Genomic DNA, 66,295 nt, shown 5'->3' with positions numbered 1-66,295 from the left:
GATGGTAGGAGAGAGAGGAATACCTAAGTTTTAGCCTACAGACAAGCCAGAGGCGGACAACTCTGGTCTATTTTCAATCCACTGTTGCTAGGGGAAACTTCAGCCCTTCTAATTTCTATGGCAACCCACTCTCTTTGCAGAGTTTTAATGCATACATTACCCTTACCCATGATTACGCCTGCGAGGTCCACCCGTATAGGGATTTATCATTGGGAAAATTGATTATCGGCTATTGTAACAATTCTGCCTCATGAACATCGGAAAGCTTTCCATTTTTGCACAAAATTAGTTCCCTTCTATCACTTAACATTATTGTTTAAGTTGAAGTTTAAGTTGAACATTTTGGTTGAAATTAAATTCGACGTAATTATTTTACGATTAATTGCAAATATATTCATGTTGAGCTATAGATTGTGGATGAATACGCCCAGAAAGGTACACCGTGCCAACGTTCATGCTTTATTTGTTTTAAACGAGATGATTTAGAAATGGGTAATGGGGAAATACGTTGCAATTTCAAGCGAGGTGGACCGGCCGGAAACAGCTGACGTCACTACACCTCCCTATTGCAGGGAGCTTCTGTACACTGACTAACCCACGCCTCCTGAACCCTGACTGGGCCACGCCTCCTGAACCCTGACTGGGCCACGCCTCCTGCACCTCGTGACTCACAGAGAGCTTCTGTGATTGGACGGGCGTGCTTTGTCAATACGTCACTTCAGCTGCTGACGTCTGACTCTCACAAACATGTACTGTCAGAAAAAACTGTTGTTGTTGTTTCCTTTTGCTCGGGTGGTAAATTTGAACACCATGAAAACCAATGAAAAGCACAAGAACCAATATGTGTGTCTGTGTTTGTCTGTATGTCTGTATGTGTGTGTGTGTGTGTGTGTGTGTGTGTGTGTGTGTGTGTGTGTGTGTGTGTGTGTGTGTGTGTGTGTGTGTGTGTGGGTGTGTACCAGGCCATGTGAGCGGATCGGCGCGGGCGTGAAATCCGCTCTTCGCTCTAGACGGCTTGTTCCGCTCCGCTAATCGCTCATGTTGACCCCGCCCCCAAGTCGCTCTCCGCTCGCTCACCACTCACCTTGATTCGAGCGCTCCCCGCTCCCCGCTCCACATCGCTCGGCAGATTTTTTTTTTTTTTGAGCATGGTGTAAATTAGCTCAAACTACAACAGTCTACACCCCCTGGGCCCCTTAACAATTGTTTGTATTGAGCCGTATTGTAATTGTACCCATTCTGCAATGTTAAATAACGTTGTTTATCCATTCACTAGCTCTACTAAGCGATGATAGCTAGCCTAGCCACAATGCTATGGTCGCGGCCATTCACGTTAGCATGTAAGCTAACGACAACAACAATGGCGGCATATACTTTTGTCTAACAGGATGTGAATGACGGTTCACCCTTCTCATTGGTTGAAAATGGCCTTCATGTTTGTACATCGCCACCTGTTGCTTTGGCATTGTACTACATTACAAGTATATTACATCAGTGTTAACCACTGTGAGCGGCCCAGAGCGGATTGGAGTGGAGGAGAACTCTCGCTCCGGACGTTGCGCCGACCCATTTTAAAACCCACTCCGCCGCTCACGTCAAAACCACCCGCTCACATGCACTGGTGTGTACGTGTGTGTGTGTGTGTGTGCATGCGTGTGTGGTGTGTGTGTGTGTGTGTGTGTGTGTGTGTGTGTGTGTGTGTGTGTGTGTGTGTGTGTGTGTGTGTGTGTGTGTGTGTGTGTGTGTGTGTGTGTGTGCGTGTGTGTGTGTGCAGAAACGCATGAGTCGGGGAGAATGAATCTATACTTCTGTGCTTCGATAAAAATTCTAACTATGTACTTTGCAGAAGTGACGATTTTCTCTCTCCAAGCAACAGACTCATGTCTGGCTGCATAGCATTTATCCTTTGTGTCTGCTACCCTCATCTGAACAGGCTCGCCTGGGCGGAAAGCATTCACGCCACAATGAAATAATCTCACCTACCCACGACACCCACTTTGGGTCGCGACCCGTAGTTTGAGAACCGCTGCTCTACACTAACATGCACCTCCAAGCTTCAGTCTGCTTCAATAGCCTCTATCTTTCTTGATTACACACACCGTGGAATCAATAGTCTCTGCCTATTTGGGGAGTGGAACGTATTATAGGTTGCTCCTTCATCCCCTGGGGGACCCTGATGTAAACAAGACAAACGTCTTTCTCTGGTCTGCATCCCCTTAACAATTGTGTGTATTGAGCCGTACTGTATTGTATTGTATCCATTCTGCAATCTGTTGAATAAAGTTTTCATTCATTCATTCATCCCTTTAGGTGGTGTTTACTGAGATGCCACCAGTTTTTTGGTAGGGGGGGGCTGGGCTCAAGAGCTTTGACAACATACCCGTCGTTACAGCTGTGGAGCCAAAACTAGCAATTACTCAGCAGTCCTTTCTCTCCGCCGGCCGGCGGGCCTTGTCGTCACCAATTAGCACAGAGAGAGAGTGATAATCTAACACGCCGTTTGGATCAAACCGCGAAGGCCCTGAGCTGCAGAGGCAGCAGGGAAAAAAGGCAGGCGACAGAAAGTGTCTAATGAGAGACAAGCAGACGTTATTAATGCCTGTGATGTTAATCAGTGGAACCGGCTGGCTGTCCCTCGCTCTGCCCCAGGCAGGCATCCCCCTCAGGGGAAGGGCCCCCTCAGCTGGCGGTAAGAACACATTTGAGAGACACTAATGACGACTGGATGCTAGGGCTGGACGGTATGGTCTAAAATGTATATCACGGTATAATTTGAAGCATAGGTAACGGTATATATCACGGTATATTCATTTATCTTAAAATGTTTATATAAATGATTCTGAAGGGGTAAAACACTGGCATGGCAGCTATTACTGTACTCTTGTATTACTAGGACATATTTCACATAGTACAGAGGTATTTTAAGAAAATGTATTGTGCAAAACTGCAATAGAAAAATGCAAAAACCTTTTCTCAAGTTACTTCCATCTCTGAAAAACACTTTTTTCATGAAATACAATCAAATCAAGCGGCACAAAGTAAAAAGAAAAACTCAGTACAATTAAACACTGCAACGACCAGTGCAAACGTCGAGTGAATCGTCAAGTAACGTTAACGTCATTGCTACTGCTGTGACTAGCTGCTCTAGTCTACCGGTCACAAGGTATGAAGGTATAGTCAAAATCAGGCATGCGTTGTTCATGGGACGGGGTAGCACGGTGTGCCACCCCATGATAAGTACTCGCTATTTGCATATCAATAGCGCCGGTCGTCAGGTGTGTTAAATACGTTCTCAGACACATTCACACCTAACTTGTTGTGAAGACGTGTTACATTCCATTCGTAGAGGCAATTAGGCACTGTCTTTAGTCTGTGCCCTAGCGAGGGGACATTAAATGCGCATTCGCGGGAGTGCGCGCACGCGCCGGGAGCGCGCGTGCACGTGGTGCGTGTCACCCCAGATGATTTCAATAACGCACCACTGGTCAAAAATTAAAATCCATACCGTAGCGCAAATTCATACCATTTATACCGTCCACCCCTACTGGATTCCCTCACTTCTCATCTGCCCTGCGTTGCCTCTGAGCTCGAACGCGGCACAAGAGCCGTCCTTCCCGCCGCTGAGCCGGCCGCGAGCCTGGATGTGGACGTGTAACGGATGTTCTGTCCGTGTTCTCCTTTCCTGCGTTGTGTTCTTTGTGTGAGAGGCTTATGGATGAGTCGGCACACATGGACACTGTTCAATCATTTATTTGATGGTCTTCAATGGAGGCCACCTGTATGAAATGGGTGGTCGAAATACCACAAAAGGAATAGCGTCAACATGTGTTCACTCGTCAAGTCTCCCACGTTGAATGCTTGTTGCAACTGAATTACATTACACAATAAATCGACATCTTAAGGCACACATACCTGTATGAAATGGGTGGTCGAAATACCACAAAAGGAATAGCGTCAACATGTGTTCACTCGTCAAGTCTGTTGACAAAGAACAACCAATTGACTATATTGCACGGTTGCAAGGTGAACCTCCAATTGTGCATATAACCTAACCACACCATTCATTACAACACTATTGAGTCATTATCATTTGTTAACATTGAATTCTTATACAAAATATATATACAACAGAGTAATACATAAAAGTGCTGCGCGCTACAATAGTCAAACGTACCTCCCACGTTGAATGCTTGTTGCAACTGAACCCCCAAACCGGAAAAGGTTGCTTCTATCATCGCGCTAATAATTGACCCGGAAGGCGAAACTCTCGAATGTGAACTTTCTCAAGTTACGTTCAAATAAAAGTGCCTTTGGTATAAAGAAATAATAAATAATAATAACCACTTGGAGACATTTGTAAAAGGATTTGGTGACATTTCAATCCTTAATAAAATAATAAACAATGTCCAATTGACCTGGTTACATTCACCCCTCCTAAAATTTCACCAACATCCTGTGTCAGCAGAGCAAGGGGGACATACAAAGAGAAAAAAAATATATAGGTAGTCTATCACTGACCCAAACTGGCACAAGATACAAGGACCCAGTCCCCTAGTCGACTCAAAAGTCACCCCCAAAAGAGGTTCAGAGAATAAAAAAGATTGATCAAGTCTCAGAATTCCCTTAGACCAGCACGACGCCTGATACGCCACACCATTCTTGGCACTTATTAAAGAAATGACAGACACCTAAGAAAAAAAATTATCTGACCGGGTATCTAGTGCTCCAGGCTCTAGCTCCATCCCTCACACTCGTTCCTGAGCTATCACTCCTGCAACAGGAGGTATCTAGCATCTGAGTGTATAGAGAAAAAAACAGAAATCCCCACTAACACCCACTGGCTCCAAATAAAAATACATACTGGGTCTCTAGTGCTCCAGGCTCCAGCTCCATCCCTCACACTCGTACCTGAGCTATCACTCCTGCAACAGGAGGTATCTAGCATCTGAGTATCGAGAGGAAACAGAATCCCACACTAAGGTAGAAAAAAAAACTGGAATACTCAATACTGTAGTAGAAAAAAACTTGGATGAATGAAATAATTATATTGCAATAATGGATTGACCAAACAGATCAATAACATTCACATTATGTACAATGACGATAACTAAATTTCCTACACATTCAATCGTAACATTATTTACATGACTTTTTTCTTTCTTTTTCCACTATTCCAATTGTCCATGTCCATGTCAGCCCAATCAGTGAACTGCACACTAAACCGTTCATCAGCCCACTGGCTTACCTGGGCGCGGTCCATGGAACCACCTGAAATTTTTCTCCTTTCTTCAAAAAAAAAAAAAAAGTTTATCACCGGCCACTAGATGGCAGCGTCTCACCACTGATGAATTGATGAGGCTGTGTTGGTTGACTGGAGGCAGCTCCCCGGTGAACGATTTGATAACGTTCTCCTTTCTTTGATCTTTATCCGGGTCCCGGCATCAATGTAACGGATGTTCTGTCCGTGTTCTCCTTTCCTGCGTTGTGTTCTTTGTGTGAGAGGCTTATGGATGAGTCGGCACACATGGACACTGTTCAATCATTTATTTGATGGTCTTCAATGGAGGCCACCTGTATGAAATGGGTGGTCGAAATACCACAAAAGGAATAGCGTCAACATGGCGGCTAGGTGGTGTAGTGGACAAGGCACTCGCTACCAGTGTGGAGACGCTAGGATTCGCGTGTTCGAATCCAGCTCTCCACATTGTTTTTCAGTTTGGCTGGTCGTCCGCAGTAATACACATTGGCCGTATTACGGGGAGGGAAAACTGAAGGGTGGGGATCGAACGTTGTGAACAAGCGACTCCTACAAGTCGGTTGGTGCGCCTGCGCAGTAGAATCAGGAAGTGTCTGGGGCAGCGTGAGCCTCCCACGCGTTACTCCTAGACACTGAGAGGTCGAGCTGCGCAGGTGAAAAGATGCGACTGCTGTTACCTCAAGTACCGGAGGGGACTTGTGCTATGTATGACTTAGTCCACATTGCAGCCGGCTTGTGGGAGGCAAGAAACAGCGTTCGTGACAGGGGAGGGTTGAATTGGATGATACGAAATTGGGATGGGAGAAAATATGGAAAAATGGGAGAAAAAGTGGATCAAAAAAAAAAAAGGAATAGCGTCAACATGTGTTCACTCGTCAAGTCTCCCACGTTGAATGCTTGTTGCAACTGAATTACATTACACAATAAATCGACATCTTAAGGCACACATACCTGTATGAAATGGGTGGTCGAAATACCACAAAAGGAATAGCGTCAACATGTGTTCACTCGTCAAGTCTGTTGACAAAGAACAACCAATTGACTATATTGCACGGTGAAATACACCGTCTAAAACCTCCAATTGTGCATATAACCTAACCACACCATTCATTACAACACTATTGAGTCATTATCATTTGTTAACATTGAATTCTTATACAAAATATATATACAACAGAGTAATACATAAAAGTGCTGCGCGCTACAATAGTCAAACGTACCTCCCACGTTGAATGCTTGTTGCAACTGAACCCCCAAACCGGAAAAGGTTGCTTCTATCATCGCGCTAATAATTGACCCGGAAGGCGAAACTCTCGAATGTGAACTTTCTCAAGTTACGTTCAAATAAAAGTGCCTTTGGTATAAAGAAATAATAAATAATAATAACCACTTGGAGACATTTGTAAAAGGATTTGGTGACATTTCAATCCTTAATAAAATAATAAACAATGTCCAATTGACCTGGTTACAGACGCGGTTAGTCCGAAAGTCTTGACGCACAAGAGCGGCCACTAGCTTACCTCTCAAACCCCCCCCCCCCCCCCCAGAAGAAAACGTTTTCATTTTTCAACAAAGAAGTGTGCTCATACTGCAACTCTCCAGTAAATTAACTGAATGAGATCTTTGACTGAAAACTGCAACATTCATCACTGTCAAGACTCGAGACAAGCTGGCCTTGCTATCGCTTAAGACGGTCTGGAGCTCTGTTGACTGTGTTGACAGTGTTGGCAAAGGGAGAAGACGAGAAATTGCTGATGTAAACAGACAGACTTCTCCTCAGTAAACACTAACAGACTTCTCCTCAGTACACCAGCTTTCCTTTCTAATCCCCCCCCCCCCCCCCCGAGCAAATCCTCCAGAGAGCCAACGGGGCCATTTTGGACAGCACCCCGCATCGTTTACATTCATCAGATCTGCACACGCTGGGGGGGGGGGGGGGGGGGGGGCTGGGGACTGGCACTATCGGCACTATTATCAATCATTGAAATAATAACTGCAAATGTCACAGAGATGTCTGTTATTATTATTATTATTTAAAATTAAGGCTGAGACGATATGCCATTTGGAAGAATCGATAAATCGGGATAAAATTATCGATAAATATAGATTTTTTTATTATTATTATAAAGAAATATATATATTAAAAAAGTTTATAAAAAAATATATTATCACACACACACAAACTAACGTTAAATAATAGTTTTTTTCTTTTTTAAGAAAAAAGTATTTACATTTGAATTTTTTTACACATGCAAAAAAAACGATAAGTGACGCCACTTATCGACTTATCGATTTCATGCGATTATCGATAATTCGAGATCGAAGTGGTCTCAGCCTTATTTAAAATGTTGAGGCTCCTTATGGAAGCAAAACAATTCATCCTTCTTTGAAAGCACAGAGGGTAGAGGAATTAGGCCTACTAGAGTGGAAAAACATTTAGTTTTTATACATTATATATATTATTATTATATATTTATATTGACCGCATATATAACGGTTGTCAAATCATCACCTTAAACTTCGATGCCCCGGGGGAGTTTCGAACTCGTGGTCTACCCCACTGCGGGCAACAGCACAGACCACTATAACCAAGAAGTGAACTCACTGCTTTGTAACGTGTCTATGTGTCTTTTAAGGGTGAGAGTGAGTTTAACCCATAGCACCGCTACTCGCCCCAGTCACTTCACAACATCTGAAGTCCATCGTGACTGCGCTTTGCGGTACCATCCGTTACATATCTGTCTGAATATACCTGCATATAATCCTTCTAATCTATATACAATGGGGGAAATAAGTATTGAACACATCAGCATTTTGTCCCGTAAATATATTTCCAATGTGGCCATTCAAGTGAAATTTTCACCAGACTTTGGTATTAAGTTAACTCAGGGAATCCAGACAAAAAATCTAAACATTAAAGTCCATACATAAATAAAGTTATGTGTAATAAAGTGGAATGACATAGGAAATATTATTGAAGTATTGAACACACTAACTGAAATTAATTCAATACTTAGTGGCGTTCGCCTTTGTTTGTAATGACAGCTCCAAGGATGCTTTCTGTATGATGTAACTAATCACCCGCAGTATTCAGGTGTGATTTTGGCCCATTCCTCTACACAGATTGTCTTTCAATCTTGAGCATTGCGGAGGGGCCTCTTGTGAATCTGGATCTTCAGATGCTTCCACAAATGTTCAATTTGGTTTAAGTCGGTTGATTGACTGGGCCAGAAGCATTTTGTATAAAAGTATTCTGTACTTCTGTATGACAACTATTAAAGAAACTTGAAACTCCAACACGTTGATTTTCTTTCTCTGAAATCAACTGCAAGTTTCCTTTGCTGTATGCTTTGGATTGTTGTCATGGTGGAAGGTCCACCCACGTGTTATCCTCAGCATCCTGGTGGATGGCAGCAGGTTCATCTCAAGAATCTCTCTGTACATGGCTCCATTCATTGTTCCTTCAATGATATGAAGTCTGCCAGTTGAGTACCAGGAGAGGAGAAGCAGCCCCACACCATGATACTTCCACCTCCAAACTTCACTGTTGGTAGTGTTATTCGGGTAATGTGCACTGCCATTTCTCCTCCAAACATGGTGTTGTGTGACAGCCAGAAAGTAACATTTTGGTCTCATCTGACCAGAGTACATGCTCCCAGTAATTCACTGGCTTGTCCAAATGTTGTTAGGCAAACTTTAAACAAGCTTCAACGTGTCTTTTTTTCAGTAATGGAGTCTCGCGGGCTGAGCGCGCACAGAGGCCATGGCCAGGGGCGGACCTAGCCCATTTGGCGCCCTAGGCGAGATTCACCACTTTTCATAGTTCTCTAACGTTAGTCTTTCTTTCCTCAACGTTCAATTCTATAAACACTTGACCGATACCCATCAATGCACAGCGCTCTAGCATGTTCTGACTGTGAACACCTAAAGCTGAGGCTCAGACCGACCGACTGTTTTAGATTTTTGGCTCATTTTCCCTTATGTTAGAATTTTTTTAATGTAAAAATAATGGTTGCAGATATAGAGGGGGGCGCCAAAACTGCACAAAAAAAAAAAAAAAATAAATAAAAAAAATATATATATATATATTTTTTTGGCGCCCCCCTCTGGGTGGCGCTCTAGGCGACCGCCTATATCGCCTGTAGGAAGGTCCGCCCCTGGCCATGGCGGTGGAGTGCATTGCCTATGGTCCTTTCTGTCACAGTTGTACCTGCTGCCTCCAAGTCTTTCTGGAGCTCTTTCCTAGTGGTCCATGGTTCTCTGGCTACTCTTCTAAGTATCCTTCTGACTCCCTGATCAGAAATGTTGCGAGGAGCACCTGTGCATGGCCGGTTGATGATAGAGTGATGTTGCTTCCACTTATGGATAATGCCCCCAATGGTGCTTACTGGAAGATTCTGAAGTTGTGAAATACGTCTTTAGCCAATTCTATTTTCATGATTTGCAACAATCTGTTTGTGAAGGTCTTGAGAGCTCTTTGCTTTTACCCATCATTTGATGTTTCTTGTGTGGCACATTGGTAACAAAAAAAAACATTTTATAGCCCATCAATATATTCTAACCCAGTTGACATTATTAGCACAGATAGGAGGTAGAGTTGCCTCCTAATTAGTTTAGTTAGTTCCTTGCCTTTCCTTGCTGTGGTGTACTGCTTTTTCTTAGTGTGTCCAATACTTTTTTCCTGTTTCATTCCACTTTATTACACATAACTGTATTTACATATGGACTTTAATGTTTAGATTTCTTGTCTGGATTTCTTGAGTTAATACAAATGTCTGGTGCAAATTTCGCTTGAATCCGCTCATTGGAAATACATTTACTGAACAAAATGTTGATGTGTTCAATACTTATTTCCCCCATTGTACCTATACACCTGCTTTATAACCCATGCAACTTTTGAGGAAAGCATGTACAATAATACTGTATATATACCATATGTATATATTTATTCTTACCATATATATATATATATATATATATATATATATATATATATATATATATATATCCACATCTGTCTGTACATACCTGCATATAATCCTTTTTACATATCTGTAGTTACTATATGCATCCCCAGACTAGAATGCTAATGAGAAACATGTAGGCAGAATATTCATAGTTATGCCATTAATATTACTCTGAACCTGGAATGTGCAAAGAGAGAAGCGCTTTTGGGAACGATTAGGACCGTGACTGATATGATATCGTGTAATAAGGGAGCAATTAAAAAATGGTATGCAATTGAGCTACCTTTGCATCCAAATACTTCTACGGTCTTTGAAAAACCGATCAATGTTCATAAATAATAATAATAATAATAATAATAATAATAATAATAATAATAATAATAATAATAATAATAATAATAATAATAATAATAATAATAATAATAATAATAATAATAATAATAATTTTCAATAATTATATAATGTTTCATCACATCAGCTTTCATATTTTACTGGACCGTTGTGGAATGGGGGCATTTTAGGTTAGCGCACTTGTTGCAGGAAGAAAGGTGAGTTGACTAATATGGATTAACTTTGAAAAATAAAATCATATTGCATGAAGTCCTAGAACACAACTGATGTATCGTTTTAAATGGAGTTTGAAGACTGTATAATAGAGACACACTCGTCACTTTTCTTGACGGCATGATGATAGTTCCCTCTGGACTATAATGAACTGCTGCTAGCTGATTGATTGATTGATTGATTGATTGATTGATTGATTGATTGATTGATTGATTGATTGATTGATTGATTGATTGAAAATTGTATTAACAGATTGTTGAATGGGTACAATACAGTACAGCTCAATACACACAATTGTTAAGGGAATGCAGACCAGAGAAAGACTTTCATCTTGTTTACATCAGAGTCCCTCATTTTCAATTCAAATCTGATGCTAATTGCCCCCCCCCCCCCCTCTCTCTAGAAAGGCCTATTCCTTCTTTAGTTTGTTTTCGTTTTTTAGGGTAAAGGTGGATTTATTTAATAGCATTCAAATATATATTATATTCTGTTGAATAATGCACCGTCCATGGACTGAATAATAATAAAGTAGGGGGGTGCCGGTTAAAGATGTCTCTTCCAAAGTAATACAGTAACATGGTCCAATGTGAGCATAATTATAGGAATTAAAACTGTGATACGTTTAATTGTAAATAGATAGATAGATAGATATCTCTCTTCTCCTCTCCTCTTTTCTTATCTTTTCTTCTCCTCTTCTCTCTTCTCCTCTCCTCTTCTCTCTTCTCTTCTCCTCTTCTCTCTTCTCCTCTCCTCTTCTCTCTTCTCCTCTCCTCTTCTCTCTTATCTTCTCCTCTTCTCTCTTCTCCTCTCCTCTTCTCTCTTCTCCTCTCCTCTTCTCTCCTCTCTTCTCCTCTCCTCTTCTCTCTTCTCTTCTCCTCTTCTCTCTTCTCCTCTCCTCTTCTCTCTTCTCCTCTCCTCTTCTCTCTTATCTTCTCCTCTTCTCTCTTCTCTCCTCTTCTCTCTTCTCCTCTCCTCTTCTCTCCTCTTCTCTCTTCTCCTCTCCTCTTCTCTCTTCTCCTCCCCTCTCTTCTCCTCTTTTCTCCTCTCCTCCTCTTCTCTCCTCTTCTCTCATATACCCTCTCCTCTCCTCCCCTCTCCTCTATTCTCCCCTCTTCTCTCATATACCCTCTCCTCTCCTCCTCTCTTCTCTCCTCTTCTCTCTTCTCCTCTCCTCTTCTCTCTTCTCCTCTTCTCTCCTCTTCTCTCCTCTCCTCTTCTCTCTTCTCCCCTCTTCTCTCACATACCCTCTCCTCGAGGAAATAATGCAGAGTCGGAGAGAGTTTAGGGACAGAGAGAAAATCCTCCCCCGTGGAGAGGAGAGAGAGAGAGAAGGGGGGAGAGAAATAGAGAGGGCAGCGCTCATCGTGAATATATAATTTGATGGTTGTTTAGGATGTAGGCTTGGGAGCAGTTGTCCTATACAGTCTATAAGTATGTGTATATATATATATATGAACATGATCACATCATGCATACAGGATGCATTATGTTACCATAAACTCCAGGTTATGACTGAATATCCTCCAAATAAAATATTCAAGCAAAATCCTAGTAGAAATGCGATACCCTGCATGACTGTAACTCTATTAAAATAGCTAAATTAAACTTCAAAAATAAAAAATCATATTGCATAAAGTCCTAGAACACAACTGATCGTTTTAAATGGAGTTTGAAGACTGTATAATAGAGACACACTCGTCACTTTTCTTGACATGTAGTTCCCTCTGGACTATAATGAACTGCTGCTAGCTGATTGATTGATTGATTGATTGATTGATTGATTGATTGATTGATTGATTGATTGATTGATTGATTGATTGATTGATTGATTGATTGATTGATTGAAAATTGTATTAACAGATTGCAGAATGGGTACAATACAGTACAGCTCAATACACACAATTGTTAAGGGGATGCAGACCAGAGAAAGACTTTCGTCTTGTTTACATCAGGGTCCCCCATTTTCAATTCATCATAATCTGATGCTAATTGCCCCCCCCCCCCCCCCTCTAGAAAGGCCTATTCCTTCTTTAGTTTGTTTTAGTTTTTATAGGGTAAGGCACATTTATTTAATAGCGTTAAAAATTTTCAAATATATATTATATTCTGTTGAATAATGCACCGTCCATGGACTGAATAATAATAAAGTAGGGGGGTGCCGGTTAAAGATGTCTCTTCCAAAGTAATACAGTAACATGGTCCAATTTGAGCATAATTATAGGAATTAAAACTGTGATACGTTTAATTGTAAATAGATAGATAGATAGATAGATAGATAGATAGATAGATAGATAGATAGATAGATAGATAGATAGATTGATAGATTGATAGATAGATAGATAGATAGATAGATAGATAGATAGATAGATATAGATAGATACTAGATAGATATAGATATAGATAGATACTTATTAATCCCCTTGGGGAAATGCAGGTATCCAGTAGCAGCTCAGTCAGTTAGACAATACAAGCAATAAAAAAGGGACAACCAACAAACAATGAAGGTCAGCGCTGAAGTAAAAAGTTACAATGAATTAAATAAATAAATGGTGAGCACTATTGCACAGTGTTAAGTCAAATAAAATCAAATTGCTATATAAAATTACAGTATACAAATTTACGCTTTTCGTCTTACCTTAACCCTTTCACTGCCACACGACAGAAGGTTAGCCCTTTACTATCACACAACCGACGGTGATGCTCCATCATTAGCATCGGCGTCGGTTGTGTGATAGTAAAGGGCTAACCTTCTGTATTGTCACAGTGAAAGGGTTAACCGGCTGTCGTGTGCAGTGTTGCGTTCCTCATATCAACACTGGTTGCATGCACGCTAATGACGCCACGTGCACGCGCGCTACTACTACAGTACTACTACTACTACTACTACTCTTACCTTCAGCGCCTGGATGTCCAGGGTGGTGGTGGACGGCTCCATGTTTGTTTGTCTCTCCTACACCTTCTTCCCAAACTACGCGCCAAAACCCTGCCTGCGTGCGTCGCCACCAGCTGCACTTTCTCACGGTCCCATTTTCTTTAGTTGTTGAAGAGTACAATAGAGAGAGAATGCAAATGCAGCTTTTTCAAGCTCGACACAACAGAAAACAATCTATAACTAATACATTGGAAATATTATTTCTTGAAGGAATAGTCTTCTTAATAACTGGAATAAGTAGTAGGGTCGTCGCCGGTGGTGTGTCCGTCTCGCGCTGCACTTCTTCTTCACAGACGAGCGCGTGCTGCTGCTGCTGGTTTACATCACGATGCCGCGCGCTTTCCTCCAAGGAAGCTATAAAAGAAGGGAAGGGTCATCGCGTCGGAGTACCAGCGTTGAGCGTTGAATGAATGAATGAAAACTTGATTAACAGATTGCAGAATGGGTACAGTACAGTACAGCTCAATACATACAATTGTTAAGGGGATGCAGACCAGAGAAAGACTTTCGTCTTGTAAACATCAGGGTCCCCCATTTTCAATTCATCGTATATATGTCACATACATGACATACAGATAGACAGTACTGCTACATCTATACATTTATGACATACCAGATTTGCAAATACAGTACTGTTTGTGATACGAAAAGAGTCCAGAAAAAAAAGTATATACATTTGACGTAGAAACTGTACATTGGAGGTGGTTGGGTGGGTGGGGGGGGGTTGGATAGGAGTGGGGGGGGGGTTGGGTAGGAGGGGTGGGTGGGTGGGGGACACTGTACCACTGTACAAGCAAAACTGTACATTGGAATATTGACAAGACCATACTTGGTAATTTACTGTACATTGGAGGGGGTTGTGTTCGGACATTTACAGGGGCCAGTTTCGAATTGCAGTCTCCCGTAGGTGTTTAACCATTTCACTGCCGCGCTACCAAACGGTTAACCCTTTCACTGCGACAAACACAGAAGGTTAACCCTTTCACTGCGACAATACACAGAGGGTTAACCCGTTCACTGAGACGATACACAGAGGGTTATCATAACCCGGTTATCCCTTCACTATCACACAACCGACGGCCGCCGCTAATGTTCTGCTTGGTGTCAATTGTATTGACGCCTGTATTTAAAATTCAAACCAGCTATATCTGAGGAAATATACATCAACCGATATATATCGTTAGCTTGTTAATTAATTAACAAAGCAACAAATCGCCGACGATAATTATGAGGTAATAACCTGTTTAATTAAACGACGGCGGGTCATAATAAACGAGGAAACTGTTGATCCCATTCATGTTGTTGTTGGGCTGAACTGGAGGTTTCTACACTTGGCAGGTTCACACGCTACACACAGTGATGCGATGACCCTTCCTTCTGTTATAGTCTCCTTGACTTTCTACAGGACTGTCACTCAACACAGAAGCTGTTTCTTTGAAACGAAGAAGAAAAAAATCCCAGTTGGTCGTTGATATTTAAATGAATGTCACATCATCATGAGCAGCCAGGGTGGCAGGAGGAGAATATGCTTATAGCTCCTCTTCTCTCTTCACTTCTCTTATTATTCTCTCTTCTCCTTTCTTCTCCTCTCCTCTCTCTTCTCCTCTCCTCTCCTCTCCTCTCCTCTCCTCTCCTCTCCTCTCCTCTCCTCTCCTCTCCTCTCCTCTCCTCTCCTCTCCTCTCCCCTCCTCTTCTCTCTTCTCTTCTCCTCTCCTCTTCTCTCTTCTCCTCTCCTCTTCTCTCTTCATCAGCATGCGCAGCCAGGGTGGCAGGAGGAGAATAATGCTTATAGCTCCTCTTCTCTCTTCTCTTATTATTCTCTCTTCTCCTCTCCTCTCCTCTCCTCTCCTCTCCTCTCCTCTCCTCTCCTCTCCTCTCCTCTCCTCTCCTCTCCTTTCCTCTCCTCTCCTCTCCTCTCCTCTCCTCTTCTCTCTTCTCTTCTCCTCTCCTCTTCTCTCTTCTCCTCTCCTCTTCTCTCTTCATCATCGAGCAGCCAGGGTGGCAGGAGGAGAATATGCTTATAGCTCTTTTTCTCTCTTCTCTTCTCTTATTATTCTCTCTTCTCCTCTCCTCTTCTCTTATCTTCTCCTCTTCTCTCTTCTCCTCCTCTCCTCTCCTCTCTTCTCCTCTCCTCTTCTCCTATTCTCTCTTCTCCTCTCCTCTTTGTCATATACGGAAGTATATAAGAGATGCAGGGGTAGTTCTAAGGCTGCACATTGATCTGGAGTTATATATATTGTTACACGGAACGTGAAGGAGTCTGTCTGTTACTACATACTGAAGTTGTCAATAAACGAGCTTGCACCAAGTCATAGCCTCCAGACGATCATTCTACATGGTGTCAGAAGCAAAGTAGACAAAAGATGGCAAAATTTCAACCGCCGGCGAGTTTTCCTTTCGACAAACCAGGAGAATGGCCCGAATGGAAGCAGCGTTTTGTAAGATTCAGAACGGCTACCAAGTTGGATAAGGAAGAGGGTGCCGTGCAGGTTAGCAGTCTGATATACGCTATGGGAAACGAGTCGGAGAATATATTCTGTTCGTTTGAATTTGAAGAAGTAGCACATCAAAATGACTTTGGAAGAGTGCTAGTGAAGTTCGATGACTACTTTGTACCGCGACGGAACGTCATACACGAACGGGCATGTTTCCATCAACGGGTACAGAGAGCAGGTTAGGGCTTTGTATGAACTGGCTGTGCATTGTGATTTCGGCGCGAGCAAGGATGAGAACATCCGTGACAGAATCGTCGTTGGAGTCCTCGACAAAGAAGTCTCCCGTAAGTTGCAGATGACGAGAGATCTGACACTCGCGCTGACCATAGAGACTGTCAGGCAGTCTGAAGAGGTTGCCGCGCAGATCAGCATGCAAGGAGAGACAGCCGGAGGCGGGGCGATACACGAGGTGACTCACAACAAGCGCTACAAAGGAAATGGCCGCCAGGGTAAGCCACAAGGGGGCGACAGAGGACAATGTAGACAATGTGGGAGAGCGTGGCACAGTAGAGATGAGAACTGTCCAGCTAAAAAGTCCACATGTAATACCTGCGACAAAGTAGGGCACTGGAGTAAAGTGTGTAGAAATAGGAAAGCAGTACGTGAGGTCAGAGAACAAAAAGAAGTGCAGCAACAACAGCAGGACTCTGGGTCAGAAGATGGGTACTACATGGGGGAAGTGAGTAAAGCAGGTGGGTCGCCAAAGAGGTGGGCCGTCAAGGTGTTGATGGGCTCCACACCGGTCGAGTTTAAAATCGACACTGGGGCGGATGTGAGCATCATTCGCGAGGAGACCTACCACTCACTCATGCCAAACAGACCGCTGGAGCCTGCGGAAATACCACTGGACAGCCCAGGTGGCGAGCTGCATTGCATAGGACAGATCCAGAGCACTGTGACCTACAAGGGTAAGACACACCCACTCACAGCTTATGTCATCCGGGGGCCTACAGTAAACAACCTACTCAGCAGGCCAATGTCAGTGAAAATGAATTTAGTGAGAAGGGTGGAGGAAACGGTGAGCAGCAGTGGGAAAAATGAACATTTGCAGGCATACGGGGAGCATGGGACATTACAAACGGAACCAGTAAGAATACTGCTGAAAGATGGCGCCCAGCCGTACGCGGTATACACAGCGCGACGTGTACCTCTCCCTATGCTGCAGAAGGTCAAGGAGGAGCTCCAAAGGATGGAGAGGAATGGCATCATTGAGAAGGTGACACAGTCTACCGATTGGTGTGCACCCATGGTGCCGGTCCTGAAGAGCACAGGCAAAGCCCGCATCTGTGTGGATCTCAAGAGGCTGAACGAGGCTGTTAAAAGAGAACAGTACACCCTGCCCACTACCGACGAGATCACAGCAAAGCTAAGCGGGGCCACAGTCTTCACGTCACTCGATGCCGCCAGTGGATTCTTCCAAATCCCGTTGCACCCAGACAGCTGTAAGCTCACCACCTTCATCACGCCGTTTGGCAGGTTCAACTTCAAGCGACTGCCATTCGGGATCACAAGCGCGCCGGAAATCTTCCAGAGGAAGATGATGGAGACCCTGGACGGGTTAGAGGGCGTCGAGATCTTCATGGACGACATTCTCATCTATGGGGCCACAGAAAAAGAGCATGACAGTCGCCTGGAGAAGGTGATGCAGCGCATAGAGACGGCTGGCCTGAAGCTGAATAGAGAAAAGTGCTCCATCAGGCAAAGTCAGCTACGGTTTCTCGGGCACATCATCGACCAGTCTGGGATCCGGCCTGACCCAGCAAAAGTGGAGGCTATCCGGCAGCTGGCGCCGCCAACAGATGTGCAGGAGCTGAGGAGGGTGCTGGGAATGGTGAATTATCTCGGCAGGTACGTCCCAGACCTCTCAACAGTAGGACAACCGCTGTATGAGCTCCTGAAGCACAAGAATGCATGGACATGGAACCATGCCCAGCAAACAGCTTTTCAGAAGATCAAAGAGCTGTTGACCACAGCACCAGTACTCGCCTTCTACGACGTGAGCAAGCCCACCGCCGTGTCTGCCGACGCAAGCAGTTACGGGTTAGGGGGCGTGCTACTTCAACTTCATGGCGAGCAGTGGAAACCTGTGGCGTACTGCTCAAGACGCCTCACCGAAGCAGAAACGCGCTATGCCCAGATTGAAAAAGAAGGTCTGGCGGGCGTGTGGGCGTGCGAGAGGTTCGACCGGTACCTCAGTGGACTGGGCCAGTTCAAGCTAATAACTGACCACAAGCCCCTTGTACCTCTCATTAACACTCGCAGCCTGGACAATGTGCCTCTCCGATGCCAGCGACTCCTCATGAGGCTCATGAGGTTCAACGCGGTGGCAGAGTATGCTCCTGGAAAGACTCTGGTTGTCGCAGATACTCTGTCACCCAGCCCAATGGCCAACACAGATGCAGACTTGGACACACAGCGTGAGGTGGCATGCTATGTGGCTAGTGTAATGGAGGGGATCCCAGCGTCCACAAGCAAGATGGACGAGATCAGAGCGGCCACAGCAGATGACGCCGAACTGTTGTCAGTCGCCAGACTCATAAAAAAGGGATGGCCTGAACACCTGGCCGAGGTGCCTATCGAGGCAAGACCCTATGGCCCAGTGAAATCAGAGCTGTCAGAGCTAAATGGACTTGTCCTAAGAGGGAACAGGATTGTCATGCCGAGACAGATGAGAGTAGAGATCCTTCAGAGAATCCATGAAGGGCACCAGGGCCTAGTGAAATGTAGAGAGAGAGCGAGTTCCTCAGTATGGTGGCCTGGTCTCTCCACAGAGTTAAGCCAGCTCGTGGCGTCGTGCCAGGTGTGCTGTGAACTGAAAAGAACTCAACAAAAAGAGCCTCTCCTCTCCACGCCACTCCCAGAGCGACCCTGGAAGAGGATCGCCATGGACCTCTGTGAGTACAAGCACAACAACTACCTAGTAATATCAGATTATTACTCTAGGTTCATCGAGATACTCCACCTGTCTTCCACAACCAGTACACAAGTCATTCAGAGGCTGAAGGCCGTGTTCGCGAGATTCGGAATTCCTGAGGAAGCGGTGAGAGCGACAATGGACCCCAGTTTGCAAGTATGGAGTTCAAGGAGCTGGCTAGGCAACTGGACTTCAAACACTACATGTCCAGCCCTCATCACCCGCAAGGCAACGGGCACGCAGAGAGAGCCGTGCAGACGGCAAAGAAAATCCTCAAGCAAGATGACCCAGCTATGGCTCTACTGAGCTACAGGTCTACTCCGTGCTCCTCCACAGGCTACAGCCCAGCGGAGCTCTTGATGGGGAGGAAACTCAGAACCACCCTCCCCACTCTTGAGAAAAACCTCACCCCAAAATGGCCCAGCAAGGCAGCTGTGCGAGAGAAGGATCAGAAGGAAAAAGCTAAACAGGCCTTCTACTTCAACCGCCGTCATGGGGCCAGGGCCCTACCCGCCCTGCGACCAGGAGACGTTGTACTCTCCAAGCTGGACCATGACAAGAAGTGGTCCTTGCCAGCAGTGATCTCCAGCGAGAGCAGCACCCCGAGATCCTTCGTCATCCAGACACAGCAAGGAACAGAGCTGCGGCGTAACCGCCGCCACCTCCAACCAGTGCCTGCGATGCAGCCAACCCCAGCAGCGCCTGGTGAGTGCGCAGGGACAGACTCCCACTCTGACAGACACACCTTGTTAGAGACTGTTCCTGCCAGTCAGAGTGTGGCTACAGCTACACCTACAACCCTGTTGTCTGGTCAAACGGTGACCCGATCGGGACGACTGAGTAAGCCAGTCAAGAGACTTGACCTGTAGATTGGTCGGGTAAAATGGACTGTGCAGAGTTTTGGGTACAATGTTAAAAAAAAAAAAAAAAGGAATGTTGTATTGGATGTTGAAATGTTGGTTGGTGATTTAATAATAATAATAACAACACTTGAAAGCTTAAACAGTTCATTGTTTTAGACAGAGACCAGAATGTGTGATGATGTCTCAGATTTAAGTTAAAAAGGTATGTTCAGCCTATAGTACTTTTCATTTGGAATGTTCCTATGATGTTAGAGATAACATGCTGAAAAGGGGAGATGTCATATACGGAAGTATATAAGAGATGCAGGGGTAGTTCTAAGGCTGCGCATTGATCTGGAGTTATATATATTGTTACACGGAACGTGAAGGAGTCTGTCTGTTACTACATACTGAAGTTGTCAATAAACGAGCTTGCACCAAGTCATAGCCTCCAGACGATCATTCTACACTCTTCTCTCTATGCCATAAATGTCATGTATGTTGTGTATGTCATAAATGTTACTATGAATTGAAAATGGGGGACCCTGATGTAAACAAGACGAAAGTCTTTCTCTGGTCTGCATCCCCTTAACAATTGTGTGTGTATTGAGCCGTACTGTATTGTACCCATTCTGCAATCTGTTAAATAAAGTTTTCATTCATTCATTCATTCACTCTTCTCCTCTCCTCTTCTCTCTTCTCCTCTCTCTCCTCTTCTCTTCTCTCTTCTCCTCTCCTCTCTCCTCTCCTCTTCTCTCTTCTCCTCTCCTCTCCTCTTATATCTTCTCCTCTCCTCCCCTCTCCTCTCCTCTCCTCTCCTCTCCTCTCCTCTCCTCTCCTCTCCTCTCCTCTCCTCTCCTCTCCTCTCTTCTCCTCTCCTCTTCTCTTCTCTCTTCTCCTCTCTTCTCTTCTCCTCTCCTCTCTCGTCTCCTCTCCTCCCCTCTCCTCTTCTCCTCTCCTCTCCTCCCCTCTCCTCTCCTCTCCTCTCCTCTCTTCTCCTCTCCTCTCCTCTCCTCTCCTCTCCTCTCCTCTCCTCTCCTCTCCTCTTCTCTCTTCTCCTCTCCTCTTCTCTCTTCTCCTCCCCTCCCCTCCCCTCTCCTCCCCTCCCCTCTCCTCTCCTCTCCTCTCCTCTTCTCTCTTCTCCTCTCCTCTTCTCTCTTCTCCTCTCCTCTTCTCTCTTCTCCCTTCTTCTCTCATGTACCCTCTCCTCAAGGAAACGATGCAGAGCCAGAGAGAGTTTAGGGACAGTGAACAATTGGGAGAGGAGAGAGAGAGAAGGGGGAAGATAAATAGGGAGAGGGCAGCGCTCATCGTGAATATATTATTTGATGGTTGTTTAGGATGTAGGCTTGAGAGCAGTTGTCCTACAGTTTATAAGTATGTATGACTGAATATCCTCCAAATAAAATATTCAATCAAAATCAAAAAACTTTATTAACAGATTGCAGAATGGGTACAATACAGTACAGCTCATTATACAACGGCATGCAAATTTCTCTATTCTGATTGGCTGAAACAGTCCATTTACACGTATGTATCCTTCATAATCCACGCTCCTGGTCCCAGGACCCGCCCACCACCGAATCACATCACTCCGCCGGATCACTCCGTCGGAAAAAACAAGATGGCGGACAATAATCTTTAACAAATGGATATGTTGATAGCGTCATAACGACTAAATATAAAGCGATTCTGTCAAGGGGAACGTGTTAGTATTTTAAACAATGTTGGATGATGTAATTGATGGGTCTTGACTCAATCTAGAACAAAAGAAAAATCGCGGATTGATTGATAGATTAATTGATTGATTTAAATTTCTTCCTTCCTACTTTCTTGCAGCGTTCTCTCTCACACTGTCCGACGCTGGCGTACCCACAAACACACACACACACATACACACACACACACACACACACACACACACACACACACACATACACACACGCACACACACACTGTGACACACACACACACACACACACACACGCACACACACACACACACACTCCTGTCTGCAACAGCAGGGGAGTCAGACTGAGAGAGAAGCAGCGCTGTTTTAAGTGAGCATGGTCTATTGAATTGATTGATTGGTTGATTGCTAATTTTATTACTGTACCCCTGGTTTCCAACTGGTTAAGTTTAGGCTAAAAGAAATAAATAAAAAAATAGGGCGAAGAAAACGTTTTTTTCCTATAGGGCAAAGAAAACGTTTTAATAAATTTTCAATCAATCATTCCAATAATACACAGTTGGATGTGTTAGTTGGTTGGATGCACTTCAAGCTGCTTCCACATGAGGCAACTTCTCTCAATCATTCCAATAATACACAGTTGGATGTGTTAGTTTGGTTGGATGCACTTCAAGCTGCTTCCACATGGAGTTGTGGGAACTACTTTTTCTGGCGGATGGTTTTTTCAATAAATCTTCGATTAATGTGTGTTTATTGTATAGAAATAAGGTTGGATGAATCTGGCAGTTGTATAAAAGCTTTACACCACGTGCAGTCGTGATTTGTGACCAATAAACCATGCCTAGGGGGGTCTAACGACCCTCGGCTGCGCCTCGGGCCTAACAACCACCCCTAGGCATGGTTTATTGGTCACAAACCACTCCTGCGTGTGATGTAATGCTTAAATACACACAATTGTTAAGGAGATGAAGACCAGAGAAAGACTTTCATCTTGTTTACATCAGGGTCCCCCATTTTCAATTCATCATAACATTTATGACATACATGACATACAGACATATACTGTTACATCCAGACATTTATGACATACAACATATAATATACAAATATACAGTACTGTTTAAGAGACAGAGTTTCTAAGTCTCTCTCTCTCTCTCTCTCTCTCTCTCTCTCTCTCTCTCTCTCTCTCTCTCTCTCTCTCTCTCTCTCTCTCTCTCTCTCTCTCTCTATCTCTCTCTCTCTCTCTCTCTCTCTCTCTCTCTCTCCCCGCCCCCCAGTCATATAGACTGAATGATTCTTGTTTATTTTCTGTGGGCTGCCTGTTTCCATGTAGTGGTAAAGGTTGCACTCTGTAGGAGAAATGGGAGCACTGCAATACAGGAGACATGAAGTTGTAATGTCTACAAAGATTGACAATTGTATTAATTTGAGAATAGTAGCTAAATTGGCATTATCACCCGGAATTATCCATGCAAGTGACAGGTCTATACCCTACATGTAGGCTATTGCAGAATAATATTGTTGTTTAAATTAAGAATAATTGCCAAATATCCAACAATAATAGCCTATATAACTACTTAGTCATATTAATATAAAATAAGTATAATAATAAAAGGAGAATGCTGTTATTTTCTGCAATACACAACATGTCCAGTAGAGGGCAGCAGAGCGTCAACACGGTATTTCCAGACAAGAACAGTCAACCGTGAGCCATCGATCGTTAGCTTCTTCATCCCCACCAGGAATACTAATCAATTGCTAATAATAGATCAATCATTGTGAGAATGGCGGACGTCATCAAGCTAACGACGGTGCAGAAAAGGTAACATTTAACCTCCTCGCTTTATTAGCTAACGTTATGTTCTGACATCTATTTACAGCTATTTACATGTTAAGATTAAATCAAAAGCTAAACAAATAAATAAATCTGGTTTTAAACACTGCTGCATCACTGGTGATAGAAACACTAGACACACCTTGTTGTTACATATCTGTAGACTATATCTGTGTATATCCCTTACCTACTCTTACTAGTTACTATATCTATATGATCTGTACATATCTCTTACCTACTCTTACTAGTTACTATATCTATATCTGTACATATCCCTTACCTACTCTTACTAGTTACTATATCTATATCTGTACATATCCCTTACCTACTCTTACTAGTTACTATATCTATATCTGTACATATCCCTTACCTACTCTTACTAGTTACTATATCTATATCTACATATCCCTACTCCTACTAGTTACTATATCTATATCTGTACATATCCCTTACCTACTCTTACTAGTTACTATATCTATATCTACATATCCCTTACCTACTCTTACTAGTTACTATATCTATATCTGTACATATCCCTTACCTACTCTTACTAGTTACTATATCTATATCTGTACATATCCCTTACCTACTCTTACTAGTTACTATATCTATATCTATACATATCCCTGACCTACTCTTACTAGTTACTATATCTATATCTGTACATATCCCTTACCTACTCTTACTAGTTACTATATCTATATCTACATATCCCTTACCTACTCCTACTAGTTACTATATCTATATCTGTACATATCCCTTACTAGTTACTATATCTATATCTATACATATCCCTTACCTACTCTTACTAGTTACTATATCTATATCTGTACATATCTCTTACCTACTCTTACTAGTTACTATATCTATACATAATATATCCGGACCCTTACCCAGTACTAGTTACTATATCTATATCTGTACATATCTCTTACCTACTCTTACTAGTTACTATATCTATATCTGTACATATCCCTTTCTACTCTTACTAGTTACTATATCTGTGTATATCCCTTACCTACTCTTACTAGTTACTTTATCTATATATGTACATATCCCTTACCTACTCTTACTAGTTACTATATCTGTACATATCCCTTACCTACTCTTACTAGTTACTATATCTATATCTATACATATCCCTTACCTACTCTTACTAGTTACTATATCTATATCTATACATATCCCTTACCTACTCTTACTAGTTACTATATCTATATCTATACATATCTCTTACCTACTCTTACTAGTTACTATATCTATACATAATATATCCCTTACCTACTCTTACTAGTTATATCTATATCTGTACATACATATCCCTTTCTACTCTTACTAGTTACTATATCTATATCTGTACATATCCCTTACCTACTCTTACTAGTTACTATATCTATATCTGTACATATCCCAAGTTACCTACTCTTACTAGTTACTATATTTATATCTGTACATATCTCTTACCTACACTTACTAGTTACTATATCTATATCTGTACATATCTCTTACCTACACTTAATAGTTACTATATTTATATCTGTATATATCCCTTACCTACTCCTACTAGTTACTATATTTATATCTGTACATATCTCTTACCTACTTGTACTAGTTACACTGCTGGCCAGTATGACTTACTACCATAGTGTCTGTATACCTGTATCACTGTACGTATTACTACAACTCTGTAGATACATCTGATTAGCACTATTACTCAGTAGTACTAATTTATATATTTGATATGCAGTTTAATCACCTGTACATTGTATAATACTATTTCACTTTACTGTTACATTTGCACTCTGGTTGGATGCCAAACTTATTTGCATTGTACTGTACTTGTGCTGTATGATGACAATACATTTGAATCTAATGTAATCTAATCAGATTAGCTAGTTCTCACTGTTGACGTGGCTGTAGTGCATTATGTGCTCTGTGTTGTCTTGTCCTCGCAGTGCTAAAGTCGCAGCTGGAGCTGTTGTATGTGTTGAAAGTGAAATCAGAGGAGATGTGACCATTGGTAAGATGCTGCTTTTAGTTTGATCATTTACCCAATTTATAACACAAATGTGCCTATTCTATTTCTGTGTTATTATTTAGTTGCAGTGCCATGTTTAGTCACTAAGTGGCTAATGTTTAGTCACTAAGTGGTTAAATTTGATTTAACTCGAGCCAGTGACTCTTCACTTAATGTCCACCTGAATGAATGAATGAATGAAAACTTTATTTAACAGATTGCAGAATGGGTACAATACAGTACGGCTCAATACACACAATTGTTAACACTTTCAGTGCCCAGCAGGGGCCGCACATTTAGTGCTTGAATGCCCACCACCCACTTCAATGTTAGCATTAATATCGCCTAATCTATGTTTTAAATTATGGCTATGTGTCTAATCTGCCCGTCGCTTATCAATGACTCATTTTCCAGTCAACATTGTCGAAGCGGATTGTTTTTTTATCGGTTCATTTCCGTTTTATAGCATTTTGAAAAGCCCTCGTTTTCAAGGGGGAAACAAAGAATCCGTGATAAACGCCCTGTACTGTAATATTCTAGAACGTTGTCATTTTTCGGCCTATTTATGAATCGTTTTCAAATAAACGCTAGATTATCGATAGTATATGTGTACGTATGCACGCTGGTGCCACGAGCTGAAAATCGATTATCTTAGTTCCTGATTGCTCGCACAGTCAAACAGCCATATCACATATAGGGGAAAAGCTTATATCTCCGTGAAAACAGGTCTGATTATCCTAAGACTGGTAAAATAGATTCCTTACCTGAGATCAGATGGTATCCAAATGGATTATTCCAATTCCTGATCGCCATTCCAAAAATCAATCCTTTTATTGATCCAACGCGTATACTGTAAAACACATATTACACGCTGTGCTGAGGGTCCACAATGAATCTGATCGGCTCCGGTTACATGCGTGAGAAGTAAAATGTGGATTCCGGAGGTTTTTTTTCTCGTCCATTTTCATTGAGTCCAATCCAAAAGGGTGCATTACCATCTGGGAGACGATAGGGGGCACTTTTTTCACATCTGAGCGCCTGGTGGGGCTGCTGTACCAACGGTAGACTCGGTTGATGAAATATGAATTCAGATCGCTAATAAAAAAATAATCACGAGAATTCTCGTGATGGGCATTCAGGGGGCGGGCTGATAACCCGAGATATCTCGTGATGGGCATTCAAAGTGTTAAGGGGATGCAGACCAGAGAAAGACATTTGTCTTGTTTACATCAGGGTCCCCCATTTTCAATTCATAGTGACATTTATGACATACACAACATACATGACATCATGACATTTATGACATAGGGACATACATGACATACAGCCAGGTATATAGTACTGTTACATTTGTGACATACGATATGCAAATATACAGTACTGTTACCCAGATATCCTAACAGAAAATATATACATATGATGGGGAGGAGACTGTACATTAGGAGGGGGTGGGTGGGTGGGAGAAAATACGGTGGGGAGGAGACTGTCTATTAGGAGGGGTTGGGGGGGGGGTTGGACATTTACGGTGGCCAGTTTAGAATTGCAGTCTCCCGTAGGTGCTCATTAAGAGCGGTTTTGAATGTGGGTAGGGATTCAATTTTTTTTTACAGCTGTGGGTAGGGTGTTCCACATTGTTGTGGCATAGTTGCGAAACGTGTTTGTGCCGAATCTGGGTTGCACATGATGTTGTGGGCATGGTATTCACTGACCTTTGGGAAGTATTTCGACATGTACATGGGTACCTGAGTGGTGTAGTGTATTTTGTAGATCAGGCCCATTGCAAGTTGATGTACTCTGTCGTCGACTCTAAGCCATCCTAGGTAGTCAAAGTGGGCAGGGGTGAGGTGGGTTTTAGGAGTAAGGTCAAGTAGTAGTCTGACCAGTTTGTTTTGTGATGTTTGTAATCTTGATTTTAGCGCCTTTGAGGTGCTTTGGTACCATGAGGTGCAAGCATAGTCGTACCCTTGAATGAGTGCTCCTGCCAGAGTCTGCCGTCCAGTACAGCGTTAACTTGTCTAGTTCTCTTAGTAACGATTGATTGAATTGATTGATTGAAAACTTTAATAACATATTACAGAATGGGTACAACTACAATACAGTACGGCTCAATACACACAATTGTTAAGGGGATGCAGACCAGAGAAAGACTTTCGTCTTGTTTACATCAGGGTCCCCCATTTTCAATTCATAATGACATTTCTGACATACGCAACATACAGATTATATCATGACATTTCTGACATACATGACATACACAGATCCTAACAGAAACTATATACATACGAGGGGGAGGAAACTGTACATTAGGAGGTGGTGGGGGGGGGGGGGGGGAGTTTGGACATTTACGGGGGACATACAGATATATATCATGACATTTATGACAATACATGACATACAGGTATACAGTACTGTTACATTTGTGACATACAAGATATGCAAATACAGTACTGTTAAACAGAGATCCTAACAGATAATATATACATACGAGGGGGAGGAAACTGTACATTAGGAGGGGGTGGGAGGGGCGGTTTGTACATTTATGGGGGCCAGTTTAGAATTGCAGCCTCCCGTAGGTGCTCTTTAAGAGCGGTTTTGAAGGTGGGTAGTGAATGTGATTCATTATGATGAATCACTGTGGCATTATGATTAGGGATGCACAGGGAGCGAAATTAACTTTTTGACTCACCGGCCAGTGGCGGGTAGATGGGAAGAGTCTACCCGCCAAGCATATTTCTTACCTGCCAATATATATTTTATATATACAATTTTTTTTAAATAAAATATATATTATATAATCATATTTGTAGTTGTATTATCTGCGAGACATCACCACCACGCAATAAGTCAAAATGCTTGCTATCTGCAAACAGCTCCACTGTCTGTTTTGGCTGTGTTGCTCTTCTAGAAAAATAATCCTTTCCGGGTTGCCTATTGAAATACTGTACACTTTCCTACTGTACACTTTCCTGATTAATTGAAATGGGGGACCCTGATGTAAACAAGACGAAAGTCTTTCTCTGGTCTGCATCCCCTTAACAATTGTGTGTATTGAGCTGTACTGTATTGTACCCATTCTGCAATCTGTTAATAAAGTTTTCAATCAATCAATCAATCACACCTCCAGTACAGAAACATTGTTTGAGTTTGCGTGTCAGGTAGACCATTGATTGACAGTCGAGTCTGCCAATTACATCACATCGCTTGCACTCCGGTGCTGCAGCTGGACCCATTGCCCACCTCTGCCGTTGATAACGCTAGCCAAGTTATTATACACACAGATACACAGTGGGCCAGTGACTTTGGTGTAGGGGTGTAACAATGCATCGATCCTAAGGGGGAAATTCAACTGCATCGATTTGAAAATGTTAGAATAGATTATCGCAATTTTAATGTGTACACGTTATGTTATTGTCATGTCGGTTACAGCCAACACACCGACATACGCTACTGCATCAACGTTATGATTAACAAAGCAAGGCATTCGTTTTGTTGCATTAACGTTATATTACTATTGCTATCGATAAATCTAGGTGTTCTAAAATCTATTGCTATTGGTAAGAGAGACTATAATAAGTTGGTGTCTCGGAAAACGAGAGCCCTGATCGCGGAGTTTCAGGAAGTAAACAAGAAAAATGAGAGCTTCCGATTGGTCATTTGCTTTATTTCCCATGAAACCAGTCACTTCACTCTACTGTGATTGGACCGTTGGCTTGAGTGCAATGTGGGACTTGTAGTTTTTGAACGATCTCGCAGCGGAGGAAAAAAAAGACGAGAGAGGCTATAATCTGTATTCGCACAGCGTGCGCGTAATTGATTTTTACCGTTCGCATACAAATATTTTTAGGGGCCTGCTTATGAACTACACGTCTACACGCCACACGGCGGGCAGCCCTCTAAGTGTCATGCGCCAAAGGTAAAAACAGACCGCCCCTGGCGGGCGGCGGGCTTTAGTTTCGGTCCCTGGGGATGCACGATAATTATCAGGCCGATAATTATCGGGCCGATATCAGCAATTATGACGTCATCCCGATAAACCCGATAACGTTATTAATAGCTCCGATAATATAATATATTTTTTGGTAAAAAAAAATGCGGTGTGGTTGAATTGGAATGAAGTGCGTTTGTTTTGAGTTTTGACTGTAGGCTCCTCCCGTTGTGTCAGTACTGTGGTACGACTGACGGCGTGTGGTTTAGGAACAGGGCGTTTTACACAAATCCAGCGCTCCCTTTCTTGGCTGTGACGTAGCCACGCAAGTTTCTGGAAGCAGCGCGGACGTTTTAACAACAAAGATGGCCGCGTCGGTACTCGGATTTTCAGAGGAAAAAGTTTGCTTGCTATTTGTAATAAATGCAATGCAGAAGTTCCACAAGGAGGGAAAAGGGCAACAACTTGCAATACATCCAGCCCGACGGATCATCTGCGGCATCACCACCTCCACGACGGTGTGTTATTGTGTTAACTTAGAAGCCCACAACGACGCGAGGAGCCCTTTCGTGGCTGTGATGCAACCCTTGGTTGAATACGCAGTCACTTATTGCTCCGTAGTAGCCAGGTTAATTTGCACCACCAAGGACTGCTTAAAAGCTAGCGGCTTGAGCCCTTGGGTCATTTCTGTCAAACTTCTTTAATTTAGCAAACGACTCGTCAATAGGTACAAGCGTGCTCGCGCCGTCGTTGCGGGCCCCCAACACCGTGGCGGTGGTGATGCCGCAGGTGACCCGCTGTTGTGGTGGTGATGTGAGGTGGTGATGTGTCCACTCAAAGCCTCTTTTTCAAGGCTCCGCTTTGAAAAAAGAAGAACAAAAAGCTTCGAGCGTCTTAGGTTGGATGCACCACAAGCTGTTGACGGATTGTCTTGGCTTTTGTTTCTGTTGTCTGGTTAGGTCACATTTAAGTTGGTGTTAAGTTGTCCTGGGAAGTCTTTTTATGTATTATTATTGTATTGTGATATGTTTTGTTTCATGTTGAAAAAAAAATTGTAATACAATAAATATCGGTTATCGATATCGGTTATCGGCTTGAGGAGCATAAAGTTATCGGTATCTGTGTCAAAAAAGCAATATCGTGCATCCCTAATTATGATGTGGCTTAGTGTCTGTGAAACTAATATTTGATCTATGTACATTGAATTAATATAAAGCTGTATGACAAGTCATCGTATGGTCATAGGCATAACCTTGTATTATTTTTTTAATAATAAATGGGTATGTACCTACCAAATCCCAAAAGCGTCAATGTCTGATTAGTTACTTGCTAAGCTATCCTAGTGCAGTTATTTTCATGCTGACAAGTAAACGTCACACAGCCTGACATGTTACAAACTGTGCTGGAATAGACGTGTTTGCTGTATACGTCAGACTCTGTGTGCGAGCGTAGGAGGAACGTAATCCTGGTCAGAACAACAGGGCGGAATACAATATATTTGCATTTATTAGCCATGCTAGCGATCTAAACAATCAATCCATGCCAAAGGCTTGGGCGGTATCATTTTTTACCATACCTTGCTGACATAATACCCCGGTATACGGTATATGATGGTATGACTTTAATTTCCATCAGCGGGGGGGGGGGCAGCCCGTGTTACCAAGTAAACATATCACGGAACGATGGCCAGTTAGCCCGCAGCACCCTAGTACTACTAACGTTAGCTCTCAGAACGGTAGCCAGAAGTCCGCAGCATCCTAGTGCTACTATCGTTAGCTCTCAGAAGGGTAGCCAGAAGCCCGCAGCATCCTAGTGCTACTATCGTTAGCTCTCAGAACGGTAGCCAGAAGCCCGCAGCATCCTAGTGCTACTATCGTTAGCTCTCAGAACGGTAGCCAGAAGCCCGCAGCATCCTAGTGCTACTATTGTTAGCTCTCAGAACGGTAGCCAGAAGCCTGCAGCATCCTAGTGCTAGTAACGTTAGCTGTCAGAACGGTAGCCAGTTAGCCCGCAGCATCCTAGTGCTACTATCGTTAGCTCTCAGAACGGTAGCCAGAAGCCTGCAGCATCCTAGTGCTACTATCGTTAGCTCTCAGAACGGTAGCCAGAAGCCCGCAGCATCCTAGTGCTACTATCGTTAGCTCTCAGAACGGTAGCCAGAAGCCTGCAGCATCCTAGTGCTACTATCGTTAGCTCTCAGAACGGTAGCCAGAAGCCTGCAGCATCCTAGTACTAATAACGTTAGCTCTCAGAACGGTAGCCAGAAGCCTGCAGCATCCTAGTGCTAGTAACGTTAGCTCTCAGAATGGTAGCCAGTTAGCCCGCAGCACCAGCAACGGTAAGCGTGTCTTATTTAATTTCCACCACTGAAGCGGGTTTTCCCCTATCGATTGAGTCCTCCTGTGTGTAGACAACCAGCTCTGCGTGTGCTCGCTCCACTAGTGAGGACTGGTCTCGCCCTCTGCTGGCGCGTGCTGTGTGTGCACTACAACCAATGCCGTCCCTGTAAAAACTCAGTTTCAGTGTAATAGAAACTGAAACGCATCTGTGATTTTGACGGTATTGATTTTCAATACCGTCGGGATTTCTAAATACCCTGGTATACCGTAATACCGTCATACCGCCCAAGCCTAGATGTGTAAAAGGTGGAAGACTCACAGACTCACAGCCATGCTGATTTGGCTAAATGACATCCAGCCGTTTTCGTTTGAAACTACTTTTAGTCAGGGGAGTGTCATGGTTTCTCTATAGAGCCCCGTCGTATTCTTTTAGCGCAGCAGCTCGCGCAGGTCCGGGGCAACTTAGTCACGTGACTCGAGTCAGTTGGTATTGCTGATTGGCTCGAACACGGTATGTTTGTAAACATCGAACAGGTCTATTAACGATCTTCTTCCCACGTGGCAGGTGCCAGGACAGTCGTCCATCCTAAAGCACGAATCATCGCAGAAGCAGGTCCTATTGTTATTGGGGAAGGTAACCTGATCGAGGAGCAGGCTCTTATAATCAACAGGTACAGTTCATCATAATACATCCATGGTCACCTAAACTCCGTTTAGCCACCTTGTATTTGTGAAATACAGTTTACCTATCTTTTTAAGCTGATTGAATTACCTTGTATATGTTATTACAGTATATCTCAGACTGACGGTAGTTACATGAAAATATGGTATTTTGAAGAAATAACACAATTAATGCTATTATGATTTTCTTTATGATTTATTGGCATTACTGAGGAGGACATTGACTGGAGTTCATCATTTTACCCCCATTTAATTCTACCACTGTATCACCTGACCCACTCTTGTCTCTTATTATGTAGATCTACATACGAATGGATAGCTGTTTGTAGTGTTGAAAACCCAGACTTCATTTGCTTTATCTGTAGTTACCCAGAAAACATCATGCCTGACGCAGAGGGAGTGGAACCAAAGACCATGACAATTGGTACCAACAATGTCTTTGAAGTTGGATGTGGTATCCTTTTTATTATTATTTTTTATTATAATTTTCTTTTTTATATATTGGTTTTTATTTAAATATTTTAAGTATAGTAATAGAACTTAAACGAAAAGAAATAAAATGACCGAAAAGGTGTAGGCTGAAGCAGAGGCTTATAATTGCCTACCCCTTTTACATTACATAAATTACACACAAAAATACAAAAAAGAAACATAATTCAGTATATCATTTAGCAAAGGTTACAAACGTTTCATAGTTTTATGTACAAAACGTATACACATTTATTTGTTTTTTATTTTCTTTATATATGTTTTTCTTTTTCCCTTTGTCACTATTTGAATACAGTTATGTTATAGATTAAATATAATTAGGATAATAATGAGGTTTTATATTTATGTATCACCTTATATTTGAGTAATTTCTTAAAAGTATGTAGCGAACACACATTTTTACTTCTTTGTCAAAGTTTGTAGCGGTGTCCACTTATAGTGCCTATAACATTTACCGTTGGGCGCCAGACAGGTCCAAACCCTGCCAATGAAGATAAAATTACCTTTTTGATTTGATTAATTAGGCCTATAGCTCCGGCATAAGACTGTACCACATAATAGACAAATAATATAATAATTTGATTAATAGTAGGCCTGGACTAATGGCCAAGCTAAATACTAGGTTAGTTTGCTAACAAAGAAACACTCAGGAGTCATGCTCAATTCAGAGTCAAAATGTCCATGTATTGGATTAAAGTCAAAATCATAAGCAAACATTTTAGAACACAAAACAATTCATTTTCAGACCAGCCTGTGATTAAACTCCCATAAACCAGTCCGTTCACTCAGTTCAGTTCATTTTGTGAACAGGTATAGGCGTTTGCCAATAGTTCCAACTTTCAAGAGTTTGTGATGACCGCAACGCAACTGAGCGAATGAATGAAAAAAATAGAAAGTCTCTAAAGAAAGTGTGTGTGTGTGTGTGTGTGTGTGTGTGTGTGTGTGTGTGTGTGTGTGTGTGTGTGTGTGTGTGTGTGTGTGTGTGTGTGTGTGTGTGTGTGTGTGTGTGTGTGTGTGTGTGTGTGTGTGTGTGTGTGTGTGTGTGTGTGTGTGTGTGTGTGTGTGTGTGTGTGTGTGTGTGTGTGTGTGTGTGTGTGTGTGTGTGTGTGTGTGTTGCGAGAGCAGGGGGAAGAGAGGGGCGTTGGACTTGGGGCTGGAGGTTGCAGAGGGAGAGAGAGAGATGTTTGGCTTGGGGCTGGAGGGGGTAGAGAGAGATATGTTTGGCTTGGGCTGGAGGGGTTAGAGAGATAGATGTTTGGCTTGGGGCTGGAGGTTGCAGAGAGAGATATAGAGGCGCGTTTGGCCTGGGCTATGCGTCGCCGTCGTTAGGAAGCTTGGAGAGGGGAATGTTTGAGTCGGAGACCCTTCCGTCACAGCCTCGGAACAGGAGCAAAACAAACACAGTGCAGCGTGTACCCTACCGCACCGAAGTTCGCGTTTGGTGAAGGTGATCAGGTCGTAGACGTCCGGACTATCCACGTTGGTCATCCATCCCGTGTCAGGTAATGTTTACTTGCGCGTTTTCAACGTTATCTAACTACGGTTCACGTTCTCCTTGCTCTTTATATCGGCTGCACGTCTTCCTTCAGTGAAACAACATTCAAACTCGCCGCTCTCACTTCCGCGTCATGACTCCTCTCACTTCTCACGTCTCACAAAGCCAACCCACCACCGTCTGACATCTCTCCTCTTATCCGCTATCAGAGCCCGTATGCGCGCATCCGAAATTGACAGCCATAAAGGGACAGGTGCACTTGTACCAGGCAGGTTAAAGCCGCTCTGTTACAAGTTATTCCATAGTTTTGCCCCTTTAACACATATACATCGACTTTTTATATTTGTCTTTTCCTTTGCGATATTGAATACACAAGTTCCTCTAAGTCTAATGAAAATAGATTAAAAAAAAAAAAAAAAAAAAATCTTTCTTTTTTTTATAGTCACATTTTATTTTACAAAAAGTGATGTTTGGTGAAAGTTAGATTTGCACTTTATTAATCCCAATAGGGAAGTTCATTCTTGTTTGATGATCAAGAGGCACCTTTTATTTGTTTTAAGTTAAGTTTGGTGAAAAAGCAAGTTATTGCACTATTAATCCCAATAGGGACATTCATCTTTGTTTGATCAAGAGTAACTTATATATATACTGTATATATATATATATATATATTTTTTTTATTTTTTTTTTTAAGATTGGTGAAAGTTAGGTTTGCACTTCAATCCCAATAGGGAATTTCATCTTGGTTTGATAATCTTTGTGTCAAATAAAAACAAAGCTTATTTGAATGATTTTCTTGGCGTTTCTAGTTTTTAAGAGAAAAAAATCGATAAAAATCGTAAATTGGATGTGGTGTGAAAAAATCTGAGATTTGATTTTTAGGCCATATCGCCCAGCCCTACCCAGCCATCAATCGAATCACCAGTTGACCAATCAGAAGCCCTCTTCTTGTTTTAAAAACCATGTGGCGCTTCCTGTTTCTTCCCCTTGCCCTTCCTTTTGTCTATGTTGCTGTTGGCTAAATGTTTATGTGACTTACTTAGCCAACTCGGTAAAAGTGTGTGTGTGTGTTGGGAATTGGAGCAGGTAAGGGGCCCAACACATTTGGTGCTACACGTATTTGTGTCTAGACACACTAGGTAAGGAGTGATGCCATTCATTGTATGTTTTGGACATATGTTTGGTTAGGTAGTGAGGAGTAGTTTTTATTTGACCTTTGTGTTTGTGTGTAGGTAGACAAGATATTCCTTGCTGAGTTAGTTGTGTTTTGTTCATTCCTTTGGCATCATTCAAGCTCCTTTTCCCTTTCCCCCTTTCCCCTTGGTTGTGTGTCTCAACTCCACCATTTTCATTGTATATAAGTTTACGTGTTTTTGTTTGTATACACTGTATATATACAATATATAACTTTTTTTTACCTAAACTTGTTGTAGGCATTGCTTTATTTTTCCTTTGGCTCATTTATCACAAATTACAACACAACCATCCTTTACGACTTTCACCCCTTCCCCTTGACATACTGGGGTTGTAACGGGATCAATAAAGGAATATGTTATTTTATCTTTAAGACAACAGTGTGGGATAGTCTACAATAATGACAGTTTTTGGGGGGGGGGGGCTTTCTACATACATTTACCATGTCATGTGATTAATTGAGAATTGTTACTCTTGACTATGGGGTTTTAAATCCTTAATGTCACTGCTTTAGTCTCTCAGGCTTTGAAGATCGGAGACAACAACGTGATTGAGTCCAAAGGTACTGTAGGATATTTCATGGTATTGGATTAGATTTAGATTTGATTAGATTTGCCATCATACCAGAAGTTTGGCATCCAACCAGAGTTCATATGTAACAGTAAAGTGCAATAGTAATATACAATGTACAGGTGATTTAAACTGGGTGTAAAATATATAAATTAGTACTAGTGAATATTAGTGCTAATCAGATGTGTGTAGTATTAATATGTACAGTGATACAGGTTTAAAGACACTATGGTAGTAAGTCATACTGGCCAGCAGCGTAACTATTAAGAGTAGGTTAGGGATATGTACTGATATAGATATAGTATCTACATCGGTTAACCGTCTGTAGTGTGGTAGTGAAATGGTTAACCTTCTGTAGTGTGGTTGTGAAAGGGTTAACCCTTTGCCGTGGCAGTGAAAGGGTTATTGATTGATTGAAAATGTTATTAACAGATTGCAGAATGGGTACAATACAGTACAGCTCAATATACACAATTGTTAACGCATCCACCGCCGTTCACGCTGTACAGCGTTATTGCCCGCCATGCGTTGTCTGCCACACCACGCTGTACAGCGATATTGAGATCAATATTTCATTTTTTCGCCATGGCATTCATAATTCATATATACACCTCCGGCGCTGCAGCTGGACCCTACGGCTCAATACAACGACTGCTCATTACCGCCGCCTGGTGGATGGTCGGGCGAGTTACACTCGAACAACAGGAAGTGCCATGAGTGCATCGATGAAAGTCCTCCGGCAGTCACATCTCGTTACGGGACTCCTGACAAACACTATGTTCATATGGATCACTTTATAAACTTAATAATCGATATGATTTCGGCGTTTATTGCGACATACAAACCGGAAATGGACCTAGGCGATCGACGTCCTATACCTGGGATCTTTCACCGCCAGTCTCATTGGCGAATGGTAAGAGGACGCTAATGTCATTTTCAGCCCAATTGTTTATTCATTTCACTGCAAACCGATCTGATCAATATATCACCCATACTACATAAAGCATTTACTGACGATCACAGAATTATAAAGACCCCCCCCCCCCTTTCCTCCGTGTATGATGACGCATAATGTATAGGATCATATACATTTTTTAATATAGCGTGTATCGGGAATAAACGGCAATCGATAATCTATATATGCGTTTAGGCCTATAACTCACGTTCTAGGAATTACTGCAGAAAAACGATAAAAACATACTTATATTCTAGAAGGTATTTTTGTATGAATGTTTTAATGAAAAAGTATAACGTTCCTACATCCTGAACGATAGATAATCGATGTTGAATGGGCCATAGTAATGTCAATTTAGCAATACAATTTAAAAAGTTATAGCCCTGCAAAGAAGGTGAACATCTCCATAGGCTTAGAGTGGTGGCAGACTGGCTATATTGATGGATATAACCAATGGCAGGGAATGTGTTAACACATTCGCTTCTATCCATCAATGTATGATCACTGCCACCAGTCTAAGCCTATGGAGATGTTCACCTTCTTTGCAGGGCTATAACTTTTTAAATTGTATTGCTAAATTGACATTACTATGGCCCATTCAACATCGATTATCTATCGTTCAGGATATAGGAACGTTATACTTTTTCATTCATAGATTCATACGAAAATACCGTCTAGAATATAAATATGTTTTTATCGTTTTCTGCAGTAATTCCTAGAACGTGAGGTAAAGGCATAAACGCATATATATAGATTATCAACTGCCGTTTGTTGCCGATACACGTTATATAAAAAAATTCAACTGTACATGATCCTAAACGTTATGACTGATCATGCGTGGATGAACGGTGGGGGGGGGGGTCGTTTATAATTCCGTGATCGTCAGTAAATGCTTTATGTAGTATGGGTGATATATTGATCAGAGCAGTTTGCATTAATAATAATAAACACTCACGCTGAAAATGACATCAGCGTCCTCTTACCGTTCGCCGATGAGACTGGAGGAAAAAGATCCCACTTATTTTACGTGATCTCCTAGATCCTTTTCCGGTTTGTATAATCATAATAAACGCCCAAATCATATCGATTAATGCATTATGGCAGCGATCGCTACACACGGACGTGTGTCTAGAGTCCCGCAACAATATGTGAGTGGCGGACGCATTTGCCAGATGCACAGAGATCTCCAGAGATAATAATAATAATAATAATAATAATAATAATAATAATAATAATAATAATAATAATAATAATAATAATAATTTAGGACCTGCTCAGAGGTCATTAATCGGCATGCATGCGATGCATGTATGCGATTCGTCTGCGATTAACCCATCCCGTCGTCCTTCCCCCCCCAAGGGCAGCCGGGAGCAGACAGGCGCAACGTGAGCCGCGCCAGGGGACCAATCCAACTGCTCCTGTCCGTCTTCGTCAAGGACGCCACAGCGTTAGCGATCTTGTTGTTGTGCATGTTTTTCCATTGGGTTTATCTTATCGGTGGGGAAACCCTTGCGAGCACGGGGAGAACATGCAAACTCTACACAGAAAGGCCTGGGAGATACCCCACCTGGGTACCTGGCATCATGGAAACCTGGTCCCCAAGCGGGAATCGAACCCTGGACCTTCTTGCTGTGAGGCGACAGTGTTTAACCACTACACCACCGTGCCGCTGTACATCCATTTCCGGTTGCAACTTGCCGATCATCCACCAGGCGGCAGTATTGAAGCGTTGCAGAGTTGTGCAAGCTCCCACTGTATCAGACCAGGCTCCGTGAGGGAATAATGAATACCATGGCGAAAAAATTAAATATGATCTCAATAACGTTGTACGCCGTGGAATGGCAGAATTAGCATGACCTTGAAACACGTTGTACGACGTTTATGGCGCAGGATGTGTTAAGGGGATGCAGACCAGAGAAAGACTTTCGTCTTGTTTACATCAGGGTCCCCCATTTTCAATTCATCATAACATATATAACATACATGACATACAGATAGACAGTACTGCTACATCTATACATTTATGACATACCAGATTTACAAATACAGTACTGTTTGTGATACAAAGAGTAAAAAAAAAAAAAAAAAGTATATACATTTGACAAAGAAACTGTACATTGGAGGAGGTGGGGGGTAGGTGGGGTGGGGGGGGGAACTGTACATTGGAGGTGGGTGGGGGGGGGGGTGGTTGGGTAGGCGGGTAGGGGTAACTGTACATTGGATTATCAACGAAACCTTACTTGGTCCCAAGAAGAGGGTCTCGTGTATTATTGGGTTAGGAGGACAAACTGCGTGGAGTCTTGTCACTGACACCTCGCCGCTCCCCCTCCTTCCTCCTCTCAGCGGACCTGGGGAAGAACGTGATCCTGACCAGCGGGTGCATCGTGGGAGCCTGTTGCCAGGTGAACACCTGTGAGGCTCTGGCGGAGAACACCGTCATCTACGGGTCCAACTGCATGAGACGCATCCAGAGTGAGAGGCCACAGGTGTGTTGTGTCTTCAAGATTCAAGAGGTTTATTTGTCACATACATACCAGGGCACAGTGGTGATTCTAGGAATTTTTAAACAAGGGGGCACAAGGGGGGGGGGGGGGGGGGGGCATGAGCTAGTATGGGGGGGCACCAAAAAAAACGGAAGTAAAGATTTTTTTTTTTTTTTTTTTTTATAGCTACGTATGACCGGTAAGTATAAAGGAAGTTGCGTTTATCTAGACAGGTAGCCTAAGTGTAGCAGGTAAGGTATAAAGGTAAGTATATTAGGTTATTATTTTACCAATAGCAGATCAGACAACTCTTCAGCCATCGGGGTTCATAGAAAATATTTTATTGGCACCACTGCTGTACAAGTCTCTTTTTAATTTTTTTTTTACATGAAAGACACAACAACACAATAATACTAATAATACATAAGACATCACAGGACAGAAACGTATTGCAATAATGACAAGACAATAGAGATCAAATAGAATAAATAAAATTAAAACAAATACAATTTTTATTATATTGATAGACATTACAAAAGAGATTCCTAATTACAACAATAATTGTTCACCCAAGGGCTGTCTACTATTAACAAACCTAAAACATGTTAGCCATTGTAGGTCATTCACCAGGTCAGAGCGAAATAGTAAATTATAGGCACAACTCCCAATATCAGTAACGGGTCTATTGTTCTAAGAATAACATTCGTCTAAGTGCCCAATAGCCAGCAAGGCCACTGGACTGGAGACCAGAAGCAGAGCAGCCATTGTAGTGCTGTACACGTATTTTAAAGTGTTTTATCACTCAATAAATTCAATTAATAATAAACTAAATGAATTGTATCACTATCAAGTTGCCCCATGGCATGAAATTATTCATTCATATTAATTCAAGTATTTGCATGTGAGTGAAAGGTACATGCATCGTTTCAAATATTGTATTGCCACCAGTGCTGTACTTATTTACATTTATACAACTGGTTACAAATCAAACAAAGTATTTTAAACAAGTGTTTTCTCACTCAATTATCAAGTTGCCCCATGACATGAAAGGGATTCAAGTATTTGCATGAATGCAAGGACATACATAATATTGTATTGCCTCCACTGCTGTCAGACAACTATTTACTTATTTAACATAAATTACCACTCATTAGCAGATCAGACTTTTCTCTTGTAGTACTTTTATCACTGGATGGCACTATCACTAAATACCACCTCTGCTTGTAAATGCTGTACAGTATGGTGCAACAAGCTCTGGTAAATATACAACAAGTTATGGGCCCAGATCGACGCTAAGAAGCTACACAGAGTTTTGTGTGAGATGAACAGTAATGTGGGATTTCACAATGGATGACTGTTTATTGACCGGCTGAGCGGACCAGAGAACTGGGCAACTGGAAGTTTCAGATGGAGCACTTGCTAAAAGCTAAAGGACTATGGGGTATGCTAATGGTACAGATAATAATAATAATAATTCATTTAATTTATATAGCGCTTCTCAATAACCCGAAGTCGCTGACAATAGTCGGGAGCAAGAGTACAAACAAAAAACAAAAGCAAAGAAACAAAAACAAAGAAACAACAAAGAAACAAAACAAAAGGAACATGAGACCATGGGGGGAACAGGGAAGACAGCATGATAGCACAAAAAAGACTGGAGACAGACATCAATCAGGTTGGAGGGGGGGGGGGGGGGTTATGGGTGGGGGGGGTTGAAGGCAAGGGAGAACAGGTGGGTTTTGAGGCGAGCTTTGAAGGTGGGTAGGGGAGTCTCTGATGGACTGGGGGAGGGAGTTCCAGAGTCGGGGTGCAGTACGAGAGAAGGCCCGATCTCCAAAGTTTTTAAGCTTGGATGTCGGGACAGTGAGGGAAGCAGTGGAGGAGGACCGGAGGGAACGAGTGGGGCGGTAGGGAAGAAGGAGATCAGTCAGGTAGGGGGGGGCCAGGCTGTGGAGGGCTTTGAAGGTGAGGAGTAGTGTTTTAAAGTTTATGCTGTGTTTGATCGGGAGCCAGTGGAGGGAGTGGAGGACAGGAGTGATGTGTTCGCGGGACCGGGTGTTGGTGAGGAGGCGGGCGGCTGAATTTTGGACCATTTGCAGTTTATGGAGGGAGCGGGAGGTGATACCAGTGAGGAGGGAGTTGCAGTAGTCCAGGCGGGAGGAGATGAAGGCGTGAATGAGGGATTCAGCAGCAGGGGGGGAGAGGCAGTGACGGATTTTTGCGATGTTGCGGAGGTGAAAGTAGGATATTTTTACGATGGAACGGACGTGGGGGTCAAATGAGAGGGTGGGGTCAAGGAGGACACAGAGGTTTCGGACTAGGGGGGGGGGGGGGGGGGGGGGTGATGGTGGAGTCGTTGATGGTGAGTGTGATGGGTCCGGATCTGGTGAGGGTGGTTTTGGTGCCAATGATGAGAAGTTCAGTCTTGTCACTGTTCAGTTTGAGGAAGTTGTGAGTCATCCACGTTTGGAGTTCGGTGATGCAGGATTCGATGTGACTGAGGGGTGGGCTGTGGGGGGATTGTGTACTGATGTAGATTTGGGTGTCGTCAGCGTAGCAGTGGAAGTTGAGGTGGTATTTACGGATGATGTGACCAAGGGGGAGAATGTAGCAGATGAAGAGCAGGGGGCCAAGGACTGAGCCTTGGGGGACCCCCTGTGTGACTGGGGAGGGGGAGGAGGTGTGGCCGGAGAGGGAGATGAATTGGTGTCTGTCTGTGAGGTAGGAGGAGAACCAGCCAAGTGCTGTGCCCTCAACACCCAGTTGGTGCAGCCTTTGGAGGAGGATGGAGTGACACACTGTGTCAAAGGCTGCACTGAGATAGAGTAGGATCAGGATGTTGATACATTAGCTGCAGATGCTAATGCTCAAGCACGGGCTGAGTTTGATAAATGGAGAGATATATACAATATACAGTAAATAAATACAGTAAAAATATACTGAGGTCTACAGTAGGTGTAAGTCCAGGAAGATGGTAACTCTGTCTGTCACTCTGTGCTCAGTGATGCAGTGAGGCACAGTGATGCATTGTATAGTCTGATGGCTGTTGGAATGAAGGACTTCCTGTGCCGTTCAGTGCTGCATTTAGGTAGTGTGAGCCTGGCACTGAACATGCTCCTCCTGTCAGCCAAGTCTGTGTATAGTGGGTGGGAGGGGTTTTCCCTGATGGCCTGGAGCTTAGCAAGGCTCCTCCTCTCCGCCACCCTCGCTAGGGAGTCCAGCTCTACCCCAACCATGCTACTGGCCTTCCTGACCAGCTTATCTAGCAGCCTGTTTGTGTCCCCTGCTCTGTAATAACCAGCATTATGCATTATTATTAATTTGAGGCATATATACATATCTTCTGTATATTGCTATACAGACATGTATAGCAACCTATAATTGACTCTTTGATGTCCGGCTCTGACCTTTTTTGATTGATTGATTGAAAACTTTATTAACAGATTGCAGAATGAGTACAATACAGTACGGCTCAATACACACAATTTTAAGGGGATGCAGACCAGAGAAAGACTTTCGTCTTGTTTACATCAGGGTCCCCCATTTTCAATTTATAATGACATTTATGACATACACGACAACATACAGATATATATCATGACATAGATATACAGTACTGTTACATTTGTGACATACAAGATATGCAAATATACAGTACTGTTAAATAGAGATCCTAACAGAAAATATATACATATGAGGGCGAGGAAACTGTACATTATTTCGGAGGGGGTGGGTGGGAGGGGGGGTTTAGACATTTACGGGGGCCAGGTGCTCTTTGTCTTTCTTTGAGAGCGGTTTTGAAGGTGGGATACAATTTATTTTACGGCTGTGGGTAGGGTGTTCCACATTGATGTGGCATAATTGCGAAACGTGTTTAGTCCCTTGTTTGAGCCGAATCTGGGTTGAACATGAAAGCAGTGAGGTAAGTTTGTCTTCTTGAAGTTGTTCTGACTGAATCTCCAGTGCACCCGGCTTCTTAGTCTGTCGTCGTTGCACTTCCAAATTGCAATCAGCGCTGGAGTTGTCAAGGGTTGCTTCTTGAAGCAGTCAAAATGCGCTCCGTGGCTACACCTACAATGGTTGTTAATCATTTCGACATCAGCTGTGACCGGTTCAGAAGAACCCACATTGAACTTGAGAGGTTATGTATCCTTTATTCCTTCCGTGCCGACAAATTATAGTCCCCTGTGTAACTACTGTAACCAGAGTGCTACGGACTGGTTTAAATTTGCATCAGCTTGCGCCAATATGGGCACGGGCACAATGGGGGCACATACATTTAGTCATTTAGGGAAGGGGCACAATGGGGGCACATACATTTAGTCATTTAGGGCAGGGGCACAATGGGGGCACATACATTTAGTAATTTAGCTGACGCTTTTATCCAAAGCGACAAGTCATCAGGAAGGGCACAACTATCAGCTGAGTAACAATGTTCATCAAAGTGTTGAGTGCTACAGTGTAGGTTAGTATATTAGGACATCGTGGATTATAGGAGAGGACAGCATCCTGACTGGAAACATCACTGCCTGGTATGGAAACAGCACGGCACAGGACAAGAAGGCCCTACAGAGAGTGGTGCGCTCAGCCGAGCGTACCACGGGTATTGCACTACCTCCCCTGCAGGTTCTATACAACAAGAGGTGCAAATCCAGAGCCTGCAGAATAATGAAAGACCATCACCACCCCAACAACAGCCTGTTCCAGCTGCTGAGGTCAGGCAGACGCCTGCGAACCCCAGCTACTAGGACAGAGAGGCTTCGGCTCAGCTTCTTCCCCCAGGCCATCAGAGCCTTTAACACTGAACACTGAGCACACACTCATGCTGCACACGCCCACACTTATGGCCACAAAGGAAAGGTCACTTTAAAAATAGTATAGCAACAGTAACAGTGTATTGCACTACCAAAGGACCTAGCATGTCCTCCATGCTCTGTAAATAACTATGTACAAATACCGATATGCCCTACTATGTTACCTGTTTATTGCACAATGTTGTTTTATTGGATTCTATTATATGTTGTACTACTGTATTGCACATCGTTGCGGGCAAGACCACCCGCATTTCATTGTATACTTGTATGCCGTGACAAATAAAACTCTTGACTTGACTCTTGACTTGACTATGACAGTAAGGTTAGTTAGGGTTATATTTTTTTATATACATTTTTATTTTTATTTTATATAAAAATGTGGGGTGGCACCTCAGGGCAGTGGCGGCTGGCCACCGGGGGCGCTAGGGCGCCGACCCACCTGTTAAATGAGAGAAGAAGAAACATTTTTTGTTTTGTTTTTTGTTTTATAGCCCTATAAATAATATAAACATGTTTAAAATGAATAATATTTACTCATTTTAAGTATGTTTGTGTTTCCAATGCACAATATAATTTCCGTCAAGAATTTCCGTAGCCGCATTTCGCGGAGACGCTCTCTGATTGGCCGACGTCAGTTTTTTTTTCCGTAGCCACATTTTGCGGAGACGCTCTCTGATTGGCCGACGCCACTCTCTATGTTCCAATTCTAGCTTATATGTTCCAATTCTAGCTTATTCTAGGTTGGTGTGTTGTTGTGAGATGCAGCTATTTGTCTTAGAGCGTGACTGCAAGTTCTTTCGACGGTTAAGCTTAGGCACTCTTTCAAAGTTGGTTAAGGTTAGAGTTTGTCTTAGAGCATGGCGATAGAATGCCAGGTAGTTTGCAGTCTGTTCGACGCGGAAATGGACGAAGAAAAGTACTTGTGTTGTGTGGTGCTAACAGCTTGAGCTAACACTTGGCTAACAAGCTATATGGCGGATGCAGTCTGGACAGTGGACAGTGGTCTGGATATATATCATCAACAGCGGATTATACACTTTATCAAGCCCTCCGGCTGAAGGACCACATTTCAATTAAACAAAGTGAGTTTATGCTGTTGTGTTGTGATGCAGCTATTTGTTGTTAGCTCACACAGTACTTGTTGGCTAACAAGGGACATGCATGGACAATGGACATCAACAAGGTAGATTTGCGATATCGCTCGCTCTCTCTCGCTCGCTCTCTCTCCCTCTCTCTCTCGCTCTCTCTCGCTCTCTCTCTCTCTCTCCCTCTCTCTCTCCCTCTCCCTCTCGCTCTCTCTCGCTCTCTCTCTCTCACAATTCTGTGTCTCCGAGAAATGCGGCTATGAAATGCTGAGATGATAATAGCACTTCAAAACGCGCTGCTGTGTTGTGAACTATAACATTAATTTAGCTGCTGCTGATGCATAATGTATGAATGAATGAATGGTGAGTTGTTTAAAATGACAACATATACATGTGTTAATTATTTATTGGATTGATCCGAGAGACAGAGAGAGAGATTGCTCCAGAGCATTTATTAACGTTACGTTACATTTTCAACTCGACCTAACATCGAGTTGCGACCCACCAATGGAAGATAGTACCAGCCGCTACTGCCTCAGGGGCACCTGAGATTTCAGGGGGGACACGTGCCCCTGGTGCCCCAGTGGTAAAATCGCCACTGCCAGGGCATACAGTGAAATGCGGGTGGCCAATGCCCGCTTCGATTGTGCAATAATACTAATAATAAAATAGACATAAAAAAACAGGTAATAAAATAGACATAAAAAGGGCATGATAAAATAGACATGCTAAATTCCTGAGATTGTTAGCTACGGGTTTAAGGCACTGGGTCCCATGTACACTACTATACAATATACAGTTTTAACTCTATATCCTTATGCTATACTTGTTATATCTAAACTATACTATACAAGAACCACATCGGTTCTTTCCTTAAAGTGACCATTATTTTTCTCGTTCCTTTAAAGTGTCCTTTCCATTTTGTTTTAAAGTGACCGTTTGTGTGTGAGCGATTGCAGCATGTGTGTTGTGTGTGTATGTGTGTGCTCATATGTACTTGTGTGTGGAGAGTTCAGTGTTCTGTATCTGACCTGGTGCTATTCTGTCTCTTCTGTATCAGACCTCATGTGATTCTGTATTCATCAGACCTCATGTGATTCTGTATTCATCAGACCTGGTGTGATTCTGTATTCATCAGATCTGGTGTGATTCTGTATTCATCAGATCTGGTGTGATTCTGTATTCATCAGACCTGATGATCTGGTGTGATTCTGTATTCATCTGATCTGTTGTGATTCTATATTCATCTGATCTGTTGTGATTCTGTATTCATCAGACCTGGTGTGATTATGTATTCATCAGACCTCATGTGATTCTGTATTCATCAGACCTCAGGTGATTCTGTATTCATCAGATCTGGTGTGATTCTGTATTCATCAGATCTGGTGTGATAATGTATTCATCAGACGTCAGGTGTGAAGGAAATACTAATTGTCATGAACGGGGTTTCCCTACACAGATAGGGGAAATGTGAAAAATGAGCTTAAAGATGCTGTAGATAACATCTTTATATAGAGTAATACCCCCCCCCCCCCAAAGAGCATTGATTAATGAATTCATCATCATAAAAAAAAAAGTCTGGTCCAAAATTAATATAGTTATCTACATGTTGTGTGCATGTATCCCCTCCCTACTTCCCATTTCCCCACTTGTAATGCACCTGAATGGATAAACGACATGCTGGTGCTGTAAGGCGACATCTAGTGGTTGAATGTTGTCTACAGCGCCTTTAATTTCCAGGCGTTAGAGAGGGTTTGGAGCATTTACACTGGTATTGTACTAAACCTGGTACTGCGATACAGCCTGATTGACAGATATATTGTCACTATCTGCAATATATCTGATATATCAATCAATATATTGATCATCCCCCCTCACCCCACACTGTGCAACATCCTAGCAATACCCACAGTGCAATACCCACCCACTACCGTCTTACACTGTGATTGTTATTTGTGTATTGTTATTTTGTATATTGTTGCTATTTTGTATATTGTACAGTATTGTAACATTGTCTTATTGTATAGTATTTTGTTTCTTGTATAGTATTTAATGTTTCTTGTATAGTATTTTATGTTTCTGTATAGTATTTTATGTTTCTCTTTTATTACTTGTGTGATTTTATTACTGCACCTTAAGTTTGAGTCCCAAATCTCATTGTATGCAAATATAATGACAAAGTACAATCTAATCTAATCCACAAGATCCTCAACTGCAGTCGAAAAGTAGGGACTTTTTAAATGGAACGTGTTGGAATCCTGGATGAAATCATCGGGCTTGTGTATTATATATTATTAGGGTTGCGCTTCAAGAATAAGGAAGGATGTAGGCGGCTGGTTGGCGCAGCGGAGATTGCGCTCGTCACCAATGCAAGAGACTCCGGTCTCGAATCCGGGTGTCAGCATTGCCTCCGGCTTGGGCCGGCCGTCATACTAACTCATTGGCAGAGTCAGCGGGTGGAAGTCGATGGGTGGGGATTTGGACGTTGTGGACAGCGACTCCTACAGGTCGGTTGGGGGACGCCTGCACAGCAGAGACAGGAAGTAGTGGGGGTAGTGTGAGCCTCCCACACGTTACACCTCGCCAAATGAGAGTCCGCGCTGGCAGGTGAAAAGATGTGACAGGCTGCCTCCTCGTGTACCGGAGGGGACACGTGATGCAAGGCTTCTATCCTCCCTACAACCGACCAGTGGGGGGCATAGTCGAGCAACGTTCAAGACAGGGGAGGGGATAATTGGAAACACGAAATTGGGATGGGAGAAAAAGTGGATAAAAAAAAATAATAAGGAAGGATGTGATTGGTAAACTGTTGATGATCTCTGTCTCTTTCAGCCTCAGACGCTGCAGCTGGACTTCCTCATGAAGATCCTTCCTAACTATCACCACCTGAAGAAGACCGTCAAGGGGACCGCCACGCCTGTCAGACCCTGACCCTGACCCTGCCGCCCAAGGCATCTGCACAGACACACTCTGGCGCCTCATTACAAAAAACATTTCCTAACCGTTTGTCCTAACTTAAGTTAAGTTTCAAATATCTTCCTGTTTCAGAAGCAAATCCTAAACTCACAGCTGTGTCCCATTCTCCTTAACTTAACTTAAAGGAAAACTCCAACATTTTGGGAAATTAGATTATTTGGCACCTACCCTGGAGTTAGACAAGAAGATGCATACCGTTTTCTTCTCTGTGCATGCAGTAGGAGTAGGAAGACACGCACCGTTAGCCTAGCTTAGCGTCAGTCACTGGAAGTAGGTTCCTCCATTAGCCTAGTTCCAAACGTCTTCCTACTCCTACTGCATGCACAGAGAAGAAAAGGGTATGTATCTTCTTGTCTAACTCCAGGGTTCCCAAAATGTTGGAGTGTTAAGATACATACCTTTTTCTTCTCTGTGCATGCAGTAGGAGTAGGAAGACGTGCACCGTTAGCCTAGCTTAGCATCAGTCACTGGAAGTAGATTCCTCCATTAGCCTAGTTCCCAACGTCTTCCTACTCCTACTGCATGCACAGAGAAGAAAAAGGGTATGTATCTTCTTGTCTAACTCCAGGGTAGATGGCAAATAAGCTAATTTCCCAAAATGTTGGAGTTTTCCTTTAAGTTAACATCCTCACATCGCAGACCGTGTATCTTATCTTAACTTAACATCCTCCATCTCAGACATCATATCTTATCTTAACTTAACATCCTCCATCTCAGACCTTGTATCTTAACTTAACATCCTCCATCTCAGACCTTGTATCTTATCTTAACTTAACATCCTCCATCTCAGACCTTGTATCTTATCTTAACTTAACTTAACATCCTCCATCTCAGACCTCGTATCTTATCATAACTTAACATCCTCCATCTCAGACCTTGTATCTTATCTTAACTTAACATCCTCCATCTCAGACCTTGTATCTTATCTTATAACATCCTCCATCTCAGACATCTTATCTTAACTTAACATCCTCCATCTCAGACATCATATCTTATCTTAACTTAACATCTTCCATCTCAGACCTTGTATCTTATCTTAACATCCTCCATCTCAGACCTCGTATCTTATCTTAACTTAACATCCTCCATCTCAGACCTTGTATCTTAACTTAACATCCTCCATCTCAGACCTCGTATCTTATCTTAACTTAACATCCTCCATCTCAGACCTTGTATCTTAACTTAACATCCTCCATCTTAGACATATCTTATCTTAACATCCTCCATCTCAGACATATCTTATCTTAACATAACATCCTCCCATCTCAGACCTCGTATCTTATCTTAACATCCTCCATCTCAGACCTTGTAAATAATAATAATAATAAAACTCTTGTATCTTGTATCTTGTTGCATCTTATCTTAACTTAACATAACATCCTCCCATCTCAGACCTCGTATCTTATCTTAACTTAAAGAAATCCTGACTAGAACTGTAAACTAGATTCTTCACTCTGTACTCGACCTGTCATGCCTGTATCTGTGTTTTAGAATGTACACGAGGCTGCCTGTATCCTTGACAACGGCTGCCATACAGACCTAACAACAGTGGTTATGTAGAATTCAGGATGGGGTCTATGGAAGGAAATTATTCAGTTAGGATGGTTCTCTAATAGCTAAACTCCTATCTGAAGATACAATTTATTTTCCTAAATGCAGTTAGGAAACATGTTTCTGTAATCCTAAATATATTAAAGAAAAAAATCCTAAATATCATCCTAAACCAAGATTTTCAGACTTAACAGCTTTCTGTGATTGGGCTTGGAGCACATCTTGCACAGTAAACATCCCCTCACCTCCAACCTCACGGCACTCTGCTCAGGCTTGTCCACTCACTACTACGGCCCTCACTTCCTTCCTCACTCTGCCTCAAAGACCACAGGACTACAGACGTCTCACTGGCTTCTCGCGTCTTCCAGGCCTCTGGCCTGCGGTTCTGACGTTACACGTTCGTTTTTATTTATTCTCTACGTCTTTGTTTTCCTGTATATCATCATGCCATTCTTTTGAATCTTTCACCTTTTGATCTCTGTTAATAAAGAGAATGGTCATTTCAAAACTTGTTTAACGAGTGCAGATTTCACATGGTGTGGCGCTTGTGTTCCTGTGTTTTTGTTGTGGAATCCACCAGGGGGCGCTGTTGAGCAGATGATTGTATGCCCTCGGTCCTGGATATTCAGTTACCTCCTTTTGGTTTTAGACGGTTTCTAGAAGGTAGGAAGGAGAGAGAGCAGGCGTTGAGCTCAGGAGAATGACAACGACTCTTAACTACTGTATATGATCCAAAAGGTACTAAACTAAGGAACAAAGTATAAAGGTTTGAATGTAGATAAAGTGTATTTGGTATTAAATGTAACCACAAAAAGAAACGGCTGATTTATGCACATAATCGCACACGCATCCAAAAACTAGAAATAGAAACACCTTTGCACACATTCATTTAGTTTGACAGTTATTGAGAGTAAATGAGTTTGAAAACAGGGACATTGAATCCTTGTGTGTTGTGTTAATTACAGCTCCGTGAATTGATGTAGATGAAAAAATAGCAATACCTCGTCCAGGGAACTGCTACCTTATCATTTAATGGAGCTGTAATTAACACAAGGATTTAATGTCCCTGATGACATCACTAGCCCACACACAGAGGGAATTATTTTTTCTTTTTTTATGTCTTCTTTTAGAATGATACCTCCTGTTTTTTTTCTTTTTTTTTAATCTGTCTGTCTTTCTGTATGTAGCGTACTGCCCATGGACAAAACATCTATACCTACCTATATATCTATCTCAAATAAATCGGCATTGTTTTTTTGACGAAGTACCCCTTTAAATGACCAACTACTGCATAATATAGCCTAGTTAAGCTAGTAATTGAACTACATGCAGTTAACTATTAACTATAACAGCAGAGATGGAGCGGTGTTCAGTTTGCTAGAGGATCTGTTGAACATGGGGGCGACGGTGGCTCAGGAGGTAGAGGAGGTCGTCTGGTAATCGGAAGGTTAGGGTTAGAGAGTGGCTCAGGAGGTAGTCTGGTAATCAGAAGGTTAGGGTTAAACAGTGGTTCAGGAGGTAGAGCGGGTCGTCTGGTAATCAGAAGGTTAGGGTCAGACAGTGGCTCAGGAGGTAGAGCGGGTCGTCTGGTAATCAGAAGGTTAGGGTTAGACAGTGTCTCAGGAGGTAGAGTCTGGTAATCAGAAGGTTAGGGTTAGACAGTGTCTTAGGAGGTAGAGAGGTCGTCTGGTAATCAGAAGGTTAGGGTTAGACAGTGACTCAGGAGGTAGAGTCTGGTAATCAGAAGGTTAGGGTTAGACAGTGTCTCAGGAGGTAGAGCGGGTCGTCTGGTAATCAGAAGGTTAGGGTTAGACAGTGTCTCAGGAGGTAGAGAGGTCGTCTGGTAATCAGAAGGTTAGGGTTAGACAGTGTCTCAGGAGGTAGAGTCTGGTAATCAGAAGGTTAGGGTTAGACAGTGTCTCAGGAGGTAGAGCAGGTCGTCTGGTAATCAGAAGGTTAGGGTTAGACAGTGGCTCAGGAGGTAGAGTCTGGTAATCAGAAGGTTAGGGTTAGACAGTGGCTCAGGAGGTAGAGGAGGTCGTCTGGTAATCAGAAGGCTAGGGTTAGACAGTGTCTCAGGAGGTAGAGAGGTCGTCTGGTAATCAGAAGGTTAGGGTTAGACAGTGTCTCAGGAGGTAGAGTCTGGTAATCAGAAGGTTAGGGTTATACAGTGTCTCAGGAGGTAGAGCAGGTCGTCTGGTAATCAGAAGGTTAGGGTTAGACAGTGGCTCAGGAGGTAGAGAGGTCGTCTGGTAATCAGAAGGTTAGGGTTAGACTGTCTCAGGAGGTAGAGCAGGTCGTCTGGTAATCAGAAGGTTAGGGTTAGACAGTGTCTCAGGAGGTAGAGCAGGTCGTCTGGTAATCAGAAGGTTAGGGTTAGACAGTGGCTCAGGAGGTAGAGTCTGGTAATCAGAAGGTTAGTGTTAGACATTGTCTCAGGAGGTAGAGCAGGTCGTCTGGTAATCAGAAGGTTAGGGTTAGACACTGTCTCAGGAGGTAGAGCAGGTCGTCTGGTAATCAGAAGGTTAGGGTTAGACAGTGGCTCAGGAGGTAGAGGAGGTCGTCTGGTAATCAGAAGGTTAGGGTTAGACAGTGGCTCAGGAGGTAGAGCGGTCGTCTGGTAATCAGAAGGTTAGGGTTAGACAGTGGCTCAGGAGATAGAGGAGGTTGTCTGGTAATCAGAAGTTTAGGGTTAGACAGTGGCTCAGGAGGTAGAGCGGTCGTCTGGTAATCTGAAGGTTAGCGTTAGACAGTGTCTCAGGAGGTAGAGCAGGTCATCTGGTATTCAGAAGGTTAGGGTTAGACATTGTCTCAGGAGGTAGAGCAGGTTGTCTGGTAATCAGAAGGTTAGGGTTAGACACTGTCTCAGGAGGTAGAGCAGGTCGTCTGGTAATCAGAAGGTTAGGGTTAGACAGTGGCTCAGGAGGTAGAGGAGGTCGTCTGGTAATCAGAAGGTTAGGGTTAGACAGTGGCTCAGGAGGTAGAGTCTGGTAATCAGAAGGTTAGTGTTAGACATTGTCTCAGGAGGTAGAGCAGGTCGTCTGGTAATCAGAAGGTTAGGGTTAGACACTGTCTCAGGAGGTAGAGCAGGTCGTCTGGTAATCAGAAGGTTAGGGTTAGACAGTGGCTCAGGAGGTAGAGGAGGTCGTCTGGTAATCAGAAGGTTAGGGTTAGACAGTGGCTCAGGAGGTAGAGCGGTCGTCTGGTAATCAGAAGGTTAGGGTTAGACAGTGGCTCAGGAGATAGAGGAGGTTGTCTGGTAATCAGAAGTTTAGGGTTAGACAGTGGCTCAGGAGGTAGAGCGGTCGTCTGGTAATCAGAAGGTTAGGGTTAGACAGTGGCTCAGGAGGTAGAGTCTGGTAATCAGAAGGTTAGTGTTAGACAGTGTCTCAGGAGGTAGAGCAGGTCGTCTGGTAATCAGAAGGTTAGTGTTAGACAGTGTCTCAGCTGGTAGAGCAGGTCGTCTGGTAATCAGAAGGTTAGGGTTAGACAGTGGCTCAGGAGGTAGAGAGGTCGTCTGGTAATCAGAAGGTTAGGGTTAGACAGTGGCTCAGGAGGTAGAGAGGTCGTCTGGTAATCAGAAGGTTAGGGTTAGACAGTGTCTCAGGAGGTAGAGTCTGGTAATCAGAAGGTTAGGGTTAGACAGTGGCTCAGGAGGTAGAGAGGTCGTCTGGTAATCAGAAGGTTAGGGTTAGACAGTGGCTCAGGAGGTAGAGGAGGTCGTCTGGTAATCAGAAGGTTAGGGTTAGACAGTGTCTCAGGAGGTAGAGTGGTAATCAGAAGGTTAGGGTTAGACAGTGTCTCAGGAGGTAGAGTCTGGTAATCAGAAGGTTAGGGTTAGACAGTGGCTCAGGAGGTAGAGTCTGGTAATCAGAAGGTTAGGGTTAGACAGTGTCTCAGGAGGTAGAGTGGTAATCAGAAGGTTAGGGTTAGACAGTGTCTCAGGAGGTAGAGGCTGTCCTACTGAACACCTAACAAGCTCGCTGCTTTGCCCTTTCACATGCAACATTTTACTGGGTAGATGACAGAAGCAAGAGTTGCCGATATTGCCAGTCTCAACAGACAGGTCATGGGGGTCACTAGGGGAAAGGTTCAAAGAGACGTGTTCCTGCGCCAGAGGGGAGATCTTGTGATACAGCAGGTTTCCATACTGCTGTCATGTCACCACCAGGGGGCCCCAAAGAGAGCTGCTGGCTCAGTGGGAGTTCCACACAGTGTGGTTTATTATTGTTATTGACATGGGCGTGGTCTATTATTGTGATGGGCAGGACGTGGGCATGGTCTATTATTGTGATAGAAATGGGCGTGGTGTATTATTGTGATGGACAGGACATGGGCGTGGTTTATTATTGTGATGGCTGTGGGTGTGGTCTATTATTGTGATAGTTGTGGGCATGGTCTATTATTGTGATGGGCGTGGTCTATTGGGATTTACGTGGGCGTGGTCTATTATGGTGGGCGTGGTCTATTATTGTGATGACGGGACATGGGCGTGGTCTATTATTGTGATGGTCATGGCCGTGGTCTATTATTGTGATTGGCGTGGTCTATTATTGTGATGGACAGGACATGGGTGTGGTCTATTATTGTGATGGTCATGGCCGTGGTCTATTATTGTGATGGGGATGTGCGTGGTCTATTATTGTGATTTATGTGGGCGTGGTCTATTGTGATGGACATGGGCGTGGTCTATTATTGTGATTTTATCTGGGCGTGGTCTATTATTGTGATGGTCATGGGCGTGGTCTATTACTGTGATGGATAGGACATGGGCATGGTCTATTGTGAATGCCATGGGCGTGGTCTATTATTGTGATGGCCATGGGCGTGGTCTATTATTGTGATGGCCATGGGTGTGGTCTATTATTGTGATGGCCATGGGCGTGGTATATTATTGTGATGGCCATGGGCGTGGTCTATTATTGTGATGGCCATGGGCGTGGTCTATTATTGTGATGGTCATGGGTGTGGTATATTATTGTGATGGCCATGGGCGTGGTCTATTATTGTGATGGTCATGGGCGTGGTATATTATTGTGATTGCCATGGGCGTGATCTATTATTGTGATTGACATCATCATTTCGTCGTCCTCAGATGGGTTCACCAGCGGAGATTCCAATAATTTCGATCCTCCATTACATCCGGCCAGTTCCGTAGAGCTCTCCACTCTTGCGTCCTTCCTCAGTACGTCCACGTATGTTGGCGTGGGACGTGCGTTGGCTCCCAGAGCACTAGCTTCCTAGAAGTTCCTGGTGTCGGTGGCAGTGACCTGCATGTTTCATCCTCCTGGACACCACCTCGTCGCTCAGCCTTGGTATTCCCCCGTACAGATGCTTGTTGGTCTATTATTGTGATACCCATGGGCGTCGTCTATTATTGTCTATTATTGTTATGGACATGGGGTGTGTGTCTGTGTGTGTGTGAGTGAACTGAACACTGAACATAAAAGATTCAGGTGTCACACACACAGCGACATAATAAAATGTTTACGGTTGTTTCTGTTAAAGCGTTCGGTACAAGGTGCCCAACAGCTTGCCATAAAAACAAGCCCAAGGACACGACTCGTGCCTTTAACCCTTTCACTGCCACACTACCGAACGGTCAGGGGTGTAAAAAGTACCCAGAAATTATACTTAAGTGAAAGTATGGGTACCGTCTAAAAATCGTTCTCGAGTAAAAGTCAGAGTATCTGGCTAAAAACACTCTTGAGTAAAAGTAAAAAAGTTTCTACTTTTAAATGTACTTAAGTACTAAAAAGTTAAAGTAAAAACCTTTTTCTGACCGTCTATTCTTCTGACAGCAGGTGTTTAATCAAAGATCCCCTCTTTCTAGTCTTGCACAGGGAACAATCAGCATGGGTATGGGCGGGTTCATTTTCCATTGATGGGGATTTGATTGGCTGTTTTTAAATAAAGTGCGGCCGCAGGATTAATAACGTTAACGTTAGTTCGGCCAGAGAAACAAATATACTAATTAAAGTAGTTGGACCTGCGAGATTTGTACTTTGTACTTTGTAGGTCTGCATTTTAAATGTAAGGAGTATATAGTATGTTTTATTTCTCTGAAATGTAATTGAGTAAAAGTACAAGTATACAAACCTAATAATACTTGAGTAAAGTACAAATCCCCCAAAACAGTACTTAAGTATCGTAACGAAGTACAATTACTCAAAGTACTTTACACCCCTGCGAACGGTTAACCCTTTCACTGCGACAATACACAGAAGGTTAACCCTTTACTATCACACTACCGACGGTAACAGCTTGTGTTGTCGCTCCACCTCAGGGCAGCAGGACCGGGTTCTGTTGTCGCTCCACCTCAGGGCAGCAGGACCGGGTTCTGTTGTCGCCCCACCTCAGGGCAGCAGGACCGGGTTCTGTTGTCGCCCCACCTCAGGGCAGCAGGACCGGGTTCTGTTGTCGCCCCACCTCAGGGCAGCAGGACCGGGTTCTGTCGCCGCCCCACCTCAGGGCAGCAGGACCAGCTCCTGTCGTCGGCCCACCTCAGGCGAGGCCCGGCGCTCGGTCGCTCCCTGCAGGAGCTCCTCAGCTGGTGTCACACGCTGCGTCGACACTCATTTGAATGTGGAATCCCACGAGGAGGCGCAGATCAACTCTCTCTCTCTCGCTGCCACCCATCTTTATTTCAGGGGGGGGGGGGGGGGGGTTGGCCGAAGCATCAGTCACTCAGGAGGACAGGCGCAGGATGTGCCACCTGACAGCGCCCTCGCGGGGGGGGGGGGGGGGTCTTTTTAATCTGTTCCTGTTCCTCCGAGTCGAGAGGGAGAGTCGTCGCGGCAGGAATTTCACAGGAAGTTCAAACGCTTGTTCTATATTTGGAAGCTGGTTATTTATACACCTCCCCCTTTTACACACCATACTGTTTCCAAACTGCGTTATCCAGCGGCCGACGGGGATGTGAAACAGAGAAGATGTTTTTTTTTAAAGTCAGGGGCTGATTTTTTTCTCTGTCGTTCCGTGTGAATGTGCCGCACGTTAACCCTTACACTACATGAGGGTTAACCTTCTGTAGTGTGGTAGTGAAAGGGTTAACCTTCTGTAGTGTGGTAGTGAAAGGTTAACCTTCTGTAGTGAGGTAGTGAAAGGGTTAACCTGTAGTGTGGTAGTGAGAGGTTAACCTTCTGTAGTGTGGTAGTGAAAGGTTAACCGGTAGTGAGAGGTTAACCTTCTGTAGTGTGATAGTGAGAGGTTAACCTTCTGTAGTGTGGTAGTGAAAGGGTTAACCTTCTGTAGTGTGGTAATGAAAGGGTTAACCTTCTGTAGTGTGGTAGTGAAAGGTTAACCTTCTGTACTGTGGTAGTGAAAGGTTAACCTTCTGTAGTGTGGTGTGGTAGTGAAAGGTTAACCTTCTGTAGTGCGGTAGTGAAAGGGTTAACCTTCTGTACTGTGGTAGTGAAAGGTTAACCTTCTGTAGTGTGGTAGTGAAAGGGTTAACCGTCTGTAGTGTGGTAGTGAAAAGGTTAACCTGTAGTGTGGTAGTGAAAGGTTAACCGTCTGTAGTGTGGTAGTGAAAAGGTTAACCTTCTGTAGTGTGGTAGTGAAAGGTTAACCTTCTGTAGTGTGGTAGTGAAAGGTTAACCTTCTGTAGTGTGGTAGTGAAAGGTTAATCTTCTGTAGTGTGGTAGTGAAAGGTTAACCTTCTGTAGTGTGGTAGTGAAAGGGTTAACCGTCTGTAGTGTGGTAGTGAAAGGGTTTAACTGGTCTTTTCTCAAGGGGTTGAAACTTGAAAACCTCAGACATCACTTCCTTCACTTCCTTCACACAGAAGCCGCCTTCTTTCTGCTCGTATGATTAACTAATAGCTAATATTTGGCTTCATCTCCAACGCACAGAATTCCCTGACGCCCCACAGCAGGGCGTTATCTTGAATCAACAGAAATTGTAAGAGAATTCCGTTTCCAAATAGAATATTTGTCGTCCGGAACCACACTACTGTGAGAGTGGCACTCAAGTAAACTCATATTTCTCTGCCTTTTGTTTGAAGAGTAAACAGAGTTCCTTAGACACGCCCACTTTCTCACAGCCCAGACCGGCGACGACGGCAGGGGTGTAAAGTACTTGAGTAATTGTACTTCGTTACAATACTTAAGTACTGTTTTGGGGGATTTGTACTTTACTCTAGTATTATTGGGTTTGTATACTTGTACTTTTACTCAATTACATTTCAGAGGAAAAAATATATACTTTTTACTCCTTACATTTAAAATGCAGACCTACAAAGTACAAATCTTGCAGGTCCAACTATTTTTTTTCTCTGGCCGAACTAACGTTAACGTTATTAATCCTGCGGCCGCACTTTATTTAAAAACAGCCAATCAAATCCCCATCAATGGAAAATTAACCCGCCCATACCCATGCTGATTGGTTCTTGTGCAAGACTAGAAAGCGGGGATCTTTGAATAAACACCTGCTATCAGAAGAATAGACAGTCAGAAAAAAAGTTTTTACTTTAACTTTTTAGTACTTTTTGGCTATATTTGCCTGATAAGAGGTTAAGTACATTTAAAAGTAGAAACCTTTTGACTTTTACTCAAGTGTGCCTGGTCTCACCGTCACGGTCCCGCCGCGTATAGAGGCTGGAGAAGTGGACGTTGTTCAGAAGAAGTCACATTACGTTGGCGGTCGTGTTGGAAACAGGCCACCGGTTGGTATGCAGAGATAAAGGCTTTGTGACAGCTGACCTTTTGCATCCAGGTCCACACGAGACATGTGACCTATGGGGCTCAGTCAGTGGCCTCTGTTGTTTTTCAACACGACTAATCAACTTCATCGCAACTGGAGAGCGCAAGCCACTGGCTTCTGCTGTACTCCTCCTCCATGCCTTTTTGTTTTCAATAAACCAGAGCTGGACCATCTTAGTTTTTACTGTAGTCTACCACGACCCCTATATTAAAGGAACACGCCAACATTTTGAGCTTACCGTCTTCTCCAGAGAGAGACAAGAAGAAAGTAGTAGAAAAGTTCAGTAGAAAGCTATCTGGCTGCACGTTAGTCTAGCTTAGCACAATGAATGGAAGCGGACATGACCGGTTAGCCTTCGGGAGAGGTGTTAGTTGGACAATGCCTAGGCTAACTGGTCCGTATCCGCTTCCATTCATTGTGCTAAGCTAGGCTAACGTGCAGATTTTGTGTGTAGCTTAATCAGACAAGCAGATGGATACTAATTTCCTCTCTGTGTGTTCAGTAGAAAGCTAACCGGCTGCAAGCTAGCCTAGCTTAGGACAAATGAATGGAAGCGGATACGGACCGCTAGCCTAACTTAAACACTCTGTGAGAGGTGTTTTTTGGCCAACGGCTAGGCTAACTGGTCCGTATCCGCTTCCATTCAATTGTGCTAAGCTAGGCTGCGCACAAACTGACTCGGACTCTGGAGAAGTGCATTTCCCAAAATGTTGGCCTGCACCTTTAAATGATTGTAATAAAGTGCCATTTGTTTCATTCAGTTCTTAGATGTTATTATAACCAACAATATGCTGCCACTGTTCCTTGTATCATTAGCTGTGAACATGCAGTCTGTCATTCAGTCCAGAGGAGCTCAAGCTCCATTCAGACTAGGAGTGTAACGATTCGACCTCACAACGATTCGATTCGATTACGATTCTTCAGGCAACGATTCAATGCATCATGAAATCTCTTCATTTGACCACGATTCGATTCGATACATTTTCGATACATTTTCGATACATTCGATACATCAGTTAATTCCCCAAAACATTTTGAATACACAAATGTGGCTGGGGGAACTGATTCACTCAGCATGAATGGACTATAGCTCAATAAAAACAATACACAAAAAAAAAGAATAAAAAAAATTTAAAATGTATTTAGATTTTTTTTGGTTATAATCAGTGGTGCAGTGCTGGTATAACTCGGTATAACGGCGTTATACCTCGGTCACTGAGGCTGAAGTACGCGCAATCGCTTTTTACATGGCATTATCCAACCGGACTCCCGGAGAAGCATGCAGCTGCAGAGCCGCAGAGCCAGCGCCGCTCTCTGGGCCGCGCGCTGACGGCCGCGCTGTGAGGCAATAGTATCCAGCTGCAGGACGAGAGCAGCCAAAAAAAACTGTGCATGCGCGCGCACGCGCGTGGAGCGTTTGACCTACTGTCAATTTGCCACTGCACCACTGGTTATAATCGATTCTAACATATTCAAATCGATGCATCGAATTGAACACATTAGAATCGATGCATTTCGATTAATCGATGCATCGTTACACCCCTAATTCAGACCCTATGTCCTACATGTCCTGATGCATGTTCACTAGCGTCATCCTACCAGCCTGTCTGTCCTCCCATAGATATATAAACACTAGATGGCTCAAGGCGGAGTCTCCCGCGTACTTCACCGGTGGCCATCTTGCGAGGGTGAACTACTACTTTAAGGTGATGATCTGCACAAACAAAAATACTCTTAACTCGCTGAAATCTTGACGGATTTACAAACGGTTTGGTTTATTGAATGAATGAATTATTTATTTTGAATGTTTACAAATACAAATAAATAAACATAAACAAATAATTTTTTTCGAACATCTTTACAAATAAACAAACGAAAAGGATAGGTTTGAAGCCGAAGGCTTATAGAGCAACCTACCCCTAATTCAAAAAACAAATTCAAAAAAGTTAAAGTTTTCAAAATATAACAAACAAACAAAAAATAAATAAAAATCTAAAATCAACAAAAACCGATCCAGAAAAGAACAAAAAAAGTTAAAGTTTGCAAGATAAAACAAACAAACAAAAAAATCAACAATCAACAATCAACAAAAACCGTTCCTGAAAAGAACATAAGCCAACATAGGAAAATCAAAAATTCATCTGCAATACCAGAGTTTCATGGTAGAGAACAACTGATTGTAGGTTAAAGTTTACTATAAGATTCTAGAACCCTGTTTTTAAACATCTTTTTAAACTTAAAATACTCCTGCTGATATTTTTTATTTCATTCGGTATATTGTTCCAGAGTTTCACTCCTTTAACTGACACAGACATACTTGCTTGGAAGAATATTTTTTTATAATTTTATTTTAGTTCATATCAAAGACCATTATAAGTATGCAGTATGATAACTACATCTCTGACGTTTTTAACAAACCAAACGGTTGAAAATTGAGCAAGCTATGGTTATTTCACTAGTACATGCACCCAGGCACGTGCATACATAGGGGTGAAGGGGTGCCCGGGCACCTGCCTTTTTCATTTTTCATTAGAAAGTGCCCTTTTTATGCCACCTTTTTTTTTTGTTTTTTTTATTTTTTTATAACTGTTGCACATATAGATATACTGCCCTGCCCTTCCAAATGAAAGATGTCACTATAGAATCTAAATATTAGGTAAAGAAAGAGAAATGCCACCCCTCTTGTAAATAATAGGTCCTTCCAGCCTGGAAGGACCTATTACGCATAGGCATAGCACGTGGGTGGGTGATGATCATGAGATGATGTAAACCGCGCAGGGCCAGCAGCACAGCAGTGCACTGAACACGAAATTGATATCCAGCTGTTGGTGAGCTCACACTCGAGTCGAGACCTCTTTTTTTACAGTTACTATTTCAACTAAAACAAAGCAAGAGTACACTTCATCAGGTAAGGTATTTGCCCAACAAAATAAAATGTCGGATTTGCAGTGCACTGTATATTTTCGTGAAACACGTCGCCAGATCACCCCTCCCCAGCCCCTCCCTGTCTGCTGCTAGTGCAGGAAAATCACGCAGCATACTCTCTCTCTCTCTCTCTCTCTCTCTCTCTCTCTCTCTCTCTCTCTCTCTCTCTTTCTCACTCTCCTCTCCTCTCTGACGGAAAACAGAATAATTTTGATTGACAGTCGAGTCTGCCAATTACGTCACACGGCTTGCACCCGCCCTGCTGTTCTTAGCACCAATCGGCAAGCGCTATTAGTTTTTGACTTCGTGAATGTCCTGTGTGGTGACAAGTTTGACAACAACAAAGCTACAGTGTTAACAATAAGCTATTTGGCTGGATGCAGTCTGGAGGACAGTGGATATACATCAAGACAACAGTCTGTGACTGTGGGACAGTGGACATAATACTTCATCAAGCCCTCCTGACCTGGACCACGTTTCAACTAAACAAGGTAGTTAATGCGGTCTCGGTCGGTCGGTCGGTCGGTCTCTCTCTCTCTCTCTCTCTCTCTCTCTCTCTCTCTCTCTCTCTCTCTCTCTCTCTCTCTCTCTCTCTCTCTCTCTCTCTCTCTCGCAGCTGTTGGTCTGGAGCGCATATTGTGTTATTAAAGGGACACTATGTAGTTTTGGTGACATCTATCGGTGAAACTGAATGTACCATAGACTTGTATTAACCCCAAAAATCGGGCTTGTGCACTATGCGCGCTCGCATTGCATTTAATAATTCATGCCCTTTTCTCATTTCGGGCACCTGCCTTTCTAAAGTCCTGTGCACGTCCCTGCATGCACCATAGACATGCATGTTGTGAGTGGGCGTGCTCCACCCTCGCAAGATGGCCACCATGTGGCAACGTCGGTCTCCGTTGGCCAGCAGCGCGGGTAAGCCATCTAGTGTTATATATCTATGTGTCCTCCTACCAGCCTCTCATCCTACCAGCCTGTCATCCTACCAGCCTGTCGTCCCTCGTCCCTCAAAGGGCATGCCCCTCCTCCCTCAGAGGACACGCCCCTCTCACCTGCTTTTTAACAATGTTTGAAGATACTCTTAAAAGGCTCAAAAAGACATTCCAGCAGAGCTTTATGTTCCGTTACATAAAGACAGTGGTGCAGTGCTGGGCAACCGCGGCCAAACGGCGTTTGGGCTTCGAAGTGCGCGCATCCTATTATTATGCAAAGTCTAGGTGATAAGTGCCTAGACTTTGCATAATAATAGGATACCGTTTGGCCTCCGCCCATATTACGACTGCACCCCTGCATAAAGACAAGAGTCAACACTCACCACTGACTCTTATCTAGGGACCTTAAAGTACCTTAAAGTGTTTAATGTTCTTTACCTTAAAGTACCTTAAAGTGTTTCATGTTCTGTACCTTAAAGGGGACATGCATTGCTATTCCTTTCACTATTTGGCCAACTTTACACAATTCCTGTGAGTCTATGGAACACATTTTTCTTACATATCTCGATGTGATTTATCTAGAAATATCTACAGCAAGAATTTTAGGTGTCAGTGAATCCAAAATTGCAATGTGGTTAGAAGTGGTGGAGAGAATAAAAGCTAGCATATGAATTGTAGTGCCTGGTTAGGAGCGAATGATAATGGATGGATTATCCAAGTGGGGGTCCGGGGGGGGGGAGCGAGCGAGAGCATATGTGTGTAGGGTATTAGATAGCAAGTATTAGGTGTATATCTCGTATAATACATTTATATAAATGGTGATTTCATTGGATGTGTACTGTTAATTAATGCTTGTATATCTAATTTTATGGTGTTATGTTTATGTTTATGTGTATGTTTAAAAAATAATAAAAGAAATTAAATATAAAAAAAATGAAAAACTGTGATTTTATATGTCTGCACTTGATGTGTCTTTTTCTGTTGTGAAGCACTTTGAGCTGCAGTTTCTGTATGAAAGGTGCTATACAAATAAAGTTTATTATTATTATTACAGAAATCTACCGTAGAAACTCTGTAGTGATTGACAGTATGTAGTGATTGACAGTATTCCTGTGTTTTGTTTCATACGCACTACACTTCCCTGCAGAAGCAAACCGCAGTAACTACGCAAACTATCGCAAACTGAGAAAAAAGGCTTTAAAGTGCTTTGACTATCCAGTGATTTTGTATAATTGTATAATTCTTTATTATACCCTACTTTTCTCTAAAACGGAGCAAGATTGAAGTCTTTATCACAGGATAAAACAGATATTGAGATGTTCAATTTAACTTATAACAAAACATTTTTATTTAGGATACATTTACCTATAGATTATACTACAGATTTACCTATAGATTATACTATAGTACATCCAATATATATATATATATATTTTTTAAATTGTGTTTTTGGTAGATTTTTTATTTGTTTGTACTACCGGGCAGTCCGGTAGAGGGAGAGAAAGAGGGGGGAAGACATTCGGCAAAGGACGCCGGGTCTAGGAATCTAACCCGGGTCGGCTGCTTCACGACGCAGCGTGTTACATGGGTTGCCACTTAGGTGCCCAGTATGTCCAATATTAAAGGGAGGAATGTAAAATACACTTCCATTCATGACAGGAGGATGTGAGCAATGTGATGAGCAATGTGTGAGGATGTGTCACGCAGATCACCAACAACATGGGCACTCTGTCCACCCTGATAAAACCCCAGGTCAAATACCTGGGGGTCTTTTTTGACTCTGAGCTGAAACTCGACAGACAAGTGCGAGCAGTGGCTCAGTCCTGCTTCCTCCAGCTGTGCACCATCGCAAAAATAAAAACATTCCTCTCCCCCAGCGACCTTCAAAGGGTCATCCTCACCCTCATATTCTCAAGACTGGACTACTGCAACGCCCTCTATTCTGGTGTAGCAGACAAATACATCAACCGCCTTCAACATGTCCAGAACGCAGCCGCCAGGCTCATGTCGGGCACCAAAATGAGGGACCACATCTCCCCAGTCCTTGCATCCCTACACTGGCTCCCGGTAAAACAACGAATACATTTCAAAATCCTCATGTTCACATACAAAGCCATAAGCGGTCTCGCCCCCCAACCTACATAAAAAAAACTCCTGGTCCAATCAACCAATAGAATAGAATAGAATAGAAATACTTTTATTATCCCGTGGGAAATTTGACACTGCAAATCGCTCAACATTTAGACAGAACAGGTCACGAATTAGAATAATACAACGAATCAAATCAAGTTGCCTAGGATAAGAGTAGAGTAAAATAGAATAAAAATGGAATAAAATATACAGTCAATAAATACAGTAAAAATATACCTACTGTCTACAGTAGGTGTAATATTGCACAGTGCTGTTTCAAACTAAGTCCAGGAAGATGGTAACTGCCACTCTGTGCTCAGTGATGCAGTGAGGCACAGTGATGCATTGTATAGTCTGATGGCTGTCGGAATGAAGGACTTCATGTGCCGTTCAGTGCTGCATTTGGGTAGTGTGAGCCTAGCACTAAACATGCTCCTCCTGTCAGCCAAGTCTGTGTATAGTGGGTGGGAGGGGTTTTCCCTGATGGCCTGGAGCTTAGCAAGGCTCCTCCTCTCCGCCACCCTCGCTAGGGAGTCCAGCTCCACCCCAACCACGCTACTGGCCTTCCTGACCAGCTTATCCAGCCTGTTTGTGTCCCCTGCTCTCAGTCCGCTGCCCCAGCAGGTCACAGCGTACAAGAAGGCGCCCGCCACCACCGACTCATAGAACATCCTCAGCATTCTTGTACAGATCGTAATCGTTTTCAAATAAACGCTAGATTATCGATAGTATATGTGTACGTGTGCACGCTGGTGCCGCACGCTGAAATCGATTCTCTCAGTTCCTGATCGCTCTTAGAGTCAAACAGTCATATCACATTATAGGGGAAAAGCTTATATCTCCGTGAAAACGGGTCTGATTATCCTAAGACTGGTAACATAGATTCCTTACCTGAGATCAGATGGTATCCAAATGGATTATTCCAATTCCTGATCGCCATTCGAAAAAAAATCAATCCTTTTATTGATCCCACGCGTATACTGTAAAAACACATAATCCCCGCTGCTCTGAGGGTCCATGATGAAGCTGATCGACCCCGGTTACATGAGTGAGAAGTAAAATGTGGAGTCCGGGTTTTTTTTTCTCATTCATTTTCATTGAGTACAATCCAAAAGGGTGAATTACCATCTGGGAGACGATAGGGGGCGCTTTTTTCACATCTGAGCGCCTGGGGTGGCTGATTTTCCAACGGTAGACTCGGTTGATGAAATATGAATTCAGATCGCTAATAAAAAAAAAACAAGAAAAAAAAAAATTCTCGTGATGGGCATTCAACCCGCGGGGGGTAAACCCGGGAAAACTCGGATTGGGCAATCAAAGTGTTAAAGGAAGGAGGTACTGTATAGTATAGTTTAGATACATTAAAATCGTAAATTGTATATTGTATAGTAGTGTATATAGGAACCAGTTTCTCAGGAACTTAGCATGTCTTTTTTTACCATGCATATCTTGTGTCTTACCTATAAAAAAAATTCTATGCCTATTTTTATTATTGTATTTTGCCCAATCAATGCGGGCATGACCACCCGCATT

At 43.0% G+C, this 66,295-nt stretch overlaps 1 protein-coding gene across 1 annotated transcript; it reads left to right on the top strand.

The window, feature by feature from the left end:
* Positions 1-23,437: 23,437 nt before the first annotated feature.
* Positions 23,438-50,571, top strand: LOC311227106 (dynactin subunit 6-like). The gene is made up of 7 exons (XM_084312646.1): positions 23,438-23,483; positions 25,451-25,515; positions 32,342-32,447; positions 32,823-32,911; positions 36,150-36,197; positions 39,504-39,646; positions 48,375-50,571. The coding sequence occupies exons 1-7, from the start codon at positions 23,446-23,448 to the stop codon at positions 48,471-48,473; spliced, it is 588 nt and encodes a 195-aa protein (XP_084168772.1). The 5' UTR covers positions 23,438-23,445; the 3' UTR covers positions 48,474-50,571.
* The last annotated feature ends 15,724 nt before the right edge of the window (positions 50,572-66,295 follow it).

The sequence above is a fragment of the Notolepis coatsorum genome (assembly GCF_963971535.1).
Source record: "Notolepis coatsorum genome assembly, chromosome: 4".
NCBI classification, from domain to species: domain Eukaryota; kingdom Metazoa; phylum Chordata; class Actinopteri; order Aulopiformes; family Paralepididae; genus Notolepis; species Notolepis coatsorum.
The sequence above is the reverse complement of the archived record's forward strand: the minus strand, read 5'-3'. Positions and strand labels throughout refer to the sequence as shown.

What these genes read in the sequence shown, in the direction of transcription:
- LOC311227106 (XM_084312646.1), top strand. Translation starts at nt 23,446, where the DNA reads ATGGCGGACGTCATCAAGCTAACGACGGTGCAGAAAAG. An exon ending in CTAACGACGGTGCAGAAAAG is followed by an intron (nt 23,484 to 25,450) that starts GTAACATTTAAC and finishes TTGTCCTCGCAG; the next exon opens with TGCTAAAGTCGCAGCTGGAG. An exon ending in CAGGCTCTTATAATCAACAG is followed by an intron (nt 32,448 to 32,822) that starts GTACAGTTCATC and finishes CTTTATCTGTAG; the next exon opens with TTACCCAGAAAACATCATGC.